The sequence below is a fragment of the Pyrus communis genome, chromosome 7, assembly GCF_963583255.1.
Source record: "Pyrus communis chromosome 7, drPyrComm1.1, whole genome shotgun sequence".
NCBI lineage: Eukaryota > Viridiplantae > Streptophyta > Magnoliopsida > Rosales > Rosaceae > Pyrus > Pyrus communis.
This window is the reverse complement of record NC_084809.1, coordinates 11,126,584-11,198,048: the sequence shown is the minus strand read 5'-3', so window position 1 is coordinate 11,198,048 and position 71,465 is coordinate 11,126,584. Positions and strand designations below refer to the sequence as shown.

The 71,465-nt window shown below is 37.4% G+C and overlaps 5 protein-coding genes, 2 long non-coding RNA genes and 1 pseudogene across 14 annotated transcripts in view; 2 read left to right on the top strand and 6 right to left on the bottom strand.

The window, feature by feature from the left end:
- Positions 1-5,403: 5,403 nt before the first annotated feature.
- Positions 5,404-7,368, bottom strand: LOC137739868 (GDSL lipase-like). Its single transcript, XM_068479597.1, has 5 exons — positions 6,997-7,368; positions 6,754-6,875; positions 6,245-6,457; positions 5,830-6,085; positions 5,404-5,713 (listed from the first exon to the last, which is right to left on the bottom strand). The coding sequence occupies exons 1-5, from the start codon at positions 7,256-7,258 to the stop codon at positions 5,502-5,504; spliced, it is 1,065 nt and encodes a 354-aa protein (XP_068335698.1). The 5' UTR covers positions 7,259-7,368; the 3' UTR covers positions 5,404-5,501.
- A 2,817-nt stretch (positions 7,369-10,185) lies between these two features.
- On the bottom strand, positions 10,186-10,803 carry LOC137740549 (uncharacterized). Its single transcript, XM_068480391.1, has one exon. It carries the CDS (start codon positions 10,801-10,803, stop codon positions 10,186-10,188), a length of 618 nt encoding a protein of 205 aa, XP_068336492.1.
- A 1,116-nt stretch (positions 10,804-11,919) lies between these two features.
- LOC137740547 (uncharacterized) lies at positions 11,920-12,324 on the bottom strand. The gene has a single exon (XM_068480390.1). It carries the CDS (start codon positions 12,322-12,324, stop codon positions 11,920-11,922), a length of 405 nt encoding a protein of 134 aa, XP_068336491.1.
- Positions 12,325-37,382: 25,058 nt separating this feature from the next.
- On the top strand, positions 37,383-39,651 carry LOC137739697 (uncharacterized). 3 transcript variants are annotated; one of them, XR_011069105.1, is made up of 5 exons: positions 37,383-37,559; positions 37,740-37,901; positions 37,985-38,063; positions 38,167-39,177; positions 39,408-39,651. It is a non-coding gene; the product is annotated as an uncharacterized lncRNA (long non-coding RNA). The 3 variants fall into 3 exon arrangements; XR_011069106.1 differs by having other exon boundaries at positions 38,167-38,313; positions 39,030-39,650; XR_011069104.1 differs by having other exon boundaries at positions 38,167-39,650.
- Positions 39,652-45,035: 5,384 nt separating this feature from the next.
- Positions 45,036-50,817, top strand: LOC137740338 (uncharacterized). 6 transcript variants are annotated; one of them, XR_011069167.1, is made up of 8 exons: positions 45,036-45,535; positions 45,859-45,893; positions 46,018-46,647; positions 46,733-46,847; positions 46,972-47,052; positions 49,048-49,247; positions 50,158-50,321; positions 50,628-50,817. It is a non-coding gene; the product is annotated as an uncharacterized lncRNA (long non-coding RNA). The 6 variants fall into 6 exon arrangements; XR_011069169.1 differs by lacking the exon at positions 45,036-45,535 and having other exon boundaries at positions 45,754-45,893; positions 46,018-46,180; positions 46,343-46,647; XR_011069168.1 differs by lacking the exon at positions 45,036-45,535 and having other exon boundaries at positions 45,754-45,893; positions 46,018-46,417; positions 46,596-46,647.
- A 113-nt stretch (positions 50,818-50,930) lies between these two features.
- LOC137740337 (GDSL lipase-like) lies at positions 50,931-52,938 on the bottom strand (annotated as a pseudogene).
- An 11,153-nt stretch (positions 52,939-64,091) lies between these two features.
- LOC137740807 (GDSL esterase/lipase 3-like) lies at positions 64,092-68,786 on the bottom strand. Its single transcript, XM_068480609.1, has 5 exons — positions 68,504-68,786; positions 68,274-68,395; positions 66,829-67,059; positions 66,477-66,735; positions 64,092-64,740 (listed from the first exon to the last, which is right to left on the bottom strand). The coding sequence occupies exons 1-5, from the start codon at positions 68,763-68,765 to the stop codon at positions 64,499-64,501; spliced, it is 1,116 nt and encodes a 371-aa protein (XP_068336710.1). The 5' UTR covers positions 68,766-68,786; the 3' UTR covers positions 64,092-64,498.
- A 1,276-nt stretch (positions 68,787-70,062) lies between these two features.
- Positions 70,063-71,465, bottom strand: part of LOC137741172 (GDSL esterase/lipase 5-like) — a 2,750-nt gene continuing 1,347 nt past the window's right edge. The window contains exons 3-5 of the mRNA XM_068480981.1: positions 71,313-71,465; positions 70,911-71,166; positions 70,063-70,441 (exon numbers count right to left, since the gene is read on the bottom strand). The exon at positions 71,313-71,465 is cut by the window's right edge and continues 78 nt beyond it. Coding sequence (XP_068337082.1) covers positions 70,191-70,441; positions 70,911-71,166; positions 71,313-71,465 — 660 coding nt within the window. The 3' untranslated portion in view covers positions 70,063-70,190. The remainder of the gene's footprint in view (positions 70,442-70,910; positions 71,167-71,312) is intronic.

Sequence of the window (71,465 nt, the reverse complement as noted above, 5' to 3'; positions counted from 1 at the left end):
CTTGGTAAAACTCCAGATGGCGAAGACAATAGGTGCTTTTGGAAAAAAAGCCACAAACTTCTGATGGTCACTTTGAATTTGACTTTCGCATTCCTACAACTGATCAAGCTTTCTCTTCATACTCATTAAGTAATTATTTGCAAGCATGTGTAACTCTCTATTTTTGTGCTTAAGCCCTTTGATCTCTTGTCTAAGACTTGCCACCTAAGCAATTAATGATTCAACTTGGCGAGTTCGAACAAGTAGGCGTTGGCCCATATTAGATACAGAGCTCGCACATTGAAAACTGAAAGCTAGAGAGTCTTGAACAACCAACTCATCAGACTTTTTAGAAAGTATCATGTTATCCTTAGGAGTGAGAGGATTCCTAGCCATCACCGTAACAGATATGTCAATTTTCATCACAGAGTCCCCAACTGTAAGAGGACCATTAGGGGATAAGAAAGATGGGTGCCATATGTTGTCTTAAGGAGACATGTCTGCCTCTACCACAACATTCAAATCAAAACGACGGTCAGATGGGCAAACCATTTTTAGAAATGATGAAAGATAAGGAGGTTAGACAAATCTCAGAAGTGCAAAAAAGGGGAAATTTCTACAGGTAACAACTTTTTGAGCAAGCTTTGTGAACACAATTGATGCCTCTATAAAAGAAGAGGCAACATGGCCACTTGTTCAAAAATTGAAGAGGCACCGCTATCGGAATTTCAAAAGCCAGATTTTCCTGAATAAAGTTTGTTGGCACTTTTCATATGCAATTTTAGCTTTTCGGATATCACAGGAAATTTTGTCAAAGATCTTTGACAAGTTGAAACGCGTGAATTTTGTAGTGCCAACTACACCACCATTACCAACAAGAGCTAAGGAACATTACCACTACTTGTTATTAAGAAATCCCTATATATGTTGACCTCTATCCTACATGGCAAAGCAGACTTATGAGAATGCCTAATTCTTCCTCCTCTATGAGAATGCATCTTCAACATGGCCACTTGTTCAAAAATTGAAGAGGCACCGTTTTTTGAATTTCAAAAGCCATATTTTCCTGAATAAAGTTTGTTGGCACTTTTCATACGCCATCTCAACTTTTTGGATACCATGGGTAACTTTGTCAAAGATCTCTGACAAAGTTGAAACGCGTTAATTTTGCAGTTCCAACTACACCATTGTTACTGACAAGAGTAAAGGAACAACACCACTATTTGCTATTGGGAAATCCCTATATATGTCGACCTCCATCCTCCATAGCAAAGTAGACTTGTGAGAATGCCTAACTCTTCATCCTCTCAGAGAATGCATCTTCAACAAAGCATCTCGAAATGCTCTATTTTCTTCTTTTCCGAGAATACCTCTTCAACCAAGTGACTCAAAATGCTCAACTCATTTCATATCAAGCTTTTTCCCTATCTTTTCCTTTGCCTTCGCTTTTACCTGCAAGACAAAGAGAAAGAAAGCAAACAATTAGAACCTGCAATCAAACTTCCAATCTGGAACTGATTGGTTGGAACCTTTGCATGGTTGCTTACCTTGCATTGCTGTTGAGTACTCATCTTCAACTGTTGTTAGGTCTCGAATTTCCTCAGCAAATACCTCAGAACAATTGATATGATATAGGCTCTTTAGATTGAAGCTGCCAAGCATGGATGAGTCACTGAGAAGTGATGTTTTGGAAGATCATTCACCATATAAAACCGTTCGTGGTCTGTTTCGTTCAAGACCAAACCTTGATGGCTCTTCAAAAAACCTTTCAGCCTAGTTCAAGACCTAAGTAAAACACCTCTTTTGGCAATTCTCCTCGCTCCAAGACTTGAAGGGACTCCCATTACATGGTTTATACCATACTTCACCAATCCTGAAGCTATAGATAAGGCAAGTGAAAATGATACATCATCTTAGGGGGGGAATTAGAGAACATACCACTTCTACTTGAGGGATAGATAAGGCAAGGGAAAATGATTGGAGTGGTAGCTAGTATCGACGTCACAACTTGCTCGTACACTTATATGCTACTACACTTCGGTTGTTAGAAGTTTCGTGATTATTATTGACTTAGATTTTGCAAGTCCTGAACTGAGAAACTTCCTTCACTCGGAAACTTAGGAGAGCACTGTTTGCACCATACTTGACCAATCCCGAAACTACCAAGCACCAGTCAATGTCATACCGTGAAGGACCCACTGAGGGGTTCATGCTGAGGCACCCCTGCCGAAGCACAAAAGTTTCCCTCCAACCAGAAGTCCAATCACAACGCGACACATGTCAACGTCAGAGACCAATCACAACGCGACATATGTCAAAATCAGAGGCCAATCATAGCATAACACATGTCAACGTTAGAATAAAGCTAAAGACTCTCCTCAACTGTAAAAGGAGACCATTCTCCTACTATGAATCTCAAATGTCATACTTGTACAAAACTACTCATTAGAACTCATTTATGAGACGCATGCTTGAACCTATGTATTTGGGTAAACCCTTCATTATTAATGAGAACTCCTTTACTCCGTGGACATAGCCAAATTTAGGGTGAACCATGTTCATCTTGTGTTTACTTCCCTATCCTTATCTTTTTACATATTATCCTCACTAGGTGACCGAAGCAACCAAGTGAAAGTCACAAACCCTTGACACTTTACGTTGTTCCGAAGTCTTCATTGATTTTGTGCATCAACAAAAGTAGACTTGCATGAATCTATTAAAGTGTTGTTCTATCTTCCATGAATATGTGTTTTGGTTGATGAGATTGGAATTAAACCATAACTTGAATGACAATAATATGTTTAAGTTGCATGAATGAGCACTTAGTATATATGTGTGCATTTTTCTGCATTTTTCTGTTAATTGAAATCATTTGGATGCTTCGATTGATTATTTATTAATCTTTATGAAGACAATCTAACTTAACAAAATAAAGAGTTACTCTTTAAATTTAAAAAGGGGAGAGAGAAAATAACAAAAGCAAAATATTAACAAACTATTGAAACTCACATTCTCTCTCCCAAGAGGTGCGTTGGTTTTTTTGTGAGGTTAATTTGTTAAAATTAGGGCTGGTTCGGTATGGGATACCAAATTGAAAATGGCATAAAGAATTTCGAATCAATCATTTTAGGGATGGGAATCCGACAACAAATCCAGAATCGAAATTCCAATATTCCCAAATTTCAAGATTCTTGAATTTTTTTTTTTTGGAATTTCGGGATTTCTCAGAACTAGACCTGCATCAAAATCCAAATCATCCAGATTGAAACAAAAATCATCAAAACTTGCTTTATAACGCCAAATTAAAATCAGAGACAAAGTGACTGTGAATCGGTGAAGATTGAAGGAAAAGAGAGAGAGAGAGAGAGAGAGAGAGAAAGAGAGAGAGAGAGAGAGAGAGAGAGAGAGAGAGAGAGAGAAAGTGAATGGATAGTTAGACCCGCATCCTCCTCCTAACCTGAGCCCCCAATTTGAAACCCCCACATATAGTGAATCATTGGACAGAATCGTAGATAGTCTTAGAAAGAGAGAAACGGGAGAGAGAGTGTGTATGTGCGTTGGTTGTGTGATTGTGTGTGATGGAGGAAGGGTGGACATTCGAAGATGATGTGGTTATGAGGGGGATGAAGTCGTGAGGTGTGGTGGGGGCCGGAGTGGAGATAGTTCATTGGAGTGAGATTGTGAGAGGGTGGGTGGTTGCTGAGCTTCAAATTTGAGAAGAAGAAAAGGAGAGAGTTTAAGACTCTAAGTGAAGGTAGAGATGAGAAAAGCAAGATGAAATGTGCGAGAGTGAGTAGGGCTGGAAGGCAGAGATAAAATGACAAAAACGGACAGCCCAAATTATTCTAAAGCAATCCAACGGGTGAAAATTAACCCTAACTTATAAATAAAAAAATAAAAATCGATTTGGTTTGGGATTCCAGAACCAGTGCATTGCTCAAACCGAATCCCTACTGAAAATTTCAATATTGCTTTGGTATGGAGTCTCGAAATTTTGGTATTATCGATTTGTGAATTTTTCGATATGGGATTAAGATTTTTTCAGTTTGATTTGGGATTTTAGGGAAAAGTTTCCAGCCCTAGTAAAATAGCGAGGGTTGTTGAAAATAATAAGTTAAATTGGGGAAATAAAACAATTCGTCCCTTGCTGAAAGCACAAAAGAACGCTAACTCCCATTGTTGTCGACTCTTACTTTTAGGTGAGGGTTAATGGCAAAAGTTGGGTGGTGTAAAGGTGTTATTAGCACTATTATTTAGTAGGGTCATAGTAGCGTTTTAATTTTTTTTTTAATTTTTTTTTTATTTTTTATTTTTTTTTCTGCATTGGTGATTCGTTCACCCCCTTTCCGATTCATCTAGTCATTTTGATGGGGGAGCATCTGTTGGTTTGTGGGTTCATCTAGTCTTTTTGATGGGGGCGCATCTGTTTGGTGGAGCCAACAATCTTCTAGATCTAGGTTTTACTTGTAGTGGTACTTTTGGGCCTTTTTATTGTATTTTTGGAGTACATCGATATTTTTACACTAAGGGAATGGTGAGTTTGGCTAAGTTATACAATAGGCAGCCTAATTTGGTAACGAATTCGTCATCCATGAGATTCTAACCTTAGACCTCTCACTTCTAAGTGAAAAGAAATATAACTAGATCGTAGTAATAAGTGGCATTTTTATTGTATTTAAATTGTTGTAGTTTTTCTTGTACCTGGTTGCTTTGGACTGCTTTTTTGGGATTTTTTTTTTAAATTTTTTATCTTGTACTAGCCTTTTTAATTAATGAAATTTATTTATTTTGAAAGTTAAATAGCTAGATAAAATAATTCTTTGACACTATTCACTAGCCAAACCGACTAAATTTTACCATTTAGTACTACGGTATAATGGTATTCATTTTCACTTCTAAGTGAGATGTCTTAGGTTGAGTTCTCGCCAAAGGTGAATTTGAATCGCATTATTGCTAGCCATTGTGAGACTTAGCCCACTCCCCCAACTCCTTAGCGTAGATAATATTTTTTGTTCAAAAAAAAAAAAAAAAAAAAAAAAAAAGAACCAGCTAAGTTTTAAAATAAATCTTGGAGATGCTGATGGCTGGTCTATTGTGTTAGCAAAGAAAAATTAGTTTCAGATAGGGCTTTTGGGATTTTAAGGAATAAACAAAGAAGATATTGTATGGCCAGAGTCAAAGAAGACATATTCAATAACATTGTGACATAAACCACAATCTATGACCCTTCCCTCCACAGCTCAAAATTGCTCGATATGGAGCGTTGTCACTCCCTTCCGTCAATGTTAGTATTCAGTTTTCAAACTAATACCAAATAATGTTGCTGATAAGTTTACAAACTATATCGCACCTCTCTAGATTTCACTTAAAGAAAAGAATGAAAGAAACAAGAATATTTGATAAAAGCAAAACACACTCTGATTTATTTGAATGAAGAGTTACAACTCTCATTGGCTGAACCAAGTCAGCTATTGATTAGAATTTATTCTCCCCTTCTTTTGGTATCAAGCCATGTATTATGTCTAAACTTCAAATAGCTCCTTCAAGTTATGCCTCCACCATAACTTGGATAGTTTCCTGTAAACCTTTTCGGTTGGATGGAAAGAGTCGAAAAATACGTATTCAGCAACATTGTCACACAACTGATACTTAGTCACTCCTCTCTTCCCTCCACAAGAATCAATTGCTCCGTATGGACCAGAGCCACAACATGCCGTCTTTCCTTCACCGAAGCCTTTACAACAAAATAATAACAAAATTGGAAAGGACATAACTTATTAGCTTATGAAAACAAAAAACAAATAAGAGAAACTAAAGCTAAAAGAAGGTACAGTAGGTAGCTATATATACCATATTTTGATGGGCGATTTATAATTTGTTTTAGGTATGTATGGAGATCAATGGTTGAGTATTTGAATCCCTCGAGCTCTCTCTTCAGCTTTGGGAGCAGTTTTCCAAGTGCTTTATTGTGTAGTTTCACTAGTGGTATAACTTCTTCCGCTGAGGGGCTTGTGTCCCCTGGTTTATGTACTCTCAGGCTCGGTATTTCATTGAGAGGCGGCAAGGTTGAAAATCCAAATTTCCTTCCTCCTTTCTTGTATATTTCCTGACAAAATGTATACGAAGTCATTCATCCAAATATTTTTCTGAATTCATAATCAATAAAAAAGGGCACGAGCTGTCGCAAATTATCGGAAAAAGAAGAAACCAAGCATAGAAAAAAATCATGTGTTACGTATGTGTGTTAAAGAAGGCAAAATGTTACTTTGATCCAAATTGTCAGGTTGCCAATAACCAAGCCAACATATTCTTCATTGCTAAAATTGGATGCTAATGGCGAAATATAGTCATTGGCTCCAATGCTAATTATGTAAACAGCTTTGGAGAGCACTGTGTAGGCTTCTGCATCACCTTGTTTGTGCCTCAACAACTTCTCCACCATCCTGAATTGACTTATTTGAGTTTTAAGGTCTATCACCTGGAAAGAATAAGGAAAACAAAATTAAGTCATGCCAAATGGATAAATGTCCGCCCGAATTTCTCTCGCACACGGAAAATCAATGATCGAAAGCTGCAACTGTAGCAAAAAACTCTCAGTGGATAGGCGCTGTGCTCTCAGAGAGTGCAAGACCCTTCGGCTTCAGGACTGAGGGTGGACGCTTTGTGTCCCATCATTCTACTCCTATTAGCTATTATCGCCTAATCCTCTATTTCATTGGAAAAACGAAAGCTCCCAATAATAATGGAAAACATTTTATAAGGTAGAGCACGTACAAGTCCCTGATGACTTTCAACTAGAGCACCAGCTCCGCCAGAAGCAAAGTTCACCCCATTAGTATAGTTGTTCAACCCAGGTTGTAAATATGCTGGTATAATTGGTAACTTGGCATACTGAGCTGCAACATCAATGCAAATGTACTAAATATGCTGGTGTAATTGTTAGCAGGAAAGGTGTTTGAAGGGGTATTGAAAAGGTTAAACAACAAAAATTATTGACAGCATGATTAAGATTCTTACCAAGAAAATCTGGGATTAAACGTCCATCGCAAAATCTGCCAGTTGGATACTTGAAGAAGGTCTCACCATATGGGAACCAATTGGCCTGGAAATCAGTGGTGGTGTTTATGTAGTTATTATTTCCAGGATCATAAAATGAATCACCAAAGATGAATAGGGCTGCATGCTTTTTCTGAAGCACAGAATGGCCATAGCAGCTGCACTGAATAACTAGGCAAGTACAGACAGCCAGGATAGAAATTCTTAACCTCAAAGATGCCATTGAAGAATATGTGTTGCTGTTTTACTTTGAATTATTATCAATTTAATAGAAAATCATTGAAAGGGATCAAATCTTTAGCAAGTGGAAATAATCCCTGAGACAAGCAGACAAGGAAAGTTGATTGAATAATAACAAGATGACAGAACTAAGAACAGAAGATTTGACAATTATACAGATTTAGAAATTTTTGGCTTCATTTTGTAATGGATAAGACGTTTTCATATTTTTTCATGTCTTGTCCACATTCGTCAAAATTATGACAATATAATTAGGGCCGTCTTTGAGATTTCGGGGCCCTGTGCGAAATTCATAAAAGGAGCCATTCATTTAAGACATCTTAAAAAAAAAATGAATAACGTATTGATGCTAAAAAACAATATCGAAATAAACTTTAAAACTAACTATCTGTTTCTTAATATTATTAAATGTAAAGAAAGCTACACAATAACCATAGTACTAATAACTAACAATAAGTTCAATCTAAAGAAACCAAATAAACAAAACTTAAAAAAGTCTACAACTGAAGCTTCACTTAAAGATGGCTCTTCCTGCATTCTTTGCTGCAAAATCATTAATTAAACCTTCATAATCAATTTTGTCTAAAAAATCACTTTCAATCTATATCAAAGCAAGTCCATTTAACATTTCCTGCAACATGGTTGACCGCAAGTAGGATTTTAATAACTTTAACTTTGAGAAACTCCTTTTTGCAGATGCAACGATAACAGGTACAATCAACAAAATTCTGTATGCAATGCTTGCAGTCGAGAAACAATGCATCCTCTTTGATAGGAGCATATTTATGCGCCTTAGTTTGCTTGTTTTCTTGCATTTATGTTGCTAGTACTTAGTAATTTTAGTACTTTAAGCTATTTTCGTGTGTTTGTAGGTCCAAAGGGTTAAAGGAGCAAGAAAGTGCATTTTGGTGCATTTTGGAGTAGTTTGGGGCATTAAATGGATTGCATATGCTTAAAGCCAAGTAGATGGACGAAATTGAAGACCAAAGGAGGCTAGGAATAAATAAAGAGATGAAGAAATGAAACTGAAGAACAAAGAGTTCACATTCATCACTTCATCACATGCAGCCACACATCCATTCTAACACCTTTGCCGTGCAAAACACATTCATTCCAGCCATCCCACTTCAATCATTCACTTTAGTTGGCAGCCACATGCTTTCCCATTTCAATATCATTCTTCCAAAATCATTGCAGCCACATATTCACCTACATGCACATTCAATCATTCACTTCCCTTGCCGTGCACATTCACCTTGCATTTCCAGGTTGTCCACTTCATCATTGCAGCCACATATTCACCCACATGCACATTCAATCATTCAAACCCCTTGGTGCCGTGCTTCCCCCTTCATTCCAGCCATTCCACATGCATTTCCAACCTAGCAGCACCCCTTTAATCATTCAACCTAGCTGTCCTTGCACATGCATCTTCAAATAAATCAGCCACATGCACATTCACCCATTCCTACCATTATGCCGTGCACTCCCATCCCATTTCCAGCTTTCCACCAACCTCCTAGCTGTCATATTCCCTCTTTTAATCATTCATCCACCTACAAATGAACATCCATTGCAGCCACAAGGGGGGGATTCATTCATTGAGCCATTCACACCAACACAACACCTAGCCGTGCAAAACACTACCATTTAATTCCCATTCACACACCAAACACAATCCCTTTGTGCCGTGCCTTACTCCCCATCCACCATTCCAGAAATTCAACCATTCCATCCATTCATATACATTTCATATCATTCTACATCATCCATAATCCCCAAAACTATCCTTAGACCTTATGCCGCAACAAAGAGGAAGAGAAGAGGGCCTAAACGTTCATACAATTCAACTTTGAGTTGTTGGAATGTTTAGGTGTTTCTTTTCCTTTGATTTCAATGTTTAATTTCAATTCTCTTTGTTTTGTACGTATGAGGAACTAAACCCCCCTTGGCTAGGGGGGAATTCGAAATACATGTTTATGCTTGCAATATGATTTGATTACTTCTAATTGCGTTTCATAAGTTGTGAATTCAATTTACTTATCTATGCGAATTAAACTGATTTGTGTGTGTTGGTTGAGAGTGCACGCTTAATTATCATGCGTAAATCTAATGCTAGGATATAAGGAAGTTTCACCTAATCGTTACAAACTTATATTCACAAGTAGTAAAAGTTGATGATCTCAATCGCGTTAAGTAAATTCTTGGCATAAGTTTCATGCAGTTCATAGTAACGAGTGCTTCGTCAATGCTTATGGTTTTCAAAGAACTTAGTGATTCTTGCTTGTATCTCTATTATGCAGTTCATGTAGGGGACTTGTGGGGAATGTTTTGGGTTGTCGTATGCAATCATCCAATTCAATAACGTTAGGAAAATCTGAGGATTAATTAGTGCAATTCATGGTTAATCTGGGGCGTTGAGAATTCATGGTTTATTGAAAAGCAATTGGAAATCGTTTTATATGCAAGTATAACATGTGTGGAGATGAACCCCTTAGCTAGCTTCCCATCCATTCAATTCCATCAAATTCATATTTACATTTGTTTTAAATTGCAATCTGTGCATTTAGTTTAATTTCGTCCAAAACTCAATCCCCCTTTACTTTATTGTCCAATTTAGTTAGAAAGTGTCTTAGTTTGTGTTTATAAGAGTTTTGATTAAATTTATTTCCCAAATTCGTCCAAAGTATTCAAAGTGCTCAAAACTGCCCAGAAAGTGTTTTTAAGGCAGTTTTGAGTGTTTTGGTGTTGTCTTGAGTCTTTTGATTTGTTTTAGTGTCTTAAGTGTTTAGTTTTGCATTCTTTGAGTCTAGTTTAGTGTTTTAAACTTTATATTACGTTTTTGAGTCAGTTTCCAAGTGATTTTGCAATCCCTCCTAATCCCTGGTTAGGAACGATCCCGACTTATATCTATACTACAACTTGACAAAAAGAGGGTTTAATTTGTGTGCGTATAATTTCCGCATCACTCTTCAAGTAGTTCAATATGTCAATCGGTGTCTTTATTTCTTTTGGCAAACGCTCTCGTAAAAACTTCAACTTTACTAATAATGCATCCCCATCAACATCAAAGAGTTCATATTTCTTGAGAAAGTTTTGAAGCCGATCACAACAATCTTTCAATTTATCATTGTCTATCGAATTCAACCATTCTGAAGTGAACAAAAACCCAAATATATCATCATACACTTGATATTCTTCAAACCTTCTCTTCAGTGAACCAATAGTTTGATCTATTATGTACAATGCTGATTGTTCAGTTGGTTGGGATGATTCACCTTCATTCTCATCAAAATGTCTTTTTCTACAAACTTGACGCTTTTCTGGAAACATGGGATCAATTTCCATTTCAATAGCAAGTTTTTTAGCATTAATCATAGCCTCCGCAAACCCAGTTTCTCTGTACTTTTCAAAATAAATGATCAATCCTTGTACTTGTTGTATAGCAACATCAATAAGCATGTCTTTAGATTGCAAATATTTGCTGACCTCATTATCAGCAACCAATATTTCATACCAAATTGTCATGCCCAATAAAAACTCAAAATTCCCAATGTCGAATGTTGCCAAAGATTTAGTTGCACTTTTTGTTACTAAGTCATTGTCACTTTCTGCTAATTGGAGTAAAGCTTTTTTTGTTTGTAGAGGTTGGGATTGAATTGCTTTAACGCTCACAACACGGCTTTCCTATCGTGTGGCCGACAATGATTTGAGAGTCAGTCTTTTTATATTTTCTTTCAAAATCAGCCATCGTTTTGTAGAATTTGCGAACAAGCTGTAAATACGTTGTACTGTTCCAAAGAAGTCTTTCGCTATGCCACAAGAGTTTGCCATATCACAAAGCGTTAAGTTAAGACTATGGCTACCACATAAAGTGTACATTGCCCTATGATTTATATCCAAAAGCCTCTTTTGTACACCTTGATGTCCCTCTCTCATATTTGATCCATTATCATAACTTTGCCCTCTTACATCATCAATATCAAGATCAAGAACTTTTAATACATTCTGCAACTCTTCAAACAGTCCTTCTCCTGATGTGTTATTCATAATCAGATATTGCAAAAAAAAAAAAATCTTCTACTTTTATTGGAGTACTGTTCATATCCACACATCTTATGATCAAGGTCATTTGTTCTTGGTGGCTAAAATCAGTAGTACAATCAAGTATCACTGTAAAATATTTAGCTTCTTTGACTTTTTGAATGATTGCAGCTTTGATTTCACAAGATATCAACAATATCAACTCATTTTGGATGATATGACTAAGATAATGATAACAAATCTCATTATTTTCGAAGCGTTGAAGATGATTCTTTATCAATTAATCAGATTCAGCCATCATTTGAACTAGGCCCATAAAATTTCCATTACTTTCTTGATAAAGCGTATCGTTATTTCCACGAAAAGTCAGTGTGTGTTTAGCTAAATATTTCACAATGGAAATCAAACTTTGTAGTAACTCCCTTCAATGCTCTTTTTCTTTCTTAATCTGGTCTTGCATAACTTTGTTAATTGTTTCGTTTTTCTACAATCTAAGACGTAAATCAATCCAAGTGGTCATGTTCGAGATGCGATCAAAATTGTTTTCATGCTCTTTAAGCCTCACATTGAGATGTGTCCAATCTTTGTAGCCCTCATTTGCTAATTCACCTTTGAGAGGCCCTTTCTTGAACAATTTACAACAAAAGTATCAACATCATTTGAATAGACTAGCCAATCTCTATCATGTTTCTCTCCATTGGATAAGTATCGAGTGTAAAAGGCTACATTAAAACGCATATTAAACTGATCTTTAGGACCTTTCTTAATTGATAGATCTCTCGCAGGACCTTTTTCTGCCAACAAATCAATCCATTTGGGATCAAGACTATCCCAAATTTGAGGATCATAAATGTTTGAGGGAATGGACTCACTTGGTTGATCAGTGACAATAAGAGCATCCTCATGATTATCATTCTCATCAAGGTCATCATCAATTTCATCATTGCCCAAATCATCAACTAATTTCTCATTGTCATCCTGTTGTTCCGTAATTAAATCATCCATTGAACTTTGTGGTTCTTTTTCTTTCAAAAAGAACCTATCAATAGCTTCTTTTTTTAGACTGAATCAATTGTTCAACTTTTCTTTTTCTTTGATGTGTTAAGTAGCCAGATGGATATTTTCTAGTAGGTGCCATCTTTTATATCTCAAACAAGATCACAATAAAATTATAGTAAGTATGAACAATGAAACCTGATAGTCCGTAAAACGTGTGTGTCTAGCGTTTTTTTGTGACTGCTCTTCTCTTGATTTTGCCCTGAAAAGTCCAAAAAAATAAAAAATAAAAATCATTATAGATGAGGAATACCCAAATCTTCAAATTTTGCGTCAATATACTTAAATTAGTAAATATCTTACTTTGATCGAAGTCTACATCACTCTAATAATTTGGAAGTTTCTCTTTAATTTCATAAATTTATAAATTAGGGTTTAATAATTTGTGGGAAATATAACAATGGGACGAAGAGAGAAGGGAATTACATTGGGAGTTTGGGACACTGGCACAACGTCTGGGATTTTGACTTCCCTGTGCTCTTGTAGTCTGGTGTGAAAAGAAGAAAAGTGGAACGCAACAATGGGATTTTGGAGTGAGAGAAGTAGTCTGTCTCTGAATTGTTTGCCTCGGTTAGTGGGGTTCTCCACTTTAATTGATTAACTTTGCCCTTTGTGAATTATTATTTTATATATTTTTGTACAGGTTGTAGGTAGTAGTCTGATGGCTTTTAGGTAGTAGTCTAATGGCTTTTAGGCCTGTCAGATTTTTATATGTATATATTTTGATTTGATTAGTATTTCTATCTATTATTTATATATAATATTATTATATCTATATTATTATATTCAATAAAAAATATTTTTGGGGGCCCCCAAAATTTTGGGGCCCTGTTCCATAGAACCTATCGCACTCCCCCAAAGCCGACTCTGAATATAATTAGATCATAAATACATAAGAAAAATTAGTGATGGCAATAATGTCAAGGATGATATTAGAAGTGAAAAAATGAAAAATGAAAAAGAGCTTTCATCATAAAATTAATTGGTAATATGAGATTTGCCAAACCTCTTATAAGCACAAGCAAGGTCCTATTTTTCCTGATGTATGATTGATACTCTCAACACGTCCCCTCACGTGTGGTGAATTTTTAAGCCTAACATGTGGATAACACAAATCGGGTGAAGTCAAGCACGTATAGTTGGTGAGCTTCACACGCAGGACAACCTGCTCTAATATCATGAAGAAGAGGTTCCACCATAAAACCGATTACCAACTTACTTATGATTAATGGCAAGGTTTCTCCTTCTACGATGTAGGACTCTTTAACTTTCACATCCTCACACGCCTCCCTCACATGGCGAATTCTCAAACCAAATACATGGACAATACAAATTGGGTGACGTGGAGCACGTGTGACCATTAATTTTCACACTTAGGTCAACCTACTCTGAAACCATGAACAAAGTTGAGGTTAATTGGCAATGAAGACTAGTCCAGCCTTTATAAGCACATACAAGATCAATCTCTTTCTTGATGTGGGATTTGTACTCTCAACAAGAAGTTAATAAAAATATATGTTGGCATCTAAAGGGTTCATTCATGATTAATGTTAAGGCAATATCTTTAATAAACATTTGCAAACTTGAGATATAAAAATATTTGTTGGCATCTAAAGGGTTCATTCATTATGAATGTGGGATTCTAACTTCCTATCCTTTGGAAGTTTGGTGTTAAAAGAAGAAAAGTGAAACGCAACGATGGGATTTTGGCGTGAGAGAAGTAGTTTGTCTCTGAATTGTTTGCCTCGTTTAGTGGGGTTCTCCACTTTAATTGATTAACTTTGCCCTTTGTTATTTTATATATTTTTGTATAGGTTGTAGGTAGTAGTCTGATGGCTTTTAGGTAGTAGTCTGACTCTGATGGCTTTCAAGTAGTAGTCTGATGGCTTTTAGGTCTGTCAGATTTTTATATGTACATATTTTGATTTGATTAGTATTTATATATATTATTATATTCAATAAAAAATATTTTTGGGGGCCTTGTGCCATGGAACCGGTTGCACTCCAAGAAAGTCGACTCTGAATATAATTAGATCATAAATACATAAGAAAGATTAGTGATGGCAATAATGTCAAGGATGATATTAGAAGTGAAAAAAAAAAAAAAAAAAAAAAAAGAGCTTTCATCATAAAATTAATTGGTAATATGAGATTTGTCAAACCTCTTATAAGCACATGCAAGACCTCTTTTTCCTGATGTATGATTAATACTCTTAACACGTCCCCTCAAGTGTGGTGAATTTTTAAGCCTAACATGTAGACAACACAAATCGGGTGAAGTCAAGCACGTATAGTCGGTGAGCTTCACACATAGGAGAACCTACTCAGATACCATGAAGAAGGGGTTCCACCACAAAACCGATTGCCAACTTACATATGATCAATGGCAAGGTTTCTCCCTCTATGATGTAGGACTCCTTAACTTTCACATCCTCACGCGCATCCTTCACATGACGAATTCTCAAACCAAATACATGGACAATACAAATTGGGTGACGTGGAGCACGTGTGACCATTAATTTTTATACTTGGGTCAACCTACTCTGAAACCATGAAGAAAGTTGAGGTTAATTGGTAATGAAGAGTAGTCCAACCTTTTATAAGCACATACAAGATCGATCTCTTTCTTGATGTGGGATTTGTACTCTCAACAAGAAGTTAATAAAAATATTTGTTGGCATCTAAGGGGTTCATTCATGATTAATGTTAAGGCAATATCTTCAATAAAGAGTTGCAAACTGGAGATATAAAAATATATGTTGGCATCTAAAGGGTTCATTCATGATTAATGTTTGGGATTCCGACCTCCCGTGCTTTGGTAGTCTAGTGTGAAAAGAAGAAAAGTGGAACGCAGCAATGGGATTTTGGCGTGAGAAAAGTAGTCTGTCTCTGAATTGTTTGCCTCGGTTAGTTGTAGGTAGTAGTCTGATGGCTTTTAGGTAGTAGTCTGACTCTGATGGCTTCTAGGTAGCAGTCTGATGGCTTTTAGGCCCGTCAGATTTTTATATGTATATATTTGATCATAAAGGCGGCTTTGAATATAATTAGATCATAAATACATAAGAAATATTAGTGATGGCAATAATGTCAAGGATGATATTAGAAGTGAAAAAAAAAAAAAAAAAAAAAAAAAAAAAGAGCTTTCATCATAAAATTAATTGGTAATATGAGATTTGCTAAACGTCTTATAAGCACATGCAATGTCCTCTTTTTCCTGATGTATGATTGATACTCTCAACACGTCCACTCATATGTGGTCAATTTTTAAGCCTAGCATGTGGACAACACAAATCGGGTGAAGTCAAGCACGTATAGTTGGTGAGCTTCACACGCAGGACAACCTGCTCAGATACCATGAAGAATGTGATGCGTTACGAATGTGACACACAAATTAAACCCTATTTGTGACAATTGTAGTAATGATGTAAGTAGGGATCGTTCTAACCGGGGATTAACTAGGGGTGCTAATCTAATATAAATTGACTTAAAAACACAAAAACTAAACTTAAAGACTCTTAACAAGACTACTATGACTCAAAACAGATTTGAAACACTCAAACTGCCTAAAACAATCAAATTGACTCAAACAGAAACTAGAACTTGATTTGGACGAATTTGAAAGTGTTTATGACTCCAAATGCTTAAAGACACAAAATAAAACAGATTTGACTGACTAAGACTCAACAAAATATGGGGGGATTGTGTTTGGACGAATTTAACTAAATGGGCAGATTGTAAAGAAAACAGATTGTAAGACAAAATTGTGATGAATCAATGGATGATGGAATAGCTAAGGGATTCTTCTCCACACATGAAATATATGCAACGTAAATCAATTTCCAGTTATCAATTCAATAAGTTATGAACCTCGACGCTCCAAGTTAATTAGGTCCGCTTAAATTAACCTTCAGATTTCCCTAGAATCATTGAATTGGATGAATATGCATCGCAATCAAATTATTCCTAACAAGTTCTCTATATGAACAGCATGATAAAGATACAAGTTAGAATCATTACGTTCTTTGGAAATCATAAGCATCGACAAGACATTTGTAACTATGAAAAGCATGATACTCTTGCCAGGAATCTACTTAACATGATCGTGACTAGCGACCTTCACTACTTGTGAATATAAACTCATAACGATTAGGTGAAACAAACTTATATCCTAGCACCAAATTCAAGCATGCAACTTAAGCGTGCACTCTCAATCAACATACAAGAATAAGTTCTAAATCAAACGGTTAAGCAAATTGTATTCACGACTTATGCAACGATAATCGGAAGTAATCAACTTATTTCACATATATAATCATGGTTTCGAATACACCCTTAGCCAAAGGGGGTTTAGTTCCTCATACGTACAAGACAAAGATAAGTAAATTTAACCATTGAAATCAAGGAAAGGAAACACCTAAAAATTCCAACAACTCAAACTTGAATTGTATGAACGTTTAGGCCCTCTTCTCCTCCTCTTTGTTGCGGCACAAGGTCTAAGGATAGGTTTTGGGGTGGTATTTGTATGGAGGAATGGATGTGTGATGGTAGGGTAGTGTTTTGGAGGGATGGGGAGTGGTTGGAGTGGCTGCAATGCAGGAGAAAATGCTGGAAAATGGAATGTTATGCACGGGTCTGGGGTTAGGTTTTGGGGTGGTATTTGTATGGAGGAATGGATGTGTGATGGTAGGGTAGTGTTTTGGAGGGATGGGGAGTGGTTGGAGTGGCTGCAATGGAGGAGAAAATGCTGGAAAATGGAATGTTATGCACAGGTCTGGGGTTGTTTGATGGTGTGTAATGTGTATGGTTTTATAGGGAGAGAATGGGAGAGAATGTGACTAAATGATTAAAGAGGGAATGCATGTGGAATGACAGCTAGGTTGGTTGGTGGCTGCAATAATGAAGGGGGAAAGCTGGAATGTGGAGATGCACGGTAAATGATGGTTTTTTGGGTGAATGATGTGAAGTGTGACAGCTTAAGGGGGGAATATATGCATGATGGTGGCTGCAATATGAAAAGAATGACTACTTAATGCATGTAAGGTGCAGCTAGGTTGGTGGAAAGCTGGAATGGAGTGGGGAATGGTGGGAAGGCCACGGCAAAGGATGGGAAAAAGGGATGGTGGCTGAATTATTTGTTGGGAAAGCATGTGAGTGAATGATTAAAGAGTGAATGGAAGAATACATTTGTATTTGGAGTGCATGATGAATACATGTGGCTGAATTATTTGTTGGTGAGGGGGTGCACGACTTTGACACAAAGGGGAAGGCTGGAATGTATGGAGAATGCACGGCTTGGGGAGTTAGAATGGGCTAGGCCCTTTGTTTTATGTCCTAAAGTGCATACAAGGCCTTCAATTTCGTCCAACACTTTGGCTCCAAGCATAAGCTATCCATCCTTAGCCCAAAAGTGCTCCATTGTGCACTTCTTTGCTCCTTTAGCCCTTAGAACCTGAAAACATACGAAAATAACTTAAAAGAGTTAAAGAACTAAGAAATAACAACATAAATGCACAAGAACAAGCCAACTAAGTTGCCTAAATATGCTCCTATCAAATTCCCCCACACTTCGCTTTTGCTAGTCCTCGAGCAAAACAGAAAAACAAAACAAAACCTAAACTTTCCAAAAATGGTCTCAGGGATTCTTAATGCACATGACATGTTCAAGAACATTAATCACATAGATTTTAGTCATCCTTATGCTTAGGCACATACGTAATCATAATCACTCCTTACTAGTTCTCATTTAATCAATTTAAAACAACGTTTGAATGTAGTAACATGCCTTAGAGAAATCACTTAATTCCTTACAAGATACTCTCTTATTTTCACACAGACTTTCTGATTACACACCCTACACTAAGTATATGTGAGAAGATTGATGTAAATATGAAACTAAACACTCACATATGTTTATAACAAGGAAAGCACTTTTCTGGAATGTATATGAATAAGATCTCATGAAAGGAATGCTACCAATTAGATGCGAGAACCAGGGATACCATATGCTTACATCAATTCCGAACTCCACATTATTGAAAACATAATGATCAAGATTGAAGCATAAGGATTGTAACGGGGTAAGGGTGATTGGCTAACAATGAAAGGTAAAGATAACAAACGTTCTTTAAGCAATAGCAAGCAAAGTAATGAAATTTGACACTTAGAATCACTTATGATTGCAGAAACTCACTTAGACACAGAAGGGAACAATTCACACAACTCTTAGGGCCATATTCAACGTTTTGGACCCTTTCTTCAACTACCACAAACATGTGAGCTTATTTTCACTTATTTCATCCTCTTTTTCTTTCTTTTCACAACTTTTTCTTTTCTTTTTGTTTTTTCACGAAATTTTATTTTTATTTTTATTTTTATTTTTTTATGCCTTATTTCTTTTCGTGGCATATCAACACACACACACAAATTCCCCCACACTTGTTGTTTTGCATATTCGAAAGGATTCCCTCTAAGTCATGCTTACTATGCTTCAAGAACAAGGGTATGGGTGGTCCTAATCTAGGCTAGGTGGGGATGATATGGGTAAACAAAGAACAAAGGCTAACAATGGCTCAATGGGGGTTATGACCTACAATATATATATAGTGCATGGGTTGGCTGTTTGGTTGATGGCTTTACTACACACTTCATCTTGATATATATTATGCAATCATGCTTTGACTGGAATGGATGCAAGTTCTAGCATTTGGAACTAATTGATGAAACGCCTTCTAATTAGCAACCAAGCAAGAATAATGAGATCATGCAACGAGTTTTGAAAACAAGAATCAGAGATTAATACTCTCCAAAGAATGTTTAAAGCTCAAGTCTGTCAGGGTTGTAATGTTATTCTAAGTTCCTTCCTTCAAGCATATTACAAACATGAATTCATAAACAACAACTATAACCAAGTATAAACCAAGAATATATCAAACTTCCATCCATGTTTATAACTCTCTTTCACAGCATCATGCAATTAAAAACCAAATCCTCATCATTGTGTTGGAAGGTGACCTACGACACAAACAAACACACAAAAACAACTCTTTTTGGGTTTTTCAAAACAATTTTTTTTTTTTTTCAAATTTTTATGGTATTTTTGGATTTTTAAGTCAACACACTCTAAAACAATCTAAAATAGCTTAAAAACACTTAAAAACAGCAAGGAACAACATTGGAAGTTATGGGTAATAAAATTCCACGAATTTGCCTCAACATACTTAGTTACCCCCCCACACTTCAATCAAACATTGTCCTCAATGTTTTAAACACAATTGAACACATTACACATAACATAAAGTAAGCAACAAAGGAAAGGGTTTAGGGATGCAAATCTGAGTGTGGAGCAATTCCCAAGTTCTTCCTTTGTTGATTGCATGGGTTGCCTCCCAAGTATCGCTTTCTTTTACGTCTTGCAGCCCGACGAATAATCTTCTTAGCCTCCCTTAGAGCCCACGGCATGGAGGGGTATGTTCTCCACGGTATGCTCCTTTAACACTTTCATAATATGGCTCAATGAATGGGAGGGGATAATGATCCTTCCGGATGGTGGTGTTGTGGTTCCGAAAGTCCATGTAACTGCTCCCACCACCTTGAAATCGGTTGGGCACCTGCACCAAAGAAGGTAACAACCTATTAATTGACATGGGAATTGAAAGTGGGATTGAAGACTTACAAACATATTGTGGTGACGGCTCAAAAGTGGCAGTTCCATCAACAATATCACCAGGACTACTTTCGGCCATATTGGGTGGTTGTAGGGCAATCACTCCAAGTTCTTCTCCAATGGTGGTTCTTGATACATCCTTCGTGATAAGTGTGGATTCTTTCGGCCATGTGTCCTTATGCACATCTATGACAAAACAAGAATGACTATCGTTAGGATTCTTAATAGAGTCATAAACATTGAATTTAATTACATCACCACCAAACTCCATTGTTAGTGCTCCTTTAGCCATATCGATCTTTATTTGGGCTGTTTTCATGAACGGACGGCCTAGCAAGAGTGGCAATGATGGAGCATGGCTTGAATCCTCCATTTCTAAGACATAAAAATCTACAGGAAAGATGAGATGATTGACCTGCACTAAAACATCCTCAAGGACTCCCTTGGGATAAACATTAAAACGATCGGCCAATTGAATTATAACGTCATCTTGTTTTAACTCACCAAGATTCATAGATGCATAAATGGAATATGGCATGACATTAATAGAAGCACCTAAATCTAACATGCATTGTTCAAATCTAGTGTTTCCAATTACGCATGGGATAGTAAAGCTCCCTGGATCCTTACATTTTGGAGGTAACTTTCGTTGCAAAACCGCGGATACATTCTCACTTACTTTCACAACTTCTTTGTTTGAAATTCTTTTCCTAGTTGTGCATAACTCTTTTAAAAACTTTGCATACCTGGGCACTTGCTTAATGGCATCAAGTAAAGGAATGTTTACTTGGACCTTCCTAAACGTCTCAAGAATGTCCTTCTCGGCTTCCTCTTTCTTTGTTTGCATAAACCTGCTAGGAAAAGGCACGTTTGGTGGAATCACATTAGTAGGAACCGAATTTGACACATTCTTACCCTTTTTGGTCAAATTGGACAAGTTGGGATCCTTAGAAGCTTGCGGCAAAGGTATGTCCACCTTTGCCATGGGTTGTCTTGCTTTCTCTTCTTCAATTCTCCGTTTTTCATCCTCTTCGGGGCTTGATGGTGATGGTTTGGATGTAATGCCAACTTCTTTTCCACTTCTCAAGGTGATTGCGTTGGCCGTTTCGAAACCACCCTTGGGATTGACCACCGTAGTGCTTGGTAACTTACCATTTTCACGGAATTGTCCCAAAAATTCGGCCATTTGGCCCATTTGCTTCTTTAGCTCATTAACCTCCTTTGCTTGGTTCTGCATTCCCTGTGCCATTGTGGTTAATAATTGATATGTTTTATCATCATTCATAGACGTACCTGAGTTGGTTTGGGATGATTGTGCTTGAGGAGGTGGTTGTGGTGCCATTGGCCTTGGAAAGAAACCCGAGGGTTGTCGAAATCCACTTTGTTGGGTATATTGTGGTGCATCTCTCCATCTGAAATTGGGGTGGTCACGCCATCCCTGATTGTATGTGTTGGAGAAAGGATCACCCTTTGGTTGGTTTTGATTCTCATAGCCCACGGCATTGGCAGATTCCCACCCTCTGTTCTCAATTAATTGAGGGCATTGATCAGATTGGTGTCCTTGAATGGAGCATACACCACAGATTGTAGTTCCTTGCGTTTTAGGGCCTTCAACAAACTGCGATAACATAGACGTAAGGTTAGCCATCTGGGATTGTAACTCAGAAATAGAACTTACCTCATTTACATGCTGTGGCCGTGAGGTGTCTCTCTGCCCAACACCTTCATATTGTTGTGCATTGAGTGCTCGATTAGCAATGAGAGTTTTGGCATCCCTAGGTGTCTTGTCCACTAGAGCTCCTCCCGTGGATGCATCCAACATTTGCCGTTCAAGTGGTAGAAGACCTCCGTAAAAATATTGAAGAAGTAGCTCCTCCTTCATTTGGTGCTGTGGACATGAAGCAACAAGAATTTTAAAACGTTCATAATAAGTTGGAAAAGATTCACCTTGGCTTTGCTGAATTCCACTAATCTTCTTGCGAAGAAGAATGACTCGTGATGTCGGAAAGAACTTCTCTAAGAAGGCTCGCTTCATACTCTCCCATGATGTGACAGTGCCGGGAGCCAACTCATACAACCAATCTTTGGCCTTCTCCAACAAAGAAAAAGGAAAAGCCTTCATCTTCAATATGTTGCTGTCCACGTTCACCAGTGTCATACTTGAGCATACGACTTCGAACTCCTTTAAATGCTTATTGGGGTCCTCCATTGATAACCCATGGAACTTGGGTATATGATGTAGCAAGCTGGACTTCAACTCAAATTCATCGGTCTTCTCAGGGGCTGCATTGGGGTATTGGATGCAAAGAGGGGCTGCATTGGCCAAACCCGAGGCAGAAAGCTCCTTGATGGTTCGATTGTCCGCTGCCATGGTTGGTACTTCTTCTTCAAACCTTGCCGTGGCCTCCTCTTCAACCTCAACTTCTTGCTTTTCTACTTCAGGTTCGGGACTAGGAGGATTAGACTCTTGCAATTTCTTGTTCCTTCTCAAAGTCCTCTAGAAATCGCCGTCAAAGTCGGAGATATGCTCACGAACAGGTTATGAGCTACGGGTCATAAACTAGTATCTACACACAAGAGCAAACAAGATAAGTAACCAACTTAATAGACTCGGCACAAGTAAGGAAATAAGGTGCCACACACGGCACAAAAACAAAAACACACACACACGGTGCAAAAAAAAAAAAAAAATTAAAACAAAACAGAAACTAAACAATTTAAACAAGACTCAAGACAATGGATTAGCAACTTTGCTAATCCCCGGCAACGGTGCCAAAATTTGATGCGTTACGAATGTGACACACAAATTAAACCTTATTTGTGACAATTGTAGTAATGATGTAAGTAGGGATCGTTCTAACCGGGGATTAACTAGGGGTGCTAATCTAATATAAATTGACTTAAAAACACAAAAACTAAACTTAAAGACTCTTAACAAGACTACTATACTCAAAACAGATTTGAAACACTCAAACTGCCTAAAACAATCAAATTGTCTCAAACAGAAACTAGAACTTGATTTGGACGAATTTGAAAGTGTTTATGACTCCAAATGCTTAAAGACACAAAATAAAACAGATTTGACTGACTAAGACTCAACAAAATATGGGGGGATTGTGTTTGGACGAATTTAACTAAATGGGCAGATTGTAAAGAAAACAGATTGTAAGACAAAATTGTGATGAATCAATGGATGATGGAATAGCTAAGGGGTTCTTCTCCACACATGAAATATATGCAACGTAAATCAATTTCCAGTTATCAATTCAATAAGTTATGAACCTCGACGCTCCAAGTTAATTAGGTCCGCTTAAATTAACCTTCAGATTTCCCTAGAATCATTGAATGGGATGAATATGCATCGCAATCAAATTATTCCTAACAAATTCTCTATATGAACAGCATGATAAAGATACAAGTTAGAATCATTACGTTCTTTGGAAATCATAAGCATCGACAAGGCATTTGTAACTATGAAAAGCATGATACTCTTGCCAGGAATCTACTTAACATGATCGTGACTAGCGACCTTCACTACTTATGAATATAAACTCATAACGATTAGGTGAAACAAACTTATATCCTAGCACCAAATTCAAGCATGCAACTTAAGCGTGCACTCTCAATCAACATACAAGAATAAGTTCTAAATCAAACGGTTAAGCAAATTGTATTCACGACTTATGCAACGATAACCGGAAGTAATCAACTTATTTCACATATATAATCATGGTTTCGAATACACCCTTAGCCAAAGGGGGTTTAGTTCCTCATACGTACAAGACAAAGATAAGTAAATTTAACCATTGAAATCAAGGAAAGGAAACACCTAAAAATTCCAACAACTCAAACTTGAATTGTATGAACGTTTAGGCCCTCTTCTCCTCCTCTTTGTTGCGGCACAAGGTCTAAGGATAGGTTTTGGGGTGGTATTTGTATGGAGGAATGGATGTGTGATGGTAGGGTAGTGTTTTGGAGGGATGGAGAGTGGTTGGAGTGGCTGCAATGGAGGAGAAAATGCTGGAAAATAGAATGTTATGCACGGGTCTGGGGTTAGGTTTTGGGGTGGTATTTGTATGGAGGAATGGATGTGTGATGGTAGGGTAGTGTTTTGGAGGGATGGGGAGTGGTTGGAGTTGCTGCAATGGAGGAGAAAATGCTGGAAAATGGAATGTTATGCACGGGTCTGGGGTTGTTTGATGGTGTGTAGTGTGTATGGTTTTATAGGGAGAGAATGAGAGAGAATGTGACTGAATGATTAAAGAAGGAATGCATGTGAAATGACAGCTAGGTTGGTTGGTGGCTGCAATAATGAAGGGGGAAAGCTGGAATGTGGAGATGCACGACAAATGATGGTTTTTTGGGAGAATGATGTGAAGTGTGACAGCTTAAGGGGGGAATATATGCATGATGATGGCTGCAATATGAAAAGAATGACTACTTAATGCATGTAGGGTGCAGCTAGGTTGGTGGAAAGCTGGAATGGAGTGGGGAATGGTGGGAATGCCACGGCAAAGGATGGGAAAAAAGGGATGGTGGCTGAATTATTTGTTGGGAAAGCATGTGAGTGAATGATTAAAGAGTGAATGGAAGAATACATTTGTATTTGGAGTGCATGATGAATACATGTGGCTGAATTATTTGTTGGTGAGGGGGTGCACGGCTTTGACACAAAGGGGGAGGCTGGAATGTATGGAGAATGCACGGCTTGGGGAGTTAGAATGGGCTAGGCCCTTTGTTTTATGTCCTAAAGTGCATACAAGGCCTTCAATTTCGTCCAACACTTTGGCTCCAAGCATAAGCTATCCATCCTTAGCCCAAAAGTGCTCCATTGAGCACTTCTTTGCTCCTTTAGCCCTTAGAACCTGAAAACATACGAAAATAACTTAAAAGACTTAAAGAACTAAGAAATAACAACATAAATGCACAAGAACAAGCCAACTAAGTTGCCTAAATATGCTCCTATCAGAAGGGGTTCCACCATAAAATCGATTGCCAACTTACTTATGATCAATGGCAAGGTTTCTCCCTCTACGATGTAGGACTCTTTAAATTTCACATCCTCACACGCCTCCCTCATATGGCGAATTCTCAAACCAAATACATGGACAATACAAATTGGGTGACGAGGAACACGTGTGACCATTAATTTTCACACTTAGGTCAACCTACTCTGAAACCATGAGGAAAGTTGAGGTTAATTGGCAATGAAGAGTAGTCCAATCTTTTATAAGCAAATACAAGATCAATCTCTTTCTTGATGCGGGATTTGTACTCTCAACAAGAAGTTAATAAAAATATTTGTTGGCATCTAAAGGGTTCATTCATGATTAATGTTTAGGCAGTATCTTCAATAAAGAGTTACAAACTTGAGATATAAAAATATATGTTGGCATCTAAAAGGTTCATTCATGATTAATGTCTGGGATTCTGACTTCCCGTCCTCTGGTAGTTTGGTGTGAAAAGAAGAAAAGTGGAACGCATCGATGAGATTTTGGCGTGAAAGAAGTAGCCTGTCTCTGAATTGTTTGCCTCGGTTAGTGGGGTTCGCCATTTTAATTGATTAACTTTGCCCTTTGTTAATTATTATTTTATATATTTTTGTACATGTTGTAGGTAGTAGTCTGACTCTGATGGCTTTCAGGTAGTAGTTTGATGGCTTTTAAGCCCTTCAGATTTTTATATGTATATATTTTGATTTGATTAGTATTTCTATATATTACTTTTATATAATATTAATTTATATATATTATTATATTCAATTAAAAAAAATTTTGGGGGCTCTGTGCCATGGAACCGATCCCACTCCCCCAAAGCTGGCTCTGAATATAATTAGATCATAACTACATAAGAAAAATTAGTGATGCCAATAATGTCAAGGATGATATTAGAATTGAAAGAAAAAAGAAAAAAAAATCTTTTATCATAAAATTAATTGGTAATATGAGATTTGCCAAACCTCTTATAAGCATGTGCAAGGCCCTCTTTTTCCTGATGTATGATTGATACTCTCAACACTTCCCCTCACGTGTGGAGAATTTTTAAGCTTAACATGTGGACAACATAAATCAGGTAATGTCAAGCAGTATAGTTGGTGAGCTTTACACGCAGGACAACCTGCTCAGATACCATGAAGAAGGGGTTCCACCATAAAATCGATTGCCAATTTACTTATGATCAATGGCAAAGTTTCTCCCTCTACGATGTAGGACTCTTTAACTTTCACATCCTCACACGCATCCTTCACATGACAAATTCTCAAACCAAATACATGGACAATACAAATTGGGTGATGTGGAGCACGTGTGACCATTAATTTTCACACTTGGGTCAACCTACTCTGAAACCACGTAGAAAGTTGAGGTTAATTGGTATTGAAGAGTAGTCCAGCCTTTTATAAGCACATACAAGATTGATCTCTTTCTTGATGTGAGATTTGTACTCTCAACAAGAAGTTAATAAAAATATTTGTTGGCATCTAAAGGGTTCATTCATGATTGATGTTAAGGCAGTATCTTCAATAAAGAGTTGCAAACTTGAGATATAAAAATCAAATTTACATCTTGTGGATGCAAATTTGTGCCTTCTTCTTCTTGGACGAAAATGTACCTGCAAAACAATTTCCACCTTATGTTAAGGCGAAGAGCCTCATGGGCCCACAATGAATTGCTAGGGGGCGCTTTGACTGAAGAACCTTCGATGCCAAAGTTAGAATTTGGAGGGAAGAGTGTTTAGAAAATTTTTGCAAGAGAGTTGGAATTGAGTTTTTGGAGAAAATGGGGTGATATTTATAGGGGTGTGGTCGGCCTCTTTGGGAGAGATGGGGACCAGCCACTTGGGTAGTTTTTTGGGTGTGATTCACAATTTATTAGCTAATTAATAAATTAATTGAGTAATAAAGCAATTAATTACCTAATTAATATAATTTGAGAGGAATGATTTAGGGGTTACCTTGTGGAGAAGATTTGATGAGGATGGATGAAATAGGTTTTGAATAATTACCTATTTTGAGCATTTTTTACCTTCATTGTCCACTGCTCGCACGTAGGAGTTCCGGTATTTCTCGAGGGTAATTTTGTCATTTTCACCTTAAAATCCACATGTCGCCTCCATATTTTTCTCGATTATTTTTGGCTCCACAAATGCCTCCACACCTGTTGGGCTGCTGGCAGGAAATGGCAGCAGGTGTAGAGATATTCTTGCTTTAGGAAACGTTGGATTGTTTCCTATTTTGATGTAGATTCCCTTTTTAATTGGAAATTAGATCGTTCGAGGAAAGGGAAATAAATTACTTCTAAAGTCCATTTAAGTCTACCTTAAGTAGATGATTAAATCAACTTTAGAGAGCAATTTATTCTACCCTACAAGAAAGAGAAAGCTAGAGGATATCTGTTCCCCCTCCTCTAGCAATCTTTTACACTTGCCCATGCAAAAGACTATCTTTTGTTGCTTTCTTCGTCTTCTCCGCGCTGCGCCAAGGTAAGAAAAATTTAATTTTCCTTGTATTCTTCTTGGACTTTGCTGTCGCGGGGTAGCCATCGGGGTGGTGCAGCATGTCGGTTGGCAGGGGCCAGGAGTCAGCTTGGCATGGGCCGAGAAGGTGTTGTGGTCGGGACCACTGCTTAGGCTGCTTGGCTTGGCTAAAGCAAGGGTAGCTTATGTGGCTAGGGTTGCGGATTGAGGGGTTGGGGTGCAGTGCTAGGTGAGCCACATGGCTTATGTCATTTTGGCTCATGGACCTGATGGGGGCCAGGCTGGCGATTAAGAGAAATAAGGAAGTCGCGGGCTTTATGGGTTGCTAGAATGCTGGGCATGCAGGCTTCCTGCCTGTTGGTCTGAGAGGAAAAATGAGGGAAAATCCAGTATGGGTTAAGCTTCCCCGCTGAGTACCATGAATGGCGCTGGCTGCTTAGTCCTCTTCGCCAGCAGAAATGTGGGCTGCTTTCGAGATAGGAGGTAAAGTGGATCAAGGTAGATGCATTGGCTTGTCTGATCGTTTTGTGGAGCCTACTATGAATGAAGGTGGAAAGAAGAGATATTCCCCACCTGCTCAAGAGATGATGGTTAAGAAAAAATTGAAAACTTTTTCCGCCGCTCGTGAGGGTCCGTCTGCTGCTAAGAGGCCTGTGATTGACATGACTTCTTCCAATAGGAAGAAAAATAAGGCTGCTAGATCTAAGTCTGTGGCACCTGCCATTTCTTTGGTAGGCAATCTGACATCGAGTTTGCTGGGAGAGACTTCGAAACCTTCTCTATTTCTTCGGAAGACTTGCTTGCCTTTACTTTTGAGGCCTCTATTTGTGAAGTAGTCGGAGATGTTGGTGCCCATGCTGGAACAGCTGATGGTGAAGTGTTAGATAGTGCCATTGCTGAGAATGTCACGGCTACTGAAGGTGTGGTGACCAAGTAGTCGTGGAGTGTCTAAGCTGCTGAAGAGTAATCTTCTAGGTAATCTTTAGGATTTTCTTTGTTTCCCTCATTGCTTTTGGCTTTTCTTGAACTCCTTTGGTCTTTGCTAGTTGTTTATCAATTTTGCTAGAAAATTTAATAAACTTTCTTCCTTCTCTTTTCTCCATCTTCGCTTCTTTTGTTCATGCCCTAATCTTTAGACTTTATAGACCAGTAGCAGGGGTGCTACTTTTCTATAAGCAGACAAGCCCGCGTAGCTAAGGCAGCCATAAGTGTTGGTGTAGAACTTTGCAAAGTTGTTAGCCATAGAGTCAGCAGCCGGACGCCTTACTTATAGAAGCAGACAAGTCTGCGTGACCACTAGGCTGTTAACCTTGGCTTTCTCCAATTCCATAGGTTGCATAGCAAGTATTACAACACTTTAAGACTTAGTGTAGGTCGTTCCGCGCTTGGTAGAGGTAAAGCTTATCGACTACGTAGCATGTCGGCAATGAGTAAAGCTTCATATAGGCACGCTAGCTTATTTAACCTTTCACAAGAATGTGTGATTGTATAAATTTAGCGTGGCTTTACTGCTTGAAGGGCAAGCCGTAAGCAGTCTTATGGAAACCATAGGCTACCTTAGTGTACTTGGTAGCAGCGCAGCCATCAGTAAAACGTACTACGTAGTGTGCCCCCTCTATCTCAGGGGCCCGGTTCTAAGAATCCTGGCACAAGCCTTGAAAAAGGCTATTGTGGCTATTTCTAGGAATCTTGGTGCAAGCCATCGTGCACCTAGTTATACTAGGGCAGCCCGGCTTATCCACGTCTGGATATTTGGAGTGTAAAGTTTATCCTCCCCTTTGGAGAGCAAACCCATATGGTTGTCTGGGAATTGGTTTACCCTCTCGTACTGAAAAGCAATTAGTTTATCTTCTCGCACTGGAGATTAGACCTAGTTGGGTATCCGGGAATTAGTTTACCTTTTCGCACTAGAGAGCAAGGTTGGTCCCTTGGGGGGCGTAATTCTTGCGATGAATCCTTAAGAAGGGCATAGTCTTCTTTTGAAGTGCAGGAGTGATCAGTTGCTGTAAGCATGCAACCGAGACAAGTTGTAGATTGCTTCTGAATTCCTGATTGAAAAACAAGTGAAACGAATGAGAACTTAGCTGTAAGGTAAGAACTGCATAACAACTGGATAGTCATCGATTTATGAGGTGTTGCCTGTCAAGTTGCTTGAGTTTTTGGGCTTTAATGTAGCGGGAGGTCACACATGGTACTTTCTCATATTGTAGGTGTTCGACTGCTTTTTGATCTCTTTGTAGTTCATGGTAGCTAGGGTGTAATTTCCTTTGCCGCTTACTTTACTGATCTTGTACAGACCTTCCCAGATAGGATTCATCTTTTTGGAGCCTTCTCTATGGGCAGTGATGAAGGTTTTCCTTAGGACTAGATCTCCGGGCTGGAACTTCCGAATCTTGGCCTTTTTGTTGTAACTGGAGAGGAGTTGTTGCTGGTAGGCTGCAATGCGGGTAATGGTCTACTCGCGTTTTTCCTCTGCCAGATCTAACCTTGTGGCCATCTCCTTACTGTTTCACTCGATTCTTGGCAGTTGAGTGCTGATACTTGGCACAATGATATTAGGAGGAATGATCGCTTATGAACCAAATGCCAAAGAAAAATGAGTCTCACTGGTGGTTCGTCGCTTGGTGGTATGATATGCCCATAGACATCTGGGGAGTTCATATGGTCATTTTTCCTTCTTATCAGAGAAAGACTTCTTAAGGCAGTCGAGGATCGTCTTATGGGATTCTTCGGCCTACCCATTGCCTTGAGGATATCTCGGCGTGGACATATGCTACTTGATGCCATACTTTTGGAAGAACTTCGGCAAATGTTTTCCTACGAATTGCGAGCCGTTGTGTGTGATGATGGATTGAGCGATGCCAAATAGGCAAATGATGTTCCTCCATATAAAACGATATATGTTTGTTTGTGTCGTGGTAGTCATGAGCTCTATTTCTACCCATTTGGTGAAGTATTTGGTTGTCACGATTATCATACCTTTGTCTTCAGTAGCGGGCGACATTGGCCATACCAAGTTGAATGCCCACTGCATGAACGGCCAAGGACTCGTCTGTGGGTGTAATTTGCTGGCATGCAGTATTGGTACTTCCTTGTAGCATTGGCAGTGGTCGCACTTTTGTACTAACTCCTTAGCGTCTTGGTGAATGGTAGACCAGTAGTAACCTGCGTTTAGAGCCTTCTGTGCTAAGGATTGGCCTCCAAAGTGATTTCCACAAATGCATTCGTGGATTGAGCTTAAAACCTTTAGATCATCAGGAGGCGTTAGGCAGCGGAGATGTGGTCCAGTATAGGATCTTCGAATGAGAATGCCGTTCCACATGTAGTAGCATGCTGCTTTTATTTGGAGCTTTCTAGACTCCAATATTTCCATAGGGAGTGTGTCATTGACCAGGTAGTCTATAATGAAATCTTGCCAGTTTGGAGTTGTACTAACCTGTGACACCTCGGTTATTGGCTCTGCTTCTATGCTTGGCTTGTCTAGATACTTCATCGGAATAGAGTGTTTGAGTTGGTGGTTAAAGGTGAAGCTTAGGCCGGCTAGTGCATCTGCGTGAGCATTGTCTGCCTGCGAAACTTGAGTGAGGGTGTAAGTTTGAAACGCCTCAAGTAGTCTAGCTAGTGATTAGCTGGGAATCAAAATGAATTGCCAACTTTTTCTTCGCCAAGTCTTTTTCCATTCTAATGCTTGCTAGTAGGGCCTCATACTCTTCTTCGTTGTTGGATGTTTTGAAGTTTAAAGTGATTGCTTACTCGAGCATCGAACCGTCTGGGGCGACAAGGACCATGCCTACTCCAGAACCTTTGCAGTTAGACGTGTCGTCGACATGAAAATGCCAAAAGTCTCCATCAGGTGAAGTAGGCGCGGCTAGGGCGTGCTTGGCTACCTTTAGGACGTCGTTGGGCAGCTCTGTTACGTCGTCTAGGCTAGGCGTGAAGGCGTAGTATGGAGTCATGGAACCATCATTGGGTCGTCCTGTTGCGTCGTGAATGTGTGGTAGGGGAGCCGTGGGGCTAAGGTCATGTTACACGTAGCAGGAGATACTCAATCACCGGTATTAGGCCACTCTAGAGTTGAATTATGGAGCAAGAGTCGGTTGGGGCCGTGTGACATGTAGCAGGAGGTGGTGTTCAATTGCTGATATATGTTGTTTCTATGTAGAATCTTTTGGGGCGATGAGGACAAAACTTGTTTCGTAGTGTATCATTCTAGTGTTCGTCTGCCCTTGGTGCGCCTTTTAGGCCAAGTTGTTGTGTTCGTCAGAAAACTTTGCATCCGCCAGTGTTTACGCCTTTATCGTCGCGTGTCTGGATTAGGCAGAATAGTGCATTATGAGGATGACTGCGTGTGTCTGAAGGTAAAACTTGAGCTTCTGGGTTGCAACAACTATCGCCAAAGTTAGCTTTTGAATTTCTGGTAGCATCGATGAGAGCTTTTGAATTGTGGAATACATGTAGTCGGTCCCCCAGCTCTTTTTGTATGATGGTATAGCTTATCGCTGGTTCAGATACCGTCAAACATGCGAATAGGTCCTCCGCTGCTTCCGATTCGGATAGTAGGGATGTAATGTTAGGTTCTTTTTCAAGTCCTTGCATCTGGGTCAGCGAGTTTCATCCCAAAGTGAATGCTTCTATGTCAGAGCAAAAAAGTCTACCAAAGTTAGATCTTCTTTCATAATCAATTTTCCAAACAACGAGTGGTCTGCTGGAAGTCTTTTTTGGAAAGCTGCTCTAGCTATCGAGTCATTGCATCCGACTATCTTTGCCTTCTCTACTTTGAACCTCTTCACATAGTCATGAATCGACTTTTTTAGGTTCTTTTTGACATTGAACAAGTGGTTAGACTTTTTCTTAATCGAGCGATATGATGAATATTCTTTGGTGAAAACCAAAGAAAGTTCATTGAAACTCCAGATAGATTGTGGCGGCATGGAGTAGAACCAATCTTAGCCTCGCCTTATAAAGTGGTAGCGAATATCTTGCACATGAGATTGTTGTTATTTAGATAGAGGATCATTGAGCATCGGTAGTGCTTCAAGTGTCTTTCCGGGTCTCCATCCTTTGAAAGATGTGAAATGTGGCATGCTAAACTCACGTGGAGGCTCTGTCTACTCGATCTCGTCCGTGAAAGGTGATTGCTTATATTGGTCATGTTCTGTCGTAGTGCTTCATCATTGACTTTGTTGCGTTGGAAATTACGCAATTGCTTGGTTAAAAGTCTTTCTACTTCTTTTGGAATCTGCTTTTGTTGGGGTAGCGGGGCTCTTGGTTGCCCCCAGTCATGACCTACTGGTCTAGGTTGCTCTTCTACGTGTTCGGCTCGTCTATATCACGGTGGCTGTGCATATAGTTTGTTCCTAGCAGATGAGGGAATTCTTCACAAGCTGCTGGTTGAAATTGAGTCGGACTTAGTGACTGCTTCTCTTCGTCCTTCGTGCTGCCTACTCCAATGTGAGGTGGATGATGCTCCTTGCGGGCCTAGCATGAATGAACATTTCGCCTGGAAGGTTCACCAAGGTCGTCTACTGTGCGAGCACGCTCATCAACTCAATGACTTGTCGAAACAAGTGTTATTCTCTATTTGGGTTGGAAGAGCTTGGAAAGAATGCATCTCCTTGAGCAATGGAAGTGTGGTAGACTCCGAGCGCGAGATTTGAGTTGGGAAATGTAAAATTCGCAGAAAAATATAGTGAAAATGCACCCGGTTCGATCGTCGGTCCGGAAATTTGGAGCTGGGACGGTTGAACTAATCTTGGACCGATTTGGGCTGCTTGGAAGGCCATGGGAGTTGGCTGGGCTGCGGGAGCTGGCTGGGCTGGGGGAGCAGGTTGGGCTACGGGGAGCAAGCTGGGCCAATGGAGTGGGTTGCTCGGCGTGTGGTGCATGTAGTGCTAGGCTAGGGCTCGGCTTGGCAATGCGTTAAGCTTGCATTGGGTTTGGGCAACTAGGGCCGACTCGACTAGGGTTTGGGCCCTTAAAGGTTAAAGTGGCACGACTTAGGCCGTGGCCTTGGCCCCGTGGGTTTAGCTAAGTGTGGCCACCATGGTGTTTGCCATGGTGGTGACTCTTGTGGGTGGTGCCGCTCCACTCATCGTTGTGTTGTGCCTTGTAGTTCACCGTGGTCCTAATTCTTGAACGTTGGAATTTCCGTTCGTCGATGTTTCCGAATCTTTTGCCATTGTACTTTTCTTTTATGTTTTATCGAAGAATTTTTAGAAATAAAAAGAATTTTTAGAAATAAAAATTCCAAGAATAAGAACGTACGAAAAATCTACAAATGAACAAGAAAACGAAAAATCTTCGATGTGAGAGTCTTCTATGAGTGTGTGACTCAACTCTCAATGAAAGCACCAATTTGTGGATGGAAATTTTTGTCTTCTTCTTCTTGGACGAAAATGCACTTGCAAAACAATTAACATTTTACGTCAAGGCAAAGAGCCTCGCTCGCCCATGATGAATATAGCGGGCCTTTGGCCGAAGAACCTCTAATGCCAAAGTTAGAATTGTGAGGGATGAGTGTTTAGAGAAATTTTGCAAGAGAGTTGGAATTGAGTTTTTGAAGAAAATGGGGTGATTTTTATTAGGGTGGGGCCAACCACTTGGGTGGTTTTTTGGGTGTGATTCACAATTTATTATCTAATTAATAAATTAATTGAGTAATAAATCAATTAATTACCTAATTAATATAATTTGAGATGAATGATTTGGGGGTTACCTTGTGGAGAAGATTTGATGAGGATGAATTAAATAGGTTTTGAATAATTACCTATTTTGAGCATTTTTGACCTTGAATGAAATAGGATGAATGAAATAGGTTTTGAGTAATTTTTTCCTTTTTACCCTAGAATCCATGTGTCGCCTCCATATTTTTCTCGATTATTTTTTGCTCCACACATCTCATCTTACACTCTCTGTCTTTGGAAATGAAAATGTGTGCTCTATTTAAGAGAAAATTTTCAGTTTGCCGGGAATATGACTCAGTACAACAAGTATGATAATACAATTGATTGAATTTTTTTTTTTTTTCAAATTTCCAACCAATTTGAGCTTTCATGCTACTCTCTTACTCAGATGTTGCTTCCATTGCGAGTTTTCAACTATCAACCTCTACTACTCGACTTGGGCGCGCTTTGGCGTTGGGTGGTGTTAAAGTGTTATTAGCACTATTATTTAGTAGGATCATAGTAGCGTTTTTTGCATGGGTGACTCGTTCACCCCCATTTCCAGTTCATGTAGTCATTTTGTGGGTTCATCTAGTCTTTCTGATGGGGGCACAACTGTTTGGTGGAGCCAACGATCTTTCATATCTAGGTTTTGTAGTGATTTGGCTACTTTTGGGTCTTTTTATTGTATTTAAATTGTTGTTGTTTTTCTTGTACTTGGTTGCTTTGGACTGCTTTTTAGGTTTTATTTTTTTATTTTTTTTATTTTATTTTTTATCTTGCACTATCCTTTTTAATTAATGAAATTTATTTATTTTGACAAAAAAGTTAAATTAGGTAGATAAAATGATTCTTTGACACTATTCACTAGCTAAACCAACTAAATTTTGCCACTTAGTACTACGGTATAGTGGTATTCATTTTCACTTGTAAGTGAGATGTTTCAGGTTGAATTCTCGCGCAAAGACGAATTTGAACCACATTATTACTAGTCCATTGTGAGACTTAGCCCACTCCACCAACTCCTTAGTGTAAATAATATGTTTTGTTAAAAAAAAAAAAGAACCAACTAAGTTTTAAAATTATTCTTGGAGATGCTGATGGCTGGTCTATTGTGTTAGCAAAGAAAAATTAGTTTCAGATTGGGCTTTGAGATTGTAAGGAATCAATAAAGAAGATATTGTATGGCCAGAGTCAAAGAAGACATATTCAGTAACATTGTGACATAAACCACAATCTATGACCCATGGCCGGTCTTGAGTTTTTGGGTGCCCAATGCGAAAGCTCAAAATGTGCCCTTTTTTAATATGGAAACATATGTTTAAAAAATATATATTTAACGAGGGTTGGAACCTAGTCGAAGTTTGGAGGTTAGGTCCTCGCCCAAATTAAATTACTTGAGAAAATATACAACAAGGGGGACATAGTACCAAAATATACAACTTGAGAAAATATACAACGGGGGGACATAGGTTCAGGAGATTCAATATTTTCCTCTACACCAATATGATCATCATCAACATTTAAATCCACATCACCACCATTTTCATGGTCTTGAGACTCATCGCCAACATTTTCTTCTAAATCACTACCATTTTCATGATCATGAAAGTCCCCAATAACATTTTGTGACTCTTCACCAACATCATTTTCTCTCAAATTTTCAACTGAGTCATTCTTTGTAGAGAAAAATTTATTAAGAGATCCTCCTAAACTTTCGGCAATTTCATTATCCTTTGCCTTTTTTTTCCTTTTCATATTACCAGAGAGTTGTTTCCTAAAAGACATGGTTTCGATAATTTGTTTGCAAAAATTACCTGCACATGATATAACAAAATTTTCCTATCAAAATTATCATTCGAACACATATTATATATTATAAAAATACTAACACATAGTCTAACATATTATAAAAGTTGAATCTAAAAATTGGGTTTGAATGAAATCAAATAATTCAATTATCAAGAATTCAATTCATCAACAACAACAATTCTATACATCAATTATCAATTTATCATATAATTCTATGTCACTTGCATTGCAAAATTTTATATTAAATTATAAATTGATAATTCAAATTTTAAAAATTACTTTACCTCAAAACTCAAAAGGGTTGGTGATGAGTGAATGCACTTGCAGCCAATGCGGCAATGCCCAATGGTTAATGGGCCTGGCGCTGAGCTGAGGAGGATTGCCTTGCCTGTCTGGCTGTGTGCAGCAGCTTGCACTTGTAGTTGACTTGAGTTGTCAACTCAGGAAACATCGAAACAATAAATCACTCTTGCAGCAGCTAATGGAATTGAGAGAAAGAAAAGGGAGAGTCAAGGACGGCAAGGAAGTGGGTAGGGAAGTAAGGGAAGTGGGGAACAAAGGGGGGTGGGGAATCGAGAAAGGGTTGGAAGTATTTGGGACTTAGGGTTAATTGGGGACCGAGTGGTCCCCATTATGTTTTGTTTTGTTTTTTTTTTTTTTTTTTATTATTATTATTATTATTTTTTTTTTTATACTTTTAGTTATTTGGGTTTTTATATTTTGGTGGCCCCTTCATTTTGGGGCCCTGGACAGCTGCCCTAGTGGCACTAGGCCTGGGCCGGGCCTGCTATGACCCTTCCTTCCCCTTCACAGCTCAAAATTCCTCGATATGGAGCATTGTCACTCCTTCCCTCAATGTTAGCATTCAGTTTACAAACTAATACCAAATAATGTTACTGATAAGTTTACAAACTATACCACACCTCTCTTAATTTCACTCAGAGAAATGAACGAAAGAATCAAGAATATTTGATACAAGCAAAACACACTCTGATTTATTTGAATGAAGAGTTAACTCTTATTGGCTGAACCAAGTTAGCTATTGATTAGAATTTATTCTCCCCTTCTTTTGGTGTCAAGAATTAAAATTCAGAAAAATTAAAAATATATATCAAATCATATTTAAATATACTAAAGCCCAAACTCCCGGTTACTATTCGTGGGCAGTGGAGTGGCGAAAAACGCCCCTCAAATTTTTCATAATCTTTGTTTTAATGTCGCGCTTCTACAGTAATATGACCGTTTTGCCCTTTTGGTTCTACGTGTCTTTCATCGCTGGGTGAATACGATGGAAAAGTCAGGCTATTGCATTTGGTTCTATACACGTGTTGCTCATCGAGAAGGAAAGACGGATTGAAAAGCCGAGCTCACTCAAGCATGCAAGAAGGTTCCTCTCTCTCTCTCTCTCTCTCTCACCGTTCTCTCGCTCTCAAACCTCGACTTATCTCTTTCACTTTCTTGCTGAAAACGATTGTTATTTCAGTACTTTCACTCTGGAACTACAAGCCATAACGTCCTCTTGCTGAAAATGTTGAATCTGGTGTCGATTCGAAGAAAAACTTAGCCCATAAAAGGTATTGTTTTCTGTGAGTTCTTTGCCGGAGTAATTTTGTGTTTTGAATATTATGTGTTTAGATGTGTAAATTTGGATTTAAAAATAGGTTTTGTGTTCAAATTTCGTTTTTGTAATTTTGGGGGTTTTGTTTCTAACCTCACATTCTATATTTTCGTGTTTAATTTGGTTTTGTTTTTAGACTCGAGAGACTTTTGTTTTCCTTCAGATTTGGGGGCTTTTGCTCTCTGTACTCAAGGTAACATTGGCCTCGAGGTGACATCTAAGAATTTTACATATTGCTATTACATATTGCTTTATGTTGAAAGGTTGTGTCCTTGCCTTCAAAGTCACTTTTCAGAAAGTGAGTATACTTTCTTCTTATTTTCTATCTTATATTTTGTATACACTTTCTATTGATCAATAACTATGTTTTATGCCTGACAGCTTCAATCGTCTTGATTCCCACGTAAGGCTTGAATTCTATAGATCACCATCTGATTGCAATATCGATCTCTTCGGAAATGTATATCCGTCCACCTATTTTCTTTATGTATTTTTGACATTCAACATCAAACGCTCTTTTATTATTTCTACTAATCTGCAAATTTATTGGTATATTTGTGCAGGTTATTCAATCATAGTGTGTCATGGGATGCTTGGGTGCCTATATTGCCAGTCCTGAGTAATTCTGCTTAATTGGTGATCTTAGATACATATGAACAGTCATTCGTGATTGATTTTACCAAGTATAAACATTTGAATCAAACCATAAGGTAATCGTGTTGTAATTAGTGACTCGAATTGTTTTGCTTCTGTCATCAAATTATGTAGCAGTAGCCAAATATAAACATTTGAAATAAACAATGTTTTAAAAGACGTGCCCCGAGGCGCGCCTAGACAGCTTTGGAGGCGGGGCTGGAGTGATAACGCTTCTGCCCAGTGGGAGTGGGCGAAAACTCGCCGAGGCGTGATTGAGGCGAGACTAGGCGGCTAAGGTGTGCCTAAAGGCGGTTGGCGGGCGTTCCCAGATCCATCCGCGACCCAAAATCGAAGTCGATTGCTTTGTTTTCAAGCTCTACCATCTAGGTTTAGGGTTGCAGGTTGTGCGGCATCTTCACGAGGAAGATGATCGCGAAGAAGAAGAGGGATTTTTTGTTTTTTTTAAAAGACTTGGTCCAAAACGACGTCGTTTTGGCCAAGCCTTTAAATTTTTTTTAAATGACTTGGCCCAAAACAACGTCTTTTCGGCCAAGTCTGTTTTTCTTTTATTTTTAAAACCCTAAGAGTCCCTGTTTCCTCTGTTTTTCTCAATAGTCCTCTATTATTTAAGGTTCCACAAGGCTTCGCCTCACGCCTCACTCCTCACGCCTAGGCTGGGCTATCCCTCAGACGCCTCGCCCACGCCTCACGCTTTTAATACATTGGAAATAACATTGCCTAAAGGAGCGGTTTTATTATGAACTCAATTCTTTTCGGGGACATATTGTAGGTTGATTCACATTCTGGGATGTAATATAGTTGGCGTGTTGGGGCTGATTGTGGAGATTATGTTTAAACTATAATTGTTGTTGTAAAGAGTCACTATATGCTGCTTAAAGGCTGGTATCGACTGATTCATGATCTGATTACTCGAGAAGGTCCATTTCTTGAAATAGCTTGCATCCTTATTGCTGGTTTGACAATCCTTTTGTGGCTAATTGTGGTTGTTTCAAGTATCGTGTTGGTAGTTTTCATGAACATTTTAATTGGATTGTATGCATCAGTTGTAGTGTATCGAGTTTGCTTACACCATACCATAATCATTGTAATCTCCTTGGCCTTTCATGATAAGTAAAATTATACATTTTTGAACCGTTTGGAAATGCAGGAGAGATCTTTCAGGAAAGGTGTGGTACATGATTGCAATGGTGGCTGAATTTGATGAGTGCACGAATGATGGGCTGTATCTTCAAGAGGGACAATCTTTCCAAAGTTAATGACTTTCCAGCTTGTGAAATATTGTTCCTTAAGCTAATTAAGTTTTACCGCAGAAAGTCACTTTCAGAAAGGGAGTAGACTTTCTTCTTATCTATCTTATATTTTGGCCATTTCCATGAGTCAGTAACCATGTTTTATGCCTGACAGCGTCAATACTCTTGATTCCCATGCATGGCTTGAATCCTTTTAATCAAGGCCTATATATGCCAATATGTTTTGTAAGTAGCATCAAATAATTAATTTGGTTTTTTCTTGATAAGTACCAAAATGTTTAGACTTTCAACTTAATAGAAAATGATAAATTGAGACAAACTTGGAACATAATAATCAATATTAGCAAACCATAAACTTATTTCGTGACTATCACGATATTGCTTCAATATTCTACTTTTGCTTGCAATTTTGTTCTCTCTAGGACATTAAAGTGCAGTTTTGGTTTTTAAGTTTCACTGCCAAATACCAACTGTTTGATTGTGATCTCTTTGTGAGATTGGATATATGATTTAAAAATTCTGTTAATAAATGCTAATTGTGATTCAAAAAATAGACTATGCTTTACCTGATCAAAAAATGGAAACTGCTTGTGTGTATTATGAGAGGAAGTGAAGAGCAATCTGTCTCAGTTTTGGAATGTACTGGAATCAAAGAAGCTAACTCAAGGTGCTAACTTTGAATTTTCTTGAAATATCTCCTTTTTTTTTTTTTTTTTTTGACTTATTATATTAACACCCTACAAATTGTTGAATAAACGTCACATACTTAATGCACCCTACATTTGCTTTTTCACTTAAAAATTATCTTAAGACACCCCCACATACTTTCCCATAATATCTCCACATCCCACATTCTCAATATACAACTTAAATTTTGTACATACACTCTACATTTCTCAAATCTTATAACACTCATTTTTAATTTTCAGGGATTAATCTAACCATTTGAACATTTAGTTTGCCCAAAGATTTCAAATAATCTGAACGTTTGGTTTGCCGAATGATTTCAAAATGATGATTTGAAATCATCTTAGTATAGCTTGAAATCATCTCATTAACGCGTGCTAATTCGTATGTTTTAGCCTCTAAGTATTAACCTTTTTTTGTGTTCAATGATATAGCTAGAAGAAAAGGAGAAGGAGTTAAATCAAAAGATTGAGAGTAGGAGTTCCTGTGGAGAATGGCTATCCTCAATTTGTCTCTAGCACTAATACGACTTATGATACTGGGTATGCAAGATTAATATGAACTCTAAAAGATGAATATGAATATAGAATTTTAAATAACGCAACAAACACTAGTAGAAAAAACATCTTTACACGACGCAAAACACCATTTGCGCGATGTAGGTACATCTACATTGCAAAAAACATCTTAGTGCGACACCAACCTTCGTCGCGCAAAGGCCATTTGCGCGACGTTTTGTACGTCGCACAAGATTTTGGCTACAAACCAAGAATGCTTTACTGTTTTTTTCCCAACTTTGCGCGACGTAGGTGCACTTATGTCGCGTAAAAGCTTTGCGCGACAAAAACTGGCGTCACGCAAAGCTATTTTGCGTAACACCAATATTCGTCGCGCAAAGTCAATGACTTTTTTTGCTCCACTTAATCAACTCTGATTAGGGCCGTGTGCAGGTATAGTCTCATTAGTGCTCATGGGTTTATATATTTTTTGTATATTGCTCCCTTTTTCTTCTTGTCTTATTTGATCACTATTTAAATGAAATAAATTGCCTTATTGTCATGATCATTAGCCCCTAAAATTTTCATCATTTATAAGTTACATTATTTACAAGATATCTGTTTATAGATGTCTGTAGATGCTTCTGCTAAGGGCCTACTTGATCTCAAGGGTAGCTAACACCAATCCTAGTCTGTAGTTTTCTTTTACATGATTGTGATTGCTTTAGGATTTTGGATGACTGGATTTATTCCCTTTCTTAAGGTTTCCCTTATTAGCAAGGACTCCTCTATGTTGGATGGACTTGACAATGTAAGTGTTGAGATGGACGAAGCAAAGGTTTGTTTGTCATTTTACAGGTTGATTTGTTTTGGTTTTTGGTGTGGCGGAGCCCATAAATGAGAATGCTTCTTCTTTAACATATGTGATTATGTGATTCTCTTTTTCACATACTTCCCCTGCAAGCTAGGTTGAACGAGATTATTACTTCTGGTTTAAAGACGGGTAATAACAGTGCAACGCCTCCTTGGATGGCTGATGGAGGTGGTCTGCCTTCAGATGCTTCTAAACTTCTACCTAAATTGGTAATTGCATTCGGTTTCCTCACCTACAGTTTGATTTGTCCTCCTATTGAGTCTGTTATTCCTCATTTAGTAGCATGCTAATATAGAGTTTATGAATTATGACAATTGCAACAGTTCTGTTTTAAAGCTTTCCAAATAGTCCTTCACATTACTGCCCCTTTATCTTATCCGTTGAATAGGTAAAATTGACCAAGAAGGTCATTGAACAAGTAAGACTGCTAGCAAAGAATGAAAATGAGGAACTTGCAAAGACAAGCTCAGATGATCTAATACTTCCTTATGATCTGGGTACAATTAAATGTTTCGTAATTTTTCGTTTATAATTGTCGAAAAGTCTTGTCCCGTTACTTGATCTCTGAATGTTTTTTTTTTTTTGTTGCGTATGCAATCTTGAAGTATATACAAATAAGTTTGACGGTTGGATCGTTGAAATTAATTTTGTACAATGCATCTCCCATCAAAACGATAAATTCCCTAACACTTAGAATTTATTAATACTTTCATCAAGTATAACATAAGATTTTATGATATTCACTTGTGTAAATATTTTAAATTGACGATCGTGTCAGTTCTTTGTATTCATATAGGGTCAAGGAGTGTAGCTGTAAAAATCATCAAAATCGGAGTTAAAATAATTGTTAAATCGTGATTTTTCGTTTATAATCGTTGAAAAGTTTTGTTCCATTACTTGATCTCTGAATATTTTTTTTTTTTTTTTGTGATTTTTGGCATATGCAATCTCAAAGTATATATAAACAAGTTTGACGGTTAGATCGATGAAACTAATTTTGTACAATGTGTTTCCCATTAAGTTCAATGGTATATATATTTACCAAGTAGATTTTAATTTGTTTATTTTTTACTCATAAGCAAAAGGGCAAAAAAATAAAATAAAATAAAATAAAAAATAAAAAAAACTTTGCGCAAAGTAGGTGCAATTGCGTCGCGCAAAGCTGTTTTGCACGACGCAGCTACACCTACGTCGTGCAAAGTTTTGTAGTTCTTTTTGTTTTTTGGTTTTTTCCTTTTGCTTTTCTTTTGGAGTTCTTGCATTGCCTTTTTCTTTTGTGGTATCCACTTGTGTAAATGTTTTAAATTGACGATCGAATTAGTTCATTGTATTCATATAGGTTTAAAGAGTGGAGTTGTAAAAAATCATCAAAATCATAGTTAAAATAACCGTTAAATTGTGGTTTTTAGTTTATAACTGTCGAAAAGTTTTTTCCCGTTACTTGATCTCTAAATGTTTGTTTTTTGCGATGTTTGGCGTATACGATCTCGAAGTATATACAAATAAGTTTGACGGTTGAATCGTTGAAACTAAATTTTGTACAATGTGCTTCCCATCAAGTTCAATGGTATATATGTTTACTAAGTGGATTTTAATTTATTCATTTTGTACTCATAAAAATAAATAAATAAATAAAAAGGAAATTTGGGCAACATAGGTGCAACGGCGTCGTGCAAAGTTTTTTTTTGTTTTTTTTTTGCTTTTCTTTTAGGGTTTTTTTTTGCTTTTTTCTTTTGTGTTATCCACTTGTGTAAATGTTTTAAATTGATGATCGAATTAGTTCATTGTATTTATATGGGTTTAAAGAGTAAAAAATCATCAAAATCATAGTTAAAATAACTGTTACATCGTGATTTTTCGTTTATAGTCATTGAAAATGTTTGTCCCGTTATATAATCTCTGAATGTTTGTTTTTTGCCATTTTTGGTGTATGTAATCTCGAAACATATACAAACAAGTTTGATAGTTGGATCGTTGAAACTAATTTCGTACAATACGCGTCCAATCAAAACAATAGATTCACTAACACTTAGAGTTTATTTATACTTTCAATAAGTATAACATAACATAAGATTTTGTGGTATTCACTTGTGCAAATATTTTAAATTGACGATCGAATTAGTTTATTGTATTCATAGAGGATCAAGGAATATAACTGTAAAAATCATCAAAATCAGAGTTAAAATAACCGTTAAATCGTGATTTTTCGTTTATAGCCGTCGAAAAGGTTTGTCTTGTTACTTAATATCTGAATGTTTTTTTTTTGTGATTTTTGGCGTATGCGATCTCGAAGCATATACAAACAAGTTTGACGGTTGGATCGTTGAAACTAGTTTCGTACAATGTGTTTCCCATCAAAACGATAGATTCACTAACACTTAGAGTTTATTTGTACTTTCATTAAGTATAACATAAGATTTTGTGGTATCCACTTGTGTAAATATTTTAAATTGACAATCGAATTGGTTCATTGTATTGATATAGGATCAAGGAGTGTAGCTGTAAAAAAAGTCATCAAAATCGGAGTTAAAATAACCGTTAAATCATGATTTTTCATTTATAACCACAAAAAAGTTTTGTCCCGTTACTTGATATTTGAATGTTTTTTTTTTTTACGATTTTTGGTGTATCTGATCTCGAAGTATATACAAACAAGTTTGACGGTTGGATCATTGAAATTAGTTTTGTAGAATGCGTATCACATCAAAACAATAGATTCACTAACACTTAGGAGTTTTTTTTTATACTTTCATTAAGTATAACATAAGATTTTGTGGTATCCACTAGTGTAAATATTTTAAATTGACGATCTAGTTCATTCACGTAGGGTCAAGGAATGTAGCTGTAAAAAATCATCAAAATCGAAGTTAAAATAACCGTTAAATCGTGATTTTTCGTTTATAACCGTCAAATTTTTTTGTCCTGTTAATTGATCTCTGAATTTTTTTTTCCCGATTTTTGGCATATGTAATCTCCAAGCATATACAAATAAATTTGATAGTCAGATCATTGAAATTAGTTTCGTAGAATGCGTATACCATCGAAACAATAGATTCACTAACATTTAAGAGTTTATTTATACTTTCATTAAGTATAACATAAGATTTTGTGGTATCCACTGGTGTAAATATTTTAAATTGAAGATCGAATTCATTCATTGTATTCATATAGGATCAAGGAGTGTAGTTGTAAAAAATCATAAAAAACGGAGTTAAAATTACCGTTAAATCGTGAATTTTCGTTTATAACCGTCAAGTTCAATAACATATATTTATTAAGTAGCTTTAAATTTATTTATTTTGTTATAACACTCAAGAAATTGAATGGTGTGTGTGTGTATATATATATATTTATTAAGTAGCTTTAAATTTATTATTGTAGTTTAGATCGGGTTTTTGTTGGAAAAATATTTTATTGTGTTTTATGTAAAAAAAATGAATTTGAAAGAAGTAAAGTCACATTTTATATAAATTTCTTTTTTAAAAAATGTAACTTGCGCAACGTCACAATTGGGTCCTTGCGCAAGCACACTTTGCGCGATGCACCACCAAAGCGTTACCCAAAGACTGTTTGCACGACGAAGACTGCTGTTGCGCAAAACAGCTTTGCGCGACGAAGGTGCACTTATGTCGCGCAAAGTGGTTTTGTGCAACGTTGTAATGTATACATATGTTGCGCAATGTGTTAAAATTTTGGCGGTAGTTTTGTGAAAATTAGGCTTTTTTTTTTAATTTTCCCAAATTTGGAGAAAATGGGAGTGCAACTCAAACTCTCCACCTTCGTCTACTGACTGCATTTCCTCCTCGGTCTCTCCGTTAGCATCTTCATCTGCATCATCATCCTCCCCTTGTTCATGCCCATCAATCTCTCTTCCCTTTCTCTCACTTGGTCTCTCCCCTTGTTCATGCCCATTTATCTGCATCATCATCCTCCCCGGTCTCGCCGTTTCGAGTCTCGACAGCAAAGGGTTAGTCTCACACTCTCACTTCTCTGTGTTTAATTTTCTGTTCAAATTGGTTCTGCTCTATTTACAGATTTTCCGTCCATTATTTTATACAGTTTTAGAGGTTTGGTTAGAATGTTTGCTCTCCGTGGTTGTTTGGATCTTTGAGATAGATGTATGTGAGTGGATCTTTGAGATAGATAGATGTATGTGAGTGGAAAACATTCAATTTGGAAAATTAAATTAGAAATTGGGGGTTTTACTGTTAAATCGAATATTAGGTTTTTAGTGTTAAATCGAATATTAAGATTTTGACGGTGTTGCCTTGAATCTTGATTTTGCTCAAGTTTTTGACTTTGTGAAGGAGCGCCTGGGCAAAGAGGTATTTGATCTTCACATTGTTTCGTCAATACATAAGTTCCTTATGTGTGTTTTGTATTTGATGATATTGATCTTCATAAGAATCGAGAATTTGGCTTACGTGTTTCGTTCTTTTGGCGTTACAGGTTGAGATGGGTGGCTGCAAAGGACCCATAACAACATTCATTGTTGAACCCTTCATTCCCCCACAATGAAGAGTTTTACCTTAATATTGTCCCAGACCTACTTGGAAACAGCATAAGCTTCTCCGAGTGTGGAGGAAGTGATATTGAGGAGAACTGGGATAAGGTATTTTTGGATGTCAATGTGTTACCAAATTCTTATTCAAACGCTATTCTTTGTTATTTTCAATAAAAAGATAAAAATTCCTAGAAGTGCATCTTCTATGAGCTCTATTTGTCTACCTTAACGCTCCATATTTATAAAAAAATATACTTTACGCAAGTTAAGACCATATTTGTCCCTACTGGAGTTGCTTTTACATCAGAAGTTTCTACTCCACTTGTTGCAACCCTTCCCTTGGAGGTAAGTCTTTTATTGATATGGTATTTCAGTATCATTTCTGTATACTTTACTTCTGACCAGAAAAAAAGAAATAATGTACTCGATTTTGCTTGCGTCAATCATATGCTATCTCTCTTGAGTTCATGTTTCGTTTTAGTTTAATCTGGAAATCATTGACAAGTATTATTCTTGAATATAGGTCAAAGCAGAACTTGAGGACTTTATCAAAGCCGTGTTTGCCCTATTTCAAGGTGTGTTAAAAAGTTTGGACCGTTCCATTTCATACTAGATTGGTAAGAAGTGAGAACAATTTTGCTAATTATCATTCTATTCTAGATTTGGACTTCACTTTTCTGGAGATGAATCCTTTTGCATTGGTTGATGGAAAGCCATATCCTTTGGATATGAGAGGCGAGCTGGATGACACTGCTGCTTTCAAGAACTTCAAAAAGTAAATTTCATTCACTTCAGTTGGTTTTACCTTCTCTGTTTTGTTATGTATATGCCAAGCTATTTACTAGTGTTTTAGCATACTACTTTCAATACCACCTTACATTATTATTATTATGTTTCAGGTGGGGCAGTATTGAATTTCCAATGCCTTTTGGAAGAGTTATGCGTCCTACAGAGAAATTTATTCACGGGCTAGATGAAAGGTACACACAGAAACCTTCAACTTTTAAATAAGTAGTGTATTTATACTTTTTGTTAATACTCTGTGTCTAGACGTTCCAAATCCTTTGTTTTTGTCTAGGAAAGGAAATTGCATCTTCTTGGCACTACCAAGAAGTCAGCTGATTCCTAGTTTGTCCAATTTACATTTTCACTATGTAGCCCGAAAGCCGGGATTCCTGCATGTCGCTAGGAGTGTATAGAATTCAGAGCTTTCTGACCTTTGAGAAATAAAGGTCATCTTTTCCCAGTCAACTGGTCTGCATGTACTTCGTTCTTTAAATTGGAAACCTGGTCCTTAATGGCTGTAAAATCTAAAAAATAAAATCCATGGACCGGAGAACGGGGCAATTAAGTTTACTCTTCAACCATGCTCCTAATGCCATAGTTATGTTCTAAGAAATAAAATCTAAAAATCAAGCAGGAAGAAAAAGGTAGTGTTTTCTGAAATCAATGATGTTCTAGTAGTTGAAAAGAATAGGCCTGGGGGCAATCAGTTGCAGTAAAGGACTAGCCATGAACCCTAAACCCTCTTGTAGACACGTAAATTTTGAAATTTTGCGTTTACACCTCTATTGCGCATTCCAAATTCAAACTGTCTAATGTGTTCTGTATCTTCTTGTAGACATTGAAATTTCAGTGAAATAAATGTTGACCAATGTATTAAAATTACAACCTTTATTCGTTTCACCTACATCACACACTTATTTCACCTACAACTTCCACTTACTTCACCAACCTCACACACACTTATTTCACCTACAACATCCACTCATTTCACCAAAAAAAATGGGTGGTGGTGATTCATTCTCTTGGCCTATAAATAACCTTCTCCATCAAGGGAAAAAGGGGGGAATTTTACATCACACCAAAACCTTGAAGTTTTGAAATCCTAAAGCTCTCAAGCAAATCCCGAAGGATTAGTAAAACCCTCTTCGTTCTTCGTCAAATCCTCCTTCAAGATCAAGCCCCGACAGCCCTTGAAGAAACTTCCCTCAACCTTCGAGATCAAGCCCCCAAGAAAGTGTTCATCGTTCATCACCTGTTCATCCTAAGATCAAGCCCCAACGACCCTTCGGATTAACAAAAAATCAACAAACTCATACACCCGTTTTTTAAGATCAAGCCCAACGGCCCTTGAAGATCTATTCATCAACTGTTCATCCCTAGATCAAGCCCCGACGACTCTTCGGATCAACAGCTCATCCATAAACCTACACCTTACGAAGATAGAATCAGAGGCTAAATTTGTAGAAGAGATTGTAACCCCAAAATCATTAAATACAAAATATTATTTTGTACACGTATTCTTGTTTCAGGAAAATTCATGTTTACACTTCTAATCTCACACCAAAAATAACAAAATGAACATGTTTGCTAGAGGGCTCCTGAGTTCTATCACAACTACCTTTCCCTTATACTTATAGTTATACAAATATAGAAAGAAAGGTATACATAACTTATTGGCGATTGGAGGTGACCATCTACAAGTCGCAGAAGACCTGGAAAAGGGTCTCCAGTCTCTCTACCTCCCTTTATTAGGCTAGGTCATATAGATATATATGATATGAGTAGGACCCGCCTTTGGGGTTTCAACATTATGTCCATGATTTTTGTGAGTCTATTTTACTTTTACACGAATTGTGATGTTACTCAAAGTCAAGTCAAGTCACTGTCATGGTAAAGTGATTGATAAATTACATGCCATCAATTGTCATAAATCGTACGAATGCATCAGTTGCTTCTGTTACCTTTCTACTTGTTTACTAGTTAGTCTCTATGGTCATGTGTCTGGTTGAATGGCTAGTACAAAGTAAACTGTTTTTGTACAGTACTTTGATCATATCAATTAGTCTAATGAAGTTTTGGTACCATTGATTGATTACAATGTTTGCTTACTAGAGTGTTTACTAGGCATCCTGAAACATGTTTTAGTTGTTATAAATAGTGATTCAGATAATCTTTAAAATTTATCACAGATTCCCAATGTGCAGGAAGTGACAACACTGAAAGGTCAGCTTACGACCCAAGGCGAGCAGATGAGTATGATTGTATGGGCCTTACAGATGTTCGGCCTCCAAATCCCGATGCCAGCACCTGATCTTACCTTCGACCTCCCAACCACTTCGCCCAACCGATACCAAGTAGCCTTATGTATCAAACCTAGAAGACTACTTGTGTAAGTTTGTTCTTTTTTGTTCGAACATCTTGTATGTACATTTTCACATATTTTATAATTAAATACTTTTTCTTCATTTATTAATTATTGTTTAGAATTTAAATACAATATTTATTAAAAATTAAATAAAAAATATTTTTGTCAAAAAAAAAAAAAAAAAGGGTTTTGCGCGAGGAAGAAGTGACATGCGTCGCGCAAAGTGGTTTTGCGCGACGCAGGTTACACGTCACGCAAAACCACGCATGTCATTTCTTCGTCGCGCAAACCCTACTATCATTGCCTTGGCGCAACGGTTGGTGCGCGACGAAGGTTCATTGGGAAAATTTTTGCGTGACGTTTTTTTGACTTTGCGTGACAAAGGACCTGCGTCTCGCAAAGTGTTTTTTGTACTAGCGAAACGCAAGATTAAATAATTAACGATGTCATCGAAATCACTAAAAGAATGAAAAATATGAAGTCTTACCTCATGTGAAGTTTTTGAAACATTGATTTCGTGTTCCATTCGTCAAAAACAATTTTTCTCAATCAACATGTTTGTAGTTTCATTGGTTAGAGTTTTGTTCAACAATGGAGGATGGGAGAGCTTTGATTATTCAGAAGATAAATAATACGCGAAAAGTGATTTGGGATGCATTTAGAAATTGTTATTTATTTTTTAAACCTAATAAGGTCAAAATTGTCATTGCATAGTAGGGTAAATAAGTCATTTAATATTAAATTTTAATGTGGGGTACATTCAACATTTTGTGGGGTGCTAGTATAAAAAGCCTTTCTTTTTTGGATTAATTATTTTAGACATAGGAATTCTCCATGTTTTATCTGGTAGTTGAAAGTATAAATTTGGGACTTCTTCCATTTAGTTATTTGGGAGTTTGAATTTATAAATGTAGATTTGTGTTTGTTTGCCCAGCTGCTATTTCAAAGCTAGAGGAGGCTTTGTGGATTAATAATAGGAAATATGATGCTCTGTGGTGCTGGGAAATGCTTAAACTGTTTGCGCATTATGCACTCCAGACCAAAATGAGGCAAGGGTTCCAAAAGATGTTGCAGTGCTTCCTAAAGGCTTTGAATGAGGTACTTCCACTTACAAATCTCAAAGAAACTATATTGTTTTTTAACTTTCCATGTGTAATAAGGAGGGTATTGAGATTGATTGCATAGTTTGTAATTTGGGTTTAGTGAGTTATAAAATTGCAATTTTAAAAGATCTTAAATTACAGCTTAGTTATCCATTTTTGAAATTCCTGTGCAAAGTAATCGATAAATGTAATGCTATTAGAAAATTGTTATTACTGTGATTGTGCAGTGCTTATTGTGTATTTTCTTAGCTTAATTATTTTAAATTAGGGGTGGTTGAAAGATAGAATTTTATTCATGCAGTTTGTTCAGAGAAGAATATCTCATTACAAGGAACTCGATCCTACGAACATTTACTACCCTTAAAAGCATTTTGTGAACTCCAAGCTCAAGTCAATCCTTAATTTTCATCTACTTTTTATTTCTCTATGTTTAGGTGATTTACATTGTTTGTAACCATCAAATCACCCAACTTTATATTTACAATTGTGTTTCTGATTGTTGATGCAATTAAAATACTATTATTCAGGTTATTAGAATTTATGCTATATGTTAACATATTCATTTTAATAATTACCACTTGCTTTCATGCATTGAAAATGCTAATTCTGTGACAAGAATATAGTCTTATTTCCTGCTTAATAAAACTCATAATTAGAGAAACTGTTTGAAGAAAATGATACATAATTATTTATGCAATTTGTAATCCCGCAGCAACGCGCATGCATTACTAGCTAGTTTTGTTAAACTTCAAATAGCTTCTTCAAGTTACGCCTCCACCATAACTTGGACAGTTTCCGGTAAACCTTTTCGGTTGGATGGAAAGAGTCGAAAAATACATATTCAGTAACGTTGTCACATAACTGATACTTAATCACTCCTCTCTTCCCTCCACAAGAATAAATTGCTCCATATGGACCAGAGCCACAACATGCCGTCTTTCCTTCACTGAAGCCTTACAACAAAATAATAACAAAATTAGAAAAGACATAACTTATGAAATAAATAAATAAATAAATAAATAAAACCAAATAAGAGAAACTAAAGCTAAAAGAAGGTACAGTACAGTAGGTAGCTATATATACCATATTTTGATGGACGATTTATGAATTGTTTTAGGTATGTATGGAGATCAATGGTTGAGTATTTGAATCCTTGGAGCTCTCTCTTCAGCTTTAGGAGGAGTTTTCCAAGTGCTTTATTGTGTAGTTTCACTAGTGGTATAACTTCTTCCGCTGAGGGGCTTGTGTCCCCTGGTTTATGTACTCTCAGGCTCGGCATTTCATTGAGAGGCGGCAAGGTTGAAAATCCAAATTTCCTTCCTCCTTTCTTGTATATTTCCTGACAAAATGTATACGAAGTCATTCATCCAAATATTTTTCTGAATTCGTAATCGATAGAAAAGGGCACGAGCTGTCCCAAATCATCAGAAAAAGAAGAAACTAAGCATTGAAATGTTACTTTGATCCAAATTGTCAGGTTGCCAATAACCAAGCCAACGTATTGTTCATTGCTAAAATTGGATGCTAATGGAGACAAATAGTCATTGCCTCCAATGCTAATTATGTAAACAGCTTCGGAAAGCACTGTGTAGGCTTCTGCATCACCTAGTTTGAGCCTCAACTGCTTCTCCACCATCCTGAATTGACTTATTTGAGTTTTAAGGTCTATCACCTGGAAAGAATAAGGAAAACAAAATTAAGTCATGCCAAATGGATAAATGTCCACCCGAATTTCTTTCGCACACGGAAAATCAATAATCGAAAGCTGCAACTGTAGCAAAAAACTCTCAGAGGATAGGCGCTGTGCTCTCAGAAAGTGCAAGACCCTTCGGCTTCAGGACTGAGGGTGGACGCTTTGTGTCCCATCATTCTACTCCTATTAGCTATTATCGCCTAATCCTCTTTTCATTGGAAAAACGAAAACTCCCAATAATAATGGAAAACATTTAATAAGGTAGAGCACATACAAGTCCCTGATGACTTTCAACTAGAGCACCAGCTCCGCCAGAAGCAAAGTTCACCCCATTAGTATAGCTGTTCAACCCAGGTTGTAAATATGCTGGTATAATTGGTAACTTGGCATACTGAGCTGCAACATCAATGCAAATGTACTAAATATGCTGGTATAATTGTTAGCAGGAAATGTGTTTGAAGGGGTATTGAAAAAATTGAACAACAAAAATTATTGACAGCATCATTAAGATTCTTACCAAGAAAATCTGGGATTAAACGTCCATCGCAAAATCTGCCAGTTGGATACTTGAAGAAGTTCTCACCATATGGGAACCAATTGGCCTGGAAATCAGTGGTGGTGTTTATGTAGTTATTATTTCCAGGATCATAGAGTGAATCACCAAAGATGAAAAGGGCAGCATGCTTTTTCTGAAGCACAGAATGGCCATAGCAGCTGCACTGAATAACCAGGCAAGCACAGAAAACCAGGATAGAAATTCTTAACCTCAAAGCTGCCATTGAAGTATATGTGTTTCTGTTTTACTTTGAATTATTATCAATTTAATAGAAAATCATTGAAAGGGGATCAAATCTTTAGCAAGTGGAAATAATCCCAGGGATAAGTAGACAAGGAAAGTTGATTGAATAATAACAAGAGACCAGAAGCTTTGGCAATTATACAGATTTAGAAAGATTTTTGGCTTCATTATCTAATGGATAAGACGTTTTCATATTTTTTAGGATAAAGTACAAACGACACTTTCATACCTTATCTTTTAAAATTGACAATGTCATACCTCATCTTTAGAATTTGTGCCAATGTTATATCTTCTGTTAGCTTGGCCGTTTATTTCTTAGTTAAATGCTGACGTGGCTTAATTCGGGACCCATTTTTTATTAAAAAATTATTAAAAACTAAAAAAAATCATTTAATATTTTTTTAAATATTTAAATAATAAAGAAAAGTAAATTAAATAAAAAATAAAAACCTCAGGTCCGTTCGTCCCTCCCCCTCTCTCTCTTCCCCATCTTCCTGCAACCCAGAAAGAAGAAGAAGGAGGAAGAAGAAGAAGAAGAGAAAAAAAAAACCCAAACCAAACCCAGTTCGTCCCCCCTCCCCCCACCACAAACTCAACCCCTTGCAACCCAGAAAGAAGGAGGAGGAAGAAGAAGAAAAAAAAAAAAAAAAAGGGGAAACCCAATTCGTCCTCCCCCCCCCCTCCCCCAACCTAACCTGCAAAAGAAGAAGAAGAAGAAGAAGAGAGAGAAGGGGGGAAGGGGACGAACTGATGTTGGTTTTTTTTTTTTTTTTTTTTTAACTTTTCTTTATTATTTTAATATTTAAAAAATATTAAATGCTTTTTTTTTTTAGTTTTTAATAATTTTTTAATAAAAAATGGGTCCCGGATCAAGTTACATCAACATTTAACTGAGAAATTCACGCCTAGATAACGGAACGTATAACATTGACACAAATTCGTAAGATGAGGTATGACATTGTCAATTTTAAAAGATGAGGTATGAAAGTGTCGTGACACCAATAGTTGAGGTAGTTTTTTATAATTTACCCTATTTCTAATGTCTTGTCCACACTCGTCAAAATTATGACAATATAATTAAATCATAAATACAAAAGAAAAATTAGTGATGGCAATAATTTCAAGGATGATATTAGAAGTCAAAAAAATTGAGCTTTTATCATAAAATTAAAGGAAAATTAACGAAAAGTTCAAAAAAAAAACTTTAGTTTTAATAAAAAATGACAAATAAAGGTGTAGTGAATAGTACCAGAAAAAGGTAAAAATGTGGTTTTTCGTTAAAAGTGAACAGTACCGGGAGTGTTTCGTTAAAACTTCCTAAAATTAATTGGTTACATGAGAATTGCCAAACCTCTTATAAGCACATGCAACATCCTCTTTTTCCTGATGTAGGATTGATACTCTTAACATATCCCCTCACGTGTGATGAATTTTTAAGCCTAACATGTGGACAACACAAATCGAGTGAAGTGAATCACGTATAGTCAGTGAGCTTCACACGCAAGACAACCTGCTCAAATACCATGAAGAAGGGGTTCAACCATAAAACTGATTGCCAACTTACTTATGATCAATGTCAAGGTTTCTCCTTCTATGATGTGGGACTCTTTAGCTTTCACATTCTCACATGGTGAATTCTCAAACCAAATACATGGACAATACAAATTGGGTAATGTGGAGCACGTGTGACCATTAATTTTCACACTTAGGTCAACCTATTCTAAAACCATGAAGAAATTTGAGGTTAATTGGCAATGGAGAATAGTCCAACCTTTTATAAGCACATGCAAGATCGATCTTTTTCTTGATATGGGATTTGTACTCTCAATAAGAAGTTAATAAAAATATCTATTGGCATCTAAAGGGTTCATTCATGATTAATGTTAAGGTAGTATCTTCGATGAAGAGTTGCAAACTTGAGATATAAAAATCATATTTACATCTTATCTTACACTCTCAGTCTTTGGAAATGAAAATGTGTGTTCTATTTTAAGAGAAAATTTTCAATTTGCCAGGAATATGACTCGGTATACCAAGTATCATAATATAATTGATTGAATTTTTTTTTTTTTCAAATTTTCAACCAATTGCATATTACACTTTGTGTATAGGGCAGTGTTCTAGACACACTGAAAAATTTCTCTCACTCTAATGAGAGAGATGTAATTATTGAAATCTCAATTAGTATTCTCTAATTGCCTGGTGGGGTCCATCTATAAAAGGTGTAAAAAAAAATTATGCAAATTTACATTTTTATGTGTATTTTCTAGCCAACATGGATATTTTACATCTCATCCACTAGAAAATTTTCCAGCAAAAAAAATAAAATAAAAATCCACAATCCAAAGCACTTTTGCACTCCTATTGATGATGCTCTTGAAAAGATTAATGTGAGTTGATGAATGTGGAAGTTAGATAGTAATGTAGAGGACTCCATGTTGTTCTGTTTCCCTATTTTGTGATTTAGATACATGTTCCACCCCCCCGCCCCCCCCAACCACCTACTCATTGATCATGAAATTATGTTCTGCATACTTGTATGCACAAAATTGGCGGCCAAAGCTGAGAATAAATGTCTAGTGTCAAAGTCAATGAAGGGAAAACTTGCAATCCAGCCTCCTTACTTGAAAATCTTGCATCTCAAAATTTGACGTGTAATGGGCCTAATGGAAAGCTTCTAGAAGTCAAAGTCAATGTAATTCAGCTAGTTGATGTAGTTTGTTAAGCTAATTGTTCATAACTTAAATCCATATTATATCAAGGGGTGTGATATTCACACACTTCTTTTTACTTCTCACACACTTTTTAATTTTCAACCCTTCGATCGGATGAATTGAAGAAGAAGACCAAATGACAAAAAATAATAATGACTGTATAAGAAGTAAAAAGAATATGTAGATAACACACCCCTATATCAATTTGATTTACGTCGCGTCTATGTAGGTTAAAGAAAGCTAGACAATCAGCCACGATTCTATTTGATTTTTATCCTTTCTTGTTTGCCAACGAAACAAATTAAGCATTTTTGAGATTATTGAGGATGCCCAGGGAGAAGATCTATAAAACCTCTTCTTCAAGTTCACTAGGTACAAAGGAATTTTTACATCCATTCAATAAATGTCATGATAAACTTTGTAGGGTCATGCAAGTCTACTATCAACATTACCGATGTTGTCTTCAACTTAATCATCTTGCTAGGTGTGTGGTTTATCATAAAATGGATCGGTGATATTAGATTGGAAACTCTCATATATTAATTGTATAATATTTTGTGATACGACTGATGTGAGATTCTATACTCCAACACGCCCCCTCATGAGTGGTCCCACATGAGGTCATAACGGAAACCAATTCGCACATCGGAAACTGGATCAAGTCATTATACCACATCTAACACCAATATTTTCAAGACCTCGGTCGGTATTGTGGAGTCAAAAATAATCAAGAAAATTATGAAGGTGACACGTGGACTTTTGAGTTAAAAGGACAAAATTACCCTCGAGGCACACCGGATTCCCACGCGCATGCAACAGACAATAACGGCTCAATCTAGGAAGAGTCAAAGGTGATCAAAATGACATTTATTCAAATCTCTCTCATCACTCCTCATCAAATCCTTTATTCAAAGGGTAACTGCCAAAACTTCCTATTTAATTTGGGATAAATTACCATATTAATTGCAAGATATTATTTTATTCTTCAATTACACCATATATGGCTGGCCACTATTCTCCAAATAGGGTTGGCCACTTCCCTATAAATAACCCTATCATCCCACTAAAATGCTAAGATATTTGCTACCCACAAACTCTTAAACACATTCTTTTCAGAATTCTAAATTCAGCATCGGAGATTCTTCGGCCAAAGCCTCCCACCATTCATCGTGGGCGCATGAGGCTTTTAGCCTTAATCTTAGTTGTTATTGTTTTGCTGGTGCATTTTCGTCAAAGAAGAAGATGACAAAAATTTGCATCCATAAATTGGTGTTTTTATTGAGAGTTTGATTCACATGCTCGAAGAAGACTCTCGCATTCAAAGTTTCTCATTTCTCATTCATACGTAAATTTTTCATACATTCTTTTTCCTAGAATTTTTTAATTCTTTGAATAGACGTAAGAGAAAATTACAACGGCGAGAAGTTCAGAAACCACCGAACAAAACTTTCTATGTTTAAAGATCCAGATCAAATGATGGAGATTGCGATGAAACCCCACCACGACGATCCACGAAGCTCAGTGCAGCTGCAAAAGAAGTAACTTTGCCACCATGGAGTACCACTACCACGACAACCACCGTGGCAATGGGGAGTGGGACAGTTTCATGGCAGTAAGGCCACGAAGCAACAACAGCTGCCACTTTGCAGTATCGAGCCCAGGCTCGTGCCATAAGTCAACCAACTCAGCGCGAGGCAACCTAGATCTAGCAAGCCCACAACGTTACCATAGTAGATGAAGCCCAAAGCACGACCCAAGCAGCTGCGATTGCAGCAAATAGAGTAGCCCAACATTAGCGGGCTTAATGCCAAACAGGCCATAATGCACCACGCCCACTCGCCTCGTACATGGCTCGACCCACTTTTGCAGCCTAACCTATTCTCGTGGTCCACCTATTGATCCCGATTGGTCCAACGCCAATTCAACCATCCCAGCTTCAGATTTCTAGACTGACGATTGAACCGGAGGTACTTTCACCTCGATTTTCTGCATATTTGATATATCTAAACTCAAATCTCTCACCTAGAGTCCATTGCCCTTCCACTACTCAGGGAGACGCATACCGTCTAAGCTCTTCCATCCCAAATGGCGAACAACACTTATCTCGACAAGTTATAGAGTTAACAAGCGCCATCGCACAGCAGGCGACCTTGGTGTTCATATTTTGATAATCAACATAAGCAACCTTCTAGATGAAGTGTTCATTCGCGGCTAGGCCCACAAAGAGCATCTTCTACCTCACATCGGAGTATGCAGCACAGTGGACGGAGAGAAGCAGTCACTTAATCCAACTCAGGTTCAACTAACAACCTGCGAGTAATTCGTTCGCCTGTTAGGAACATACCACATGCATCGCAACTGCGACATAGACGAATGAAACACATGAAATAGCAGCCTAGACTAACAGGTCACGACCAGGGGCAGTCGGAAGCTTCACTACCCCACTAAAGGCAAATTAAGGAAAAAGTTAAAGGCTATTGACTGAACAATTCCGGTGCAACGAAGCTACAGACGAGGCGCTTCAACAGAACCATCCCACATACACTGGTGGGTACAAAGATTACTTATGTTTAGACAAATGCAGCAACTCAACCTCATGACGCATCGGGGGCACACAGGTACAAAAATGACACACTATCCCAACCACCAAAAACCAAGGGGCAGGTCTTGTTTTCATCACTCTAGATGATTCATTACTAAAGCAACACATCACCAGTAGCCGAGCACTGTGAATCCAATGATCCAAAAGTTCACCGCTGTCCATACCTGCTTATTGGTTCCCAGCTGCCCTCGATCTGTCACCATGACTCCCAGCTTGCCGATCTTTCCATACAGCTCTTATCTGTGCCGATTAAGCCTACGACACTTCAAACATCAAAGCATCCAATGACGGAGCACATATGAGGCTTGACTAGCAGCTTCTGCTAGTAAAAGAATTAGTAGTGATGAAGCTTGCAATCCATTCAGATTCTCAGCTGATCACCAACCAAGCCTCAAGAGAGCATGCAACGAAACATCCAAGGATGGCCCAATAAGGTCCAAGAACAGTTCACTGTGCTCCCACATACACCCTTACACGGGTTCTACAAGCAGTTCAAAGTCTCAAGTAGATCGTCCAGCAAGACCTCACAAGATGAGGATTATTTTAGTTGTCTAGTAGTCTAGCTTTTCTCAATTGCACTCACAATGATTTCCAAGCTCTTCAGTACGATAGGGTAAACTAATTTCTCTCTAGTCCGAAAGGGTAAGCCAATTCCTTGACACCTATATAGGTATGCTCTCCAGTGTGAGAGGGTAAACCAATCCCTTGACACCCATTTAGGTAAGCTCTCCATTACGATAGGGTAAACTAATTGCTCTCCAGTGCGAGAGGGTAAACTAATTCCTAACTAATTCCCCGACACCCATCTAGATATGTTCTCCATTGCGAGAGGGTAAACTAATTGTTTTATAGTGCGAGAGGGTAAACCAATTCCCCGACACCCATCTGGGTCTGCTCTCCAGTGCAAGAGGATAAACTAATTGTTCTCTAGTGCGAGAGGGTATGCAAGAAGATAAACTAATTGTTCTCTAGTGCGAAAGGGTAAACCAATCCCCCGACACTAATCTGGGTAAGCTCTCCATTATGAGGAGGTAAACTAATTACTCTCCAGTACGATAGGGTAAACTAATTCACCGACACCCATCTGGGTATGCTTTTTAATGCGAAAGGGTAAACTAATTCCCCAACACCCATCTGGGTTTACTCTCTAGTGCGAGAGGATAAACTAATTGCTCTCCAGTGCAAGAGAGTAAACTAGTTCCTCGACACCCATCTGGGTCTGCTCTCTAGTGCGTAGGGATAAACTAATTGCACTCCAGTGCAAGAGGGTAAACTAATTCCTCAACACCCATCTGCCTCTACTCTCCAGTGTAAGAGAGTAAATTAATTCCTCGACACCATCTAGGTCTGCTCTCTAATGCAAGAAGATAAACTAAGTGTTCTCCAATGCGAGAAGGTGAAATAATTTCTCGAACCCATCTAGGTAAGATCTCTAGTGCAAGAAGATAAAGTAATTCTCTAACGCCCATCTAGGTCTACTCTTCAACGGAAGGGGGCAAACTGCCAATGAATTTCCACACAATTACTCATTTTGATGTGATTAGTTAACAATTTTCATATTCCACGAATCTTTATCATGTTGTGATACAGGTCACGCAACTCAAAAGATTGAATACTCGAAGACTAGCTAAGCAACAAATGGTTAGGGGGCAGCAGCCACTTCACACTCAACAAGTTTGCTTATCCAACATTTCATATTCAGCAGCTCTGATCTTCGCAACTTCATCCTTGATTGCTTTATCTATGGCAGCTGAGAAATCAAACTCAAGTAGTTTCCTCATTCTTGGGAAACAACCCAGATATGGCAGCCTAAACCGTGGGCCATGCCACACCACTTCCTTAGCCCATGCTGAGCCAGCCCTTGGCTCTGTTCAAGCCAAGCAACACAAGTTGTGGCCCTTGCCACACCAATTCCTCGGCTCATGCCGAGCCAACTTCTGACACCTGTCAGCTGACGTGCCACACCACCCGAACGATTACCCCATGGTAGCATCACCCAAGAAGAAGACAAAGAAAATTAAGTTTTTCTTACATTGGTGCAGCGGGGAGAAGACAAAGAAATCAACAAAAGACGGTTCATTGCACAGGTAAGCGAAGAAGAGTGTTAGGGGAGGGGAAACAAATATTCTCTAGCTTTCTCTCCTTCTTGTAGGGATAAGTAATTGCCCTCCGAAGTTGATTTAATCCCCTACTTAAGGTAAGCTTTAATAGGCTTTGGTGGCGATTTATTTCCCTTTCCTAGAAGAATCTAATTCCAAGTTCAGGTGGGAATCTGCATCAAAGTTGGAGATTTCTACACCCGCTGCCTTTTCCTGCGAGCAGCCCAGCAAGTGTGGGGGCATTTGTGAAGCCAAAAGTAATCAAGAAAATTGTGGAGGTGACACGTGGACTTTTGGGTTAAAGGGACAAAATTACCCTCGAGGCACACTAGGATTCCCACAAGCATGCAACGAACAATAATGGTTCAATCAAGGAAGAGTCAAAGGTGATCAAAATGGTATTTATTCAAATCCTTCTCATCACTCCTCATCAAATCCTTATTCAAAAGGTAACTCCTAAAACTTCCTATTTAATTTGGGATTAATTACCATGTTAATTGCAAGATATTATTTCACATAATATCTTGCAATTATTCTCCAATTACACCATATATGGCCGGCTACTATTCCCCAAATAGGACTCACCACTTCTCTATAAATAGCCCTATTATCCCACTAAAAAGTTAAGTCATTTGCTACCTACAAACTCCTAAACACATTCTTCTCAGAATTCTAATTATGGCATCTGAGATTCTTCGGCCAAAGCCCCTCCCCATTTATCGTGGGTGCGTAAGGCTTTTGGCCTTAATCTTTAGTGTTATTATTTTATAGGTGCATTTTCGTTGAAAGAGAAAATGGCGTAAGATTGCATCCACATGTATTTACTATTTAGTAATCCATCACTAGACCCAACACACAACTTTTCAAAATCGTAGTTATCAATCAGTTTTAAGAAGCAAGTTCGAGCCCAGTAATTCAGGCTCAGGACAGATCGAGAAAATAACATGCTCTACCATAATAAACTTTGTAGGTACATATTATTTCCAACTTAACAACCTATCTCTAAGTGTGAGGTTTATTTATAAAAAGTTTTAGTGGTGGAAACTGACACAGGACAAGCCAAGGGTTGACAGGGACATATCATCTATCAAAGTGGTTAATGTGGATATTGTTAAGATTGTTGTTTTGGATAGCAATTGATTTTTTTTATTGTTTTATATTTTTTTTTTTGGTCAAAGGGAAATTTCATTACACAACAAGCACGAATATACAACAAAGGCCCAACAGACACATACACTACAAACAAAAAAGGTCTAAAACAAAAGTAAAGCAGAAAGGCCCAAACAGACGTATGGCTCAGAAACACAACACAACTTCCGCCAGAAGCTTCCACTGTGTCTCCACCCACATAAAACTTTTCAGTTCATCGCCTAATTCCTTGTTCCCCGTTGAGTATCTCCTCTGCAGATACCACATCCAGATCCAATTTGCTTCCAGAGCATAGCCGTAAACAAGGGATAATCGGCTACAAAGCAAAAGAAGCCGACTACTAGTATGACTCTCTAACCTAAGAGTACTTCTCATTGCTTGTGAGTCTTTCAAACTTAGGATTTTTTGGTGACACCGGCCCTAGCTTCGGCCAGGGTCAGTTGTAGTGTTTTCTCTTTTCTCTTTTCCTTCTTTTGTCCCTGCATCTACTGTTGTCTCTTCCCAATTTTCTCTCTAATCCGCCCATTTCCTCTACTCCTGAGGGTATACCTCTTCCCTACTCTTCCTTGATCTAATCATCAGCCATGTTTATTAAAGAGATCGTGTGTAGAGTTCCAGTGTTTACACCGGCTCAGGTGTTTCCAACACCACCACTTTCTCTTTGGATAGCAATTGATTGGGCAGCCGACGAAATATGGAAAAGGAAATGTAGAAAAGCATTCAAATGAAACTCGACGACGTGTTTTTTAGAAAATTTGGCGAGCTGGTAATCTTTGGGATTATGTTTATCTACATTTTTGGAATGTGAGTCATATGGAATGATTTTGCGAGCTGGTCTAATCTTTGGGCTTATGATACCGTTGCCTTTGCACCATGATGTGGGTGTGAACTCCATTGACTCCTTAATCTAACATAAAAAAAAAAAAGCCATATGGAATGATTTGGGAATGATACCTAAATTGTTTAGACATGCGATAAACATATGTTTTAGGATACCTTGTTCGACATTGAGAATGAAACATATTTTCAACATGGAAACGACTTCTTTATTCATTTAAAAAATGAGACTCATATCTTACATTATCAGTTTTTAAAGTAAATTTGTCATTCATTTACTGACATTATGGAATGAGGAATCGTAAAAGAAATTTTTTTTTTTTTAAACTTCGATTGTACGAGAGAAATTTATTAATATGAAAAAAAGAAGTTACACCTAGTCAGGAAAACATAAAACTTATCCCTAATAGAGCAAGAAAAAAACAAAATACAAGAAAAGAGTGGGGAACATACACCTAACTCCCTTTGAAAAAGAAAATACAAGAAAAAAGAGGGAGAGACATAAATATTGCCTCTGTTGAAAAAGAAAATACAACATGATGAAAATACATTAGGAGAATTTATTTTAATGTATAACCAAAGGCTGAAATTTTGAAAGGCACAAGTTTACATCAAATTAATAGTTAATGTGCACAATTTGGGCTGCATGTTACATTGATGCAAAAGACTTACAATTCTTGGAAGAGATCCCCCAGATTGTACAGACCTTTCGTGGCCTTTAAAAGTTCCATGGCATACTCAGCTGCAACATCAATGCAAAGCTAATTAATAATCAATTTATGTTTTTGTATCACGAGTAGCCATACATGGGTTACAATGGAAACCAATTCCACAATGGGAGCTGGCCATTATTCCACAGCTGTGCCAATCTTTTCAAAAGCTCAGTCGATATTTAGTAGTCCATCACTAGAGGCAACACATGACTTTTCGAAAGTCCAATTATTGATCAATATTAGGAAGCAAGTTCGAGTTGAGTAACTTGAGTTCACGACGTGTTACAAGAATAACTTACTCTGATACCATAAAAAAAGCCTTTGTAGGCACGTCGTGTCACCAATTTAATCACCTATCTCTAAATATAGGATTTTTTTTCATAAAAGTCTTTGTAATAATAGATGTTGAAATTGATGCACAAGCCAAGGGTTGATTAGGCAGCCGACGAAATGTGGGAAAGGAAGTCGTCTTTTCAAATGTGAACAAGCCAAGGATCGACGGGGGGACGTCTCATCTTTTCAAAGTGGCTATTGTGGATAATGTTAAAATTGTTGTTGTGGGAAGCAATTGATTGGGCGGTCGACGAAATGTGGAAAAGCATCCAAATGAAACTTGTGGACGAGTTTTTTCTTTCTTTTAGAAAAGGGAGAATGATTGAACAATCAAGGCTCTCGTGCATGCATTGGAAGAGTCTCAAACGAATAGGAACTATGAGAAACAGTTAAGTTATAGTTAAGTTATTAGAGCATCACAAGATAATTAAGTAGTCAGAAAATTTTAAATAGTTGTGGCTGGGAGCAAAAGTCCATTTGGGACCTATGTTTTATTTATTAGGGTAAATTACATTCTACCTTTTTAAGTTTGTGATCAAATGCAACCTCATACAACATTTTAAAAACATTTTCAATTTTATATGTTTACTATTATTTCATTTCAATTTCATACTTTCATTAGAATTTCAGTTAATTACTCTGTTATATGCTTATGTGGCTGTCAAAAACCCCAATTCAGCAGCTTTTAGAATAATTCGATCAAATTACGAATTGAGTTTTGCAAATAACTAGGCTCTCCGATTGACAACCAAGTAGCAGGTGACCAAACACCAACAAAAAGTATCACTAGTTGGACTCAAAGGCTTGGTGGTTTTTGTGTGATTTAGTATATTTAACTCATAAATAACATTATTGCATGTCTCATCACATACAAAAAAGTTACGAAGTTACAATACTAAACAGTAAACACCGATGCGATTACATTATATGTGAGCCAACATTTCTCGTTACATTGTGGGCAAAAATTCATCGCTCAATAGGGTCTAAAAGTAACAATTGAACTATAAAATAAAATACAAAAAATTAAAAAATGATTATATTCTAGGGAATTTTAACGAAATGCTACTGGTATTGTTCACTTTAACGAAAAATCATATTTCTACACTAAAACGTCAATCATGGTACTATTGACTTTACCCTTTATTTTGTCGTTGTCGTTAAAACTCAAAGGTTTCAAACTCTTTTCATTAGTTTTCCTTATATTCTAACACCCAGTTAGAAGATTTAATTTACTTAATACTTAATTTCAAATAGTGTTTTCAAATTGTAAGACACGGTAGAGTTGGGAGTTCCGTTCCAGAATTGGTCGGCAATCTGTTGAAAGATCCTTTCAGTTGGATGACCAGAGTCAAAGTAGACATATTCACTGACATTCTTACACAGGTCATACTCTTTGGTTCCTCTCTTGCCTCCACAGCTATAAATTCCTCGATACGGACCACTTCCACAGCATGCCACTTTCCCTTCCTCAAAACCTTTGCCAACAATAGCATCCCAAAAGAAAAAACAACATCACTTAGTTCTTTCTCATAGATTAAGTAATCAAAGAATCTCTAGAATGTATGGTCGAGATTCATAATCTAGAAACAAAGATATAGAGTTAAGTACAAAAAACTACCTTAATTATGGGTCAAATGACACTTTCATATCTCATCTTTTAAAATCGACAATGTCATACCTCATCTTACGAATTTGTATCAATGTTATACCTTCCGTTAGCTTGGTCGTTTATTTCTCAGTTAAATGCTGACGTGACTTGATCTGGGACCCATTTTAATTAAAAAATTAATAAAAAATTTATTAAAAACAAAAAAAATCATTTAATATTATTTAAATATTAAAATAATAATAAAAAAGTACATAAAAAAAATAAAAAACATTAGCCATCATCTTCCCTCTCCTTTCGTGCATCTCCCCCCTCTCTCTTCCCCATCATCTTCCTGCAACCCAGAAAAGAAGGAGAAAGAAGAAGAAGAAGAAGAAGAAGAGGAAAAAAAAAAAAAAAACCCAAACCAAACCAAACCCATTTCATCCCCCCTCCCCCCACCACAAACTCAACCCCCTGCAATCTAGAAAGGAGGAGGAAGAAGAAGGAAAAAAAAAAAAAAAAAAAAAAACAACACTGGGAAACCCAGTCCGTCCCCCCTGCAGAAGAAGAAGAAGAAGAAGAAGAAGAGGGGAAAAAAAAAAAAAAAAAAAAAAAAAAAAAAAAACAGCAGCAAACCAGTCCCCTCCCACCCAACCCCACCCCCTCCCCCCCCCCCCCCCCCCCCCCCACCTAACCCACAAAAGAAGAAGAAGAAGAGGGAAGCAGAAGAAGAGAGAAGGAAAAAAAAAAAAAAAAAAAAAAAAAACAGTAGCAAACCCGTCCCCTCCACCCACCCAACCTGCAGAAGAAGAAGAAGAGAGAAGAAAAAAATAAAATAAAATACCCAGTTCGTCCGCCCCCCTCGCACCCACCCTCTCCCCTCCACACCCATTCCCCCACCCCACCCACCCCCCCCCCCCCCCCCGCGACGCCCCCGGCGCCCATTTTCTCCTCGCCAAGGAGAATGGGTTTTTTTTTCTGGGTTTTTTTTTTTTTTTTTTTTTGGGGTTGTAGGTAGTGGGTGCGAGGTTGGGTGCAGAGGGTGGGGTGCGAAGGTGGGGAGGTTGGGTGCGTGGGTGTGGGGAGAAGAGGGGGTGAGGAGCAGGGAAAACAAATTGGTTTTTTTTTTTTTTTTTTTTTTTTTTTTCCCTCTTCTGTTTTTCTGGGTTGTAGTTGCAGAAAGGGGAAGAAGATGAAGATGGGGAGAAGGGAGAGAGGGGGGGGAAGGGACGAATTGAGTTTTTTTTTTTTTTTTAATTTATTTATTTAAATAACTTTTCTTTATTATTTTAATATTTAAAGAATATTAAATGATTTTTTTTGTTTTTAATAATTTTTTAATAAAAATGGGTCCCGGATCAAGCCACGTCAGCATTTAACTGAGAAATAAACGGCCAAACTAACGGAAGGTATAACATTGACACAAATTCGTAAGATGAGGTATAACATTGTCAATTTTAAAAGATGAGGTATGAAAGTGTCATTTGACCCATATTTGAGGTAGTTTTTTGTACTTAACTCAAAGATATATTAGCGTGGCAATTACTCAAAAAAAAATCAGTAAAGTTGAAATTTCTAGTAGTGCAAGAGAAAGTTATAAGAAAATCGAGGAAATGTACATACCATATTTAGAGGGGTGATTTATTCTTTCTGTCAGAAACTCATAGATTTGGGAAAGTGAGAATCTGAATCCCTTGAGTTCTCTCTCTAGCTTCTGTAGGAGTTTGGGAAGTAATTTGTTGTGTAGTTTTACGTATGGTGTGATTTTGTCAAAGCAGCCACCACGATTTTGTCCCTCAACAACTGCTCTTGAATATGGTAAACAAGCAAGAGGATCAAGACCAAGAAACCCAAAATTCCTTCCTCCTTCTCTATATATTTCCTGACACATCGACATTAATATTACTTAAAACTTGGCATATATATCAGTGGGAAAATCTCTTGCTTTTCAAGTACGTGCTAGCTAGGAATTTACTTTGATCACTGCAGTGATATTTCCTATCACAAGGCCAACAAATTCCTCATGAGGGTGGGGTCCAAGCACACTGGAGTTTTTCTCGAAAGGGAAAATGTAATCGTTGCCTCCGACGCTAAACAAGTAAATAGCTCTTGATAGCAGGGTCTTGGTTTGTTCATCCCCTAGTTTCCGGTTCAACGACTTCCTAACGCTCTTGAAATATGAAAGTTGAGAATGAAGATCTATCACCTGAGGAAGGTTCAGACATCAATTAGTTTCACCTTAAAGGACATGTTTTTTTTTTTGTTTTTGTCAAAATCTTAAGGGACATGTTTGATTATAGTAATGGAGGATGATACATATGTAAATTTAAAGAAGTTAGTTACAATGTTTGAGGCTTTGAGCCCAAATCAAATATGTTCTTGGCAACATTTCTTTATACTAAATTGGTTGTTGACTAGTTACATTTATTTAGGAATGAGGATATTCGAGGTAAAGTAGAAGTAGTCAAAATTGAAGGAAAGATGAGAGAAAATCAGTTACGATAGTTTGGACATGTAAAATGAAGGCCTACTGACGCTCCGATTAGAAGAAGTGGTTATGGGACAGAGGTTTAGGGCCGAAAGAGGAGAGGAAGACCTTGGAAGACTTTGGAAGAGACTACAAGAAAAGACTTAGAGTACTTAGATCTAACAGAAAACGTTGTACAAAATCGAGTGTAATAGCGTTCTAGGATTCATTAAGCTGACTCCACTTAATGGAAAAAGGCTTTGCTATTGTTGGTTGTTGACTATTACATGCATTCAATGGGTTGTTGACGTAAGTGTTTCTTTGTCAACAACTATTGCTCGTAAGATTAATTTGAACAGATTAATAATAGGCAAGTCTTTAAAGTGATTTGTTTGTATGAGGAGATGAACTTATCCCTATCCGGTATCCGCCATGAGTAGGTAGCAAGTATAAGCAGTTTTATAATGGGAGGCAGATTGTCTGCCCTCCTTTTACCATGCCCTTCCCATCCCTTCCTATTTGTTCAGTCACGATTAAGTCACGTCAACATATCTTATTATCTCTATATAAAAAAAAAAACAATATAAAATATTGATGTGGCTTAACCGTGATCTTACAATATAGAAAGGGATGAGAAGGGCATGGTAATGGGAGGGCAGACAATCTGCCTCCTTTGTAAGGATGTACTACATTTCTTATATTACATTGGTTGGTATATAAATATATATTATGTACCTCTGGTCAAGGTGCATGGAACCCAAATGTATAAAAAAATTGTGGTGAGCAATGGTTGACCTAATTTACAATATAGCATATGCCTGTAATTTACATTATAGTATATCTCTGACAAACGTGCGTGACTTTTCTTGTATAGTATATGCTTATCATTATAAAAACCAAATTAGTGAAGTAACCCAATTGAACTCATATGCAAAATGATGTTACTTACGTACCAAACCTTGGCTTGTTTCGACCAAAGCACCAGCTCCTGCAGATGCAAAGTTTGCACCATATGTAAATTGATCATTACCAGGTTGTAGATACGGTGGGATAAATGGCAACTCCGCATACTCAGCTGTAACAGAAAAATAGATTTATATACTTAACTGTTGATTACATATACTAACAATATTTCACGTTTCTATACGAAAATATTCACAAAATTGTAAAGTATATATCTTACCAATAAAATCTGAAATTAGTCGACCATCGGAAAATCTTCCGGTTGGGTTCTTGAAGAAGGTTTCACCATATGGCCAGTAATTTGCCCGAAAAGTAGTGTTGATGTAGTTATTATTTCCAGCATCAAAAAATGAATCTCCAAAGAAGAAAACGGGTACAGGTTTTTCAAACCCAAATTGGCCGCGGCTTTGTGCTGTGATGAGAAGGCCGAGGCACGTACAAAAGACAAAGACACAAGAGACTTGGAAGCTTGTGTTTGCCATATTAATTTGTTTGCTAGATAATTCGAATGTTCAACTTACATGATTATATAGCTATTTATAGGGGGCAATTCACGGTGACCTAATGTGTTTTGGTCAGCTGATCAGTGACCTATCAATTTAGACATAAAAACCAATGACCTGGTCTCTAGAAAAAATCAAACAATCGATCAAAATTCCAAATTAAAACAATCCAGAAGGAAAGGTACGTAAGCAAACAACATTTCCCTTCATTCTCTCATCTCGAACATTATAAACATATTTGTTTTCATTTTTTATGTTACGCGCTCATTTTCATGACAACTAATTTTAGGAAGGGTTCCATTCTTTGAAATTCTTCAAACCTATAAGAACATCAACTTCCAATATTTGGTTCCAGTCGGGAACTTCAAATAAATATAATATAGTAATTTGCTTTAAATAAAGTGTATAAATGAACAATTCATCACGAATATTTTACTTAGTACTCACACCATCGATTTGTTCTATTCATTTGGATGACTAAATGGTTTCCGATTTAAAAGATCTTTTGTTTGGATAATCTTCAAATGAAGATCAAGAAAAACTTATAACATGAAGATACGTTTTTTGTAAGGTATATGTGCATTTTTTTTGTGGAAGGATCGAACTATTATTTTTTATATATGAAATTGGGTGCGTATAGCCGGACAGAAGCATCTAACTACTCTTTGACAAATCTAAAATGACTTTTTCTTATGATTAGTTTGACATATGGATTTTTAGAAACATATGCGTCACGTCTGAACATTTAAATTTGGTTATCTGTGGTGAAGATGTGAACATCCAAAGACTTTGAAGAAAGAATACATACACAAAGACTTGCATAACGAAAACCGTGTACCAGATATAACCTAAAATTTGGCCGTAAAGGCCTTTACCATTCCGATTATAGTTCTTCCAGAAGCAAAGACTTATTTGGTGTTCGCCTGCGTTGCTTAACCGAAGTACCAAAAGATACATGAGTGGTGTCAAATTATTACCGCTTGATTCATTCTTCATCAAATTGAAAATTTTGTGACCTGGCCTTATCTTTGGGCATGTTTATTAACAGTTTCGGGAATATGAGTTATATGGTTTGATCGGAGAATGATACCTAAATTGTTCACGTATGGGATGAACATATTTTTTAGGATATCTCATTAAACATTGAGAATGAAACACATATACTCAACGTGGGACCGACTTCTTTATCAATTCTAAAAATAAGACTCATACCTTACATTATCATTTGTCGTAAGTAAATTTATCATTCATTTACTGACGTTATAGCATAGAGGAATCATAAAATATATTTTTTTTAATGTATAACCAAAGATTGAAAATTTGAAGTTTCCAAGGCACATGTTACCTCAAATTAATAGTTAATGTGTCCAATTTGGGCTGCATGTTACATTTGATGCAAAAGACTTACAAGTCTTGGAAGAGATCCTTGAGACTGTATAGACTTGTCGTGGACTTGGAGTTCAATGGCCGGCCACTCCACATTTCATTAGCAAATTGCTTGTAGACCTTTTCAGTGAGATGCAAAGAGTCCCAGAACACATATTCATTTGGATCCTCACACAACTCAAACTTCTTCACTGTTCTTTTCCCTCCACAGCTAAATACTCCTCTAAACTGACCTGTTCCGCAACATGCTGTTTTCCCTTCCTTAAAACCTTAATTTCATCACACACAATTACACAATTCAATATCTACTTGTAACTTGTAATGTATTACACATTTGTAAGCAAATACATTTGCATAAAAGATACGGAATATGATTATGTTTTTGTGCTTAGACGTTATGCCTAGATTTGGACTGTCACTATTGGCTTTTAGATACATTGGCGGTTTTAAACCCGACCATAACGTACTGCTACCTATCACCCTGCCCACACTCCTCACTAGGCTACCCCAGTGGCTTCAGCCCTCTTTAGCAACAGAACAAATTGCACATAAATATGAAATGGGTGTACTCATCAAGTTATAGGGTGCATTTGGTAACCCCATATAAGAAGTTCCCAACGTGTTGTGTTGAGCTTGTTGGTTCGCGCGTAAGGCACAAGGGCAAGCCAGTTCAGTCATAATGTTTACCTAAGCACGGAATTAAGACAACTAATTTGCTTGTGTGCATTGAGTACGTACCATATTTAGAGGGATGCCTGATTCTCTGTCTAAGATTGCTGTTTAAGTTGTAGAGTGAATATTTGAAACCTTCCAACTGGTTTCCAAGTTGAATGAGGAGTTTGGAGAGAGCTTTGTTATGTAATTTGGCAAGTGACGAAACCTCCTTTAAGCAGCTACCATTATTTTCAGGCTTGATTATTCTGACCCCCGGAAGACAACCCGAGTCCAGCAAATTGATGAACCCAAATTTCCTACCCCCTCCTAAATAAATTTCCTGCCAATTTTACACCCAATCAAACCATATAAAAAATTCAAACTCGTTTGATTAGGTAGAGTCAAGTCGAATATAAAATGTGTGTTTTTGACCGACAATTTCAAAACATAACATTTCAGACTCTGTGTAAATTGTTTAATGCATACTTGGATGACGCTCGTCAAGTTGCCGATAACCATTTCGACGTATCGTGAGTGAGAGTAGGACTTTAACATGGGAGAGTTGGTTAGGAAAGGGCTTATGTAATCGTTGGTTCCAATGTTGAACAAGTAGACGCCTCTTGAAAGTGTCACTTTGGC

What these genes read in the sequence shown, in the direction of transcription:
- LOC137739868 (XM_068479597.1), bottom strand. Translation starts at nt 7,258, where the DNA reads ATGGCATCTTTGAGGTTAAGAATTTCTATCCTGGCTGTCTGTACTTGC. An exon ending in TTGAAAGTCATCAGGGACTT is followed by an intron (nt 6,458 to 6,753) that starts GTACGTGCTCTA and finishes TATTCTTTCCAG; the next exon opens with GTGATAGACCTTAAAACTCA. An exon ending in AAATCGCCCATCAAAATATG is followed by an intron (nt 5,714 to 5,829) that starts GTATATATAGCT and finishes TTTGTTGTAAAG; the next exon opens with GCTTCGGTGAAGGAAAGACG.
- LOC137740549 (XM_068480391.1), bottom strand. Translation starts at nt 10,803, where the DNA reads ATGACAATTTGGTATGAAATATTGGTTGCTGATAATGAGGTCAGCAAA.
- LOC137740547 (XM_068480390.1), bottom strand. Translation starts at nt 12,324, where the DNA reads ATGGATGATTTAATTACGGAACAACAGGATGACAATGAGAAATTAGTT.
- LOC137740807 (XM_068480609.1), bottom strand. Translation starts at nt 68,765, where the DNA reads ATGGCAAACACAAGCTTCCAAGTCTCTTGTGTCTTTGTCTTTTGTACG. An exon ending in ACTAATTTCAGATTTTATTG is followed by an intron (nt 68,396 to 68,503) that starts GTAAGATATATA and finishes TTTCTGTTACAG; the next exon opens with CTGAGTATGCGGAGTTGCCA. An exon ending in ATATCACTGCAGTGATCAAA is followed by an intron (nt 66,736 to 66,828) that starts GTAAATTCCTAG and finishes TCGATGTGTCAG; the next exon opens with GAAATATATAGAGAAGGAGG.